We start from the raw sequence: 56,616 nt of genomic DNA on the forward strand, positions 1-56,616 counted from the left end.
CAGCGGAGTTCGACTGCCCCAACAAATTGAAGTCCAAGTGAAGCTGGACTAGGCGTAGGATTGGGTTATTGAAATGGATTGAGCGAGAGAGAGTGGATGCAAATTCTCCAGAGGCTGGGTGAGTTAACTCCTCCCATGCCGCCTGGGGCTCAAATTCCACATGTCTGCGGGGAATTCCCCGCTCCCTACTTCTCCACTCAGGCCATATGGCCTCTTCTAAACTGCACATTCCCAGACGCACGGTCCACTCAATCAGATTCATCCGTATCTCTCCGCCAAACAGCCTAAAACTGATACATTCCTTATCTAGATCAGTGGTGACCTTAAACCTAAAGGTCGTGAAAAACTCCTTCGCTAATCTAACCGGGACACTCGGATCTCTATTCTCCAACAACCATTCGAATCCTAACGCATGCAAATAAGAGAGAAACTGCTCGCGGGCACCCAACTCATCTAAAGAAGGAATATGAAGTACCTTTCCGCTCTTCACTTGCTTACTCCCTTCATCCTTGCTATCGAAAACTTTTTGTAGCTCCTTCGAGTCGAAAAGATTCATCTCCTCCACCAGATCATCAGTAAGGTCCATTGTCCAGCGCCGGCACCTCGGTCTCTCTACCGGGGGATGTACTAGCTCCCGATGATCGTGCGGAAGCTGTTGCTCACTGTACTCCTCGTTCTCTAGGGAAATATCGCTGTCCGATTCTGACTCTTCACTGACATCGTATTCGCTATCACTTTGTTCCCTCCGGTATTCCTGGGCTCGCTGAACTGACTCAGTAATGACTATGCCAGTGTTCACTGTACGTGGCTTCTTGTTGCTGGGCTTCTTCTTCATAGGGGCCTTCCCCTTCCGTTTTCTCTCTTCACGGTATCTAGCTCCTTCTCCATCATCCTCGTCTTTCTTTTCTTTGGGTTCCTTCTCAGCTTGTATTGAAAATTGATCCTGGGCAGTAGGACTGGTCTCCTTGTGGCCTACTGACCTGGATGCGAGGTCCAGACCCTCAGCCATCCCGTCAGCCTCTTCACCTTGGCCACTCAGTGTTGGAGAGACCGCTTCGGTTTCCATTGCAGTATCCTCTAGGTCAGTAACAGGTAAAGACTCATCCCCAGGTTTTGTGGGAGTGGTCCTCTCTTCTTCACTCAAGATCTCCACGGGATCTGCCTCTGTGTTCGGCTTCGCCTTACTAGCTGCCCACTTCCCTAAGCATCGTTGAGATACCCTTTGCGGCTTTGGCTGTCTAGCCTTAGGTTCGCCCTTCAACACCAACTTCCTCTTGACGGCCTTCGGTTTTGTCACCGGAGGTGCCACTGGGTTGGGTACTTCTGGTCTTGCTTCTGTTTCTTTTGCTTTAGTTTCCTGTGCTTCAATAGATGTATCACCCCTCTCTGCTTCTGGCTGGGGTGATTCCGGCATAATCTCTTTTTCCCTAGCTTGGCTTTCCGAGCGGTTTCCTTCTTCGGCTTCTTCACTCTCTCCTACTGCTCGTGATGCGAGGTCTAGCCCCTCAGCCACCACGACAGTGTCATCTTCCATCCGATTGACATCATCTAAAATAGCCTGAAATTCCTCATCGGTCATTAGGCCCCGCTTCTTGGCTGATTCGTTCAGATCTATCTCCTCCCTCGCCACTTTTCGGGGAACGACTCCCGCCGTCAGCGTTTTCTCTGACTCAACTGCTCCATGTAGGCTCCCCTGTTCCTGACCTTTCCTTGCTTCACGTTCTTCCGAGTCGGAATCGTAATGAGCTGAAATGGGGTCAATCTCCATTGAATCACTGTGTTGTTGAGTTTCTGAGGGTTCCGAGGACTTAGGTGGTGGGGTAGTCGATGGAGCTTCTCTTTCTGGTGGAATTCCGGAGGAAGTCGCAATGGGGGTGGGGAGTGTTGCTGTAGATGGCACAATCGGTTCCGAAGGATTTTCTCCGATTACTCTCTCTTGTCCCCCGGTTTGACCCAAACCGGCCAGCGCCGCCGACCAATCCCTATTGGGGTCCTGCTGTCAAAGAAACGCCGCCATTGCTTCCAATGAGACCATTGTTGGCGCTTGAGGAGCCGGCTCCGATGGTTGCGGTTGTGGTTGTGGGCTCGGCGGCCATTCTTCCCGCGGTGGTGGTGATTCTGGTTTTTCTTCCCTGCGGGTTGAAGTGGATTTGATTTTTGTTGCGAATGCCTTCCTTCCCATGGCTTAGATCTGTGAAATTTTGGGTATAAAGTGGGGGTTGGTGTTTGTGGAGTGACGGTGGAAATTTTGCAGAGAGAAAAATTTGCAGAGTGAAATTGTGAAGTGAAAAATTGGGGAGACGGCTGGTTATGGGTTGGAATAGGGCAATTGTGGGTTTGCAACCGGTTATAGGCGGTTCCAAATCGCGTCATTTCGAGGGAGAGGCGGTTGAGAATACCGACTCCTGATTGGTCGGCGTGTCCACTCTCTCTGCTCACGCGCCCCTTCCAGCCGCTGCCACCCTGCAAAAGCTGCAGAAAGTCCACAAATTCAAATTCGTCCCTTAATGATTTCCCCCTATATTTCCCTAGATTAGAAATAAAGTAAAAAGGACACTTAAATAAAATAGGAGTTTCACCAAAATGGTATTCTGATGGTCAATACGTACTCCCAATTAATATTTGAGGTCCGAAAAATATTTTTGGTTTTTCTTAAAACTAACTAGCATGCAAAGGTTCAAATTAATTAACTATCAAATATGTACCATATTTAAATCTTCCTTAGGAAAATTGGAATTCTACTTTGCCAGCATATGCACATTACGCTAAAAGGAGCTAGCCCAGTGGAATTCCAATCCCCATCCTACCGGTCAGTATGAAACCTGAGTATGTGGTTGCAGTGGGATTTCATCCACTACAGCCACATCACTATTGGCCCTAAATACCTTCAGCCTATGCCCATTCACAATAAAGGGTTCAGAGTTAGGAAGACTCCCTGAAATCTCCACTGCTCCATTAGAACGGAGTGCGGTGATGACATAAGGCCCTGTCCATTTCGACTTGAGTTTTCCAGGCATGAGCTTCAACCTCGACTGGAAGAGTAGTACTTTCTGTCCAACATGAAGATCTTTGGTCCTCAGATTCCTGTCGTGCCACAATTTGGTTCGCTCTTTGTACCACATGGCTGAATCAAACGACTCCAATCTGAGTTCCTCTAACTCCTGCAGCTGCAGCTTCCTTTCCTCTTCACAGGTTGTAGTATCCATATTCACTTGTTGTACTGCCCAGTATGCTCGGTGCTCAATTCCCACTGGTAAGTGGCACATTTTCCCAAAAATGATTCGGTACGGGGACATTCCTATGGGGGTTTTGTAGGCTGTACGATATGCTCATAGAGCATCCTCTAACCTCATACTCCAGTCCTTCCTGGAAGGATTTACGGTCTTCTCCAGAATCTTCTTTATCTCTCGGTTAGAGATCTCTGCCTGCCCGTTCGCTTGCGGGTGGTAGGGGCTTGATAGTCTGTGATGCACACCGTACTTCTTCATCAAGGCTTCGATGGTGCGGTTACAGAAGTGGGTGCCTTGATCGAATATTATGGCCCTTGGTACTCCGAATCGACTGAAAATGTTACTTTTGAGGAACTTGGCCACCTCCCTTGCTTCACACGTGCTTGTGGCCTTGGCTTCTACCCACTTGGAGACGTAATCCACTGCAACTAGGATATAAAAATTGCCATAGGACGAAGGAAAAGGACCCATGAAGTCCATCCCCCATATGTCGAATAACTCACAGACAATTACCGGAACTTGGGGCATCTCATCTTTTGCAGATATCCCACTGGTCAGTTGACAGCGTTCACAACTTCTGCAGAACTCGTATGCATCCTTGTTGAGGGTTGGCCAATAAAAGCCGCTATCCAAAATCTTCCTTGCCATCTTCTTGGATCCGAAATGTCCTCCACATGCTAACGAGTGGCAATGGATCAGAAAGTCCCTTTGCTCCCAGTCAGGAACGCACATCCTTATCACTTGATCGGATCCCACTCTCCACAGATATGGGTCGTCCCAAAAGTAGTATTTTTCTTCACTCTTGATCTTCATTCTTTGGGCCTTGGTAATACTCGGTACTTCTGGAAGCTCTCCAGTTACTAGGTAGTTGGCTAGGTCTGCATACCATGGTTCTTGCCCTACCTATTCTTTTCCTTTTATTGTATCGTACTTAAGGATGTCAATGCAGCCCGCAACCCGTGGGCTGACCCGAATAACCCGCCAAATTTATAGGGTTAGGGTTTAAAATTTCTAGCCCGATAAAATTACAACCCGATTAGCCCGCACCCGATTAACCCGCAACCCGTTAGGGTCAGACCCGAAAACTCGATGGGCTGGCCCGAAAACCCGATAAAATTTCTATTGTTCTATATGTTTGACTCCTAATTGGACAATTTCATTGATTATTTTTATAATATAGATAACTAAAAAAATAACATTCAATTTTATATTAAACATATAAATTATATATTAAATTTTTATTAATATAATAATAAATAAATAAATTAGAAACTTCTAATTCATTACTAAATATTTAAATTTGTAAAACATGTTTTAAAACATGCTTTAAAATATTTAAATTTATGTTTTATTTTACACAAATCTCAAATATTAGTATTTGATCATGTTTGTGTTTGAGTTTAAGTATATATCTCAAATTTATCATAATTAAATATTTATATTTTATAAATATAACAATTTTTTGTCATTATTTATTGGATTGATCGCATGTTAATTTTATCGGTAGCAACCCGATTAACCCGCTGGGCCAGCCCGAAACCCGAGCGTTTAGGGTTAGGGTTGAACTTTTATAACCCGAAAAAATCTCAACCCGATTAGCCCGCACCCGATTGACCCGCAACCCGAGTAGGGTTGGCCCGAAACCCGGTGGGCCAGCCCGATTGACATCCCTAATCGTACTGGCCAGTAAGCTTCATCACTTCTTCCCAATAAATCTTCCTGACCTCAAAAATTACCTCACATAAATGCTCTTCTGGAAACTTGTCGTGCACCTCTTCACTGTTTCCATCTTGCACTACTCTACTTAAATGGTCCGCCACCTTGTTGTCGACTCCTCTCTTATCTTCCACTGCCCAATCAAATTCTTGTAACAAGAGGACCCATCGGATCAAGCGGGGTTTGGATTCCTTCTTGACAATCAGATACTTAATCGCTGCATGGTCAGTATAAACGATGACCTTGGATCCCAACAAATATGGCCGGAACTTTTCGAAAGAATACACCACTGTCAGCATCTCTTTTTCAGTGGTATCGTAATTCCACTGGGCTTGATTCAGTGTCTTAGATGCATAAAAAATTACGTACCTCTTCCCATCTATCTTCTGACCCAGTACGGCTCCCACTGCATAGTCGCTGGTGTCGCACATCACTTCGAAAGGGTAGTCCCAGTCAGGAGCCCGTATGATAGGTGCGGATATCAGCTTTTCCTTGAGAAGGTTGAAAGCGGCCTTGCATTGCTCATCAAAGACGAACACCACTTCATTCTGAAGAAGTCGGGTAAGGGTTTGGGCGATCTTGGAGAAATCCTTGATAAATCTTCGATAAAACTCGGCGTGCCCTAGAAACCCCTTATCCCCTTCTGATCAGTAGGGAACGGTAATTTGGATATAACATCCACCTTGGCTCGATCCACCTGGATTCCTCTCTCTGAAACCACGTGTCCTAGAACAATCCCCTCAGTGACCATAAAATGACACTTCTCAAAATTCAAAACCAGACTTTTTGTTTGACACCTTTCTAGAACTATGTCCAAATGATGAAGGCAAGAGTCGAAAGAGTCTCCGTAGACCGTGAAGTCATCCATGAATATCTCTATGCAGTCCTCAATCAAATCGGAGAATATGCTCATCATACATCGTTGAAACGTACCTGGAGCGTTACATAGGCCAAAAGGCATGCGCCTGTATGCATAGGTTCCGAATGGGCAAGTGAAAGTGGTCTTATCCTGGTCTTCAAGATCCACGTAAATTTGGAAGTATCCGCTGTACCCATCTAGAAAGCAAAAATACTTCTTCCAAGCCAATCTCTCCAACATTTGGTCGATGAAAGGCAGCGGGAAATGGTCCTTCCTGGTCGCATTGTTCAGCTTACGGTAATCGATGCACATTCGCCAACCCGTGACTAGCCTCGTTGGGATCAGCTCATTCCTCTCATTTTGAACGACTTGGATTCCCGACTTCTTTGGGACCATGTGGATCGGGCTGACCCACTCGCTGTCTGGCACTGAATAGATAATCCCTAGCGACAACAATTTTAAGATCTCCTTCAATATTTCTTCTCGCATGTTGGGGTTCACCTTTCTTTGGGCATCTCGATGTGCCTTTGCTCCCTCTTCCAGCCTAATGTGGTGCATGCAGACGTCGGGGCTTATTCCCACTAAATCTGTAAGGCTCCATCCAATTGCCTTCTTGTTCTTACTCAACACAGTCAGTAGCCTTGCCTCCTGTTCCTTTGTAAAGCTGCTGCTGATGATCACCGGATATGAGTTCTCCTCTCCGAGGAAAGCATACTTCAAATGGCAATTTCTTCAGCTCAACTTAGGGTGGAAGTGTGTCTTCGGGTAGAGGGTTTTTCTCAGCCTCTCCTTCTTTCTCTAGTTCTCCTTCTGAAGATTCCTCTATACTGACTGGTAGCTTGGCCCCTGCGGCCCCAATAAATTCCGATTTCTGGCAGAAGTCCTTAATTGCTCCCTCTATCTCTTCATCGGTCAACCCTTGGCTACTGATCAGATCACACCATGCAGCGGCTTCTACGTCAGCTTGCTCATACACATCTAAAGCTTGTAGTTTCTCCTGCAATAGTTCGGTCTCAAGAAAATCTTGGACTATGGGGTCAATCACATCAACATAGCATACATTTTTAGAATCAATAGGCTTTTTCATGGCCTCATTGATATCAAAAGTAAACTTCTCCCCATGAAAATCAATGCAAATTGTTCCTCAGCCATGTCTACTATTGTCTTGGCCGTCCTCAAAAATGGCCTTCCTAACAATATGCCACTAGATTCCCTAGCCTCGGACTCACTCATTTGATCACATAAAAGTCAGCAGGGTAGGTAAAATCATGCACTCTAACCAACACATTCTCTAAAACACCCTCAAGACTTATGCATGACCTATCAGCCAGTTGGATCAACACCCTAGTACTCGACAATCTAACTCCCTTCAATCGGTTATAGATTGACAAAGGCATGACATTAATAGAAGCTCCAAGATCACACATTGCATGCTCGACTTTCACATCTCCTATAGGTATAGACAAAGTGAACATACCTGGATCGGCCCTCTTGGGCGGTAGCTTCTCCTGCACAATTGCAGACGCGATCCCTTCTACCATGATCTTCCCATCCTCCTGGGCTTTCCCGGCTATGAATTCCTTAATGAATTTCTCAAGTGGGGGTAGCTTCACGGCTTGGAGGAATGGTATGGTGACATCCAATTTCCCAAAAATCGACAAGTAGTCCACCGGGTTCTCCTTCTTTCTTTTTATAACAAAGCGGAAAGGGAATGGTTTCTCCCCATTTTTCTCCTCTACCGGTCCCTCAGCAACCTTCTTGGAATCTTCCTTGGGAAAATTCTGGGTCTGAGCCTCCGTTATGGATTCTACCTCTTGATGGGGTTCCTTCCTGACCAGTACGTTCTCGGGTTCACATCCTCCACATGGCGTCTCCCCCAAGAAAAATAGGTCCTGCATCCGAGGCATGGATCTCTTAAGCTCTTCCACTGAGATGGTGTCACCCCCTATCTTCGTTCCACTCGGCTCTCCACTTGGTTGTTTCGGTCGAGGTCCATCATAAGTAGTTCCTGACCTCAATATAACCTTACTCACATTCGCCTCTTCGGGTATTTGGACTGTAGACGGGAGTTTCCCTGCATTTCCTCTTATTTCACCCATCGAACTGGCCAGTTGGGCCAACTGCCTATTCATCATATCCATGTTCGCTTTATGTTCCTTCTGGGCATTTTGCATCCCCTGCACTACTTCGTTGTGGGATTGCAACTCGCCCTTGATACCTTGCTGCGACGCGAGCAATTCTCCCATCATGTCCTCCATGGATCGTCTTGTCCTGTTGGGATATTGTGACTGAATTGGGCCTTGGTGCTGGTTATACTAGGAACTTTGATTGGGCTGGAAGTTTTGGAAGTTTTGTTGGTTCTGGTTAGGTGGGTATTGGTTATACTGGCCAGGAGGGTTGTCCTGGTCATGGTGATATTGGTTCTGGTTCTAGTTTTGGAACTGATTTTGGTTCTGATGGTGTTGGGGTGCTTGATTCGGCTGATTTTGGTAATTTTGGAAGTTTCTCTGGTGTGGTGGTACATAAACAGGGTTTTGGTTCTGGTTTTGTGGGTGTTGGTTTTGGGATTGTTGGTTCCTTCCTGACCAGTTGAACTGGTGGTCCGGGTTTGCTGGTCCACGGTTGGGGTTTTGGTTCGGGTGGGGGTTATATTGGTTCTGACCTTGACCTTGGTTTTCATTTTGGTTCCCATCTCCCCATCGAAAATTTGGGTGATCCCTCCATGGTGCGTCCCGTTGTCTCCCCTGGATCCAATTCCCATTTGAGTTAAAATACCCGGCAGCATTAGCCTGCTCCATACTGACCAAGTCATTTGGCTGATCATAGCTCGGTCCTTGGTTTCCCTGTTCTGCATAGTTCCCAACTGGGGAAGTCGGCGGTGTATTCTTCTCGATTGCGCTCAGGAGTGACTTGTTCAGCTCATCCATCTTCAAATCCATCTTCTGTTCAAGCTTCTGCTCCTGGTCAGTAGACGAAGCACTTGCAACCCTTTCTCGGTTGTATCTATCCCTTGAATTGTCATACTCCTTCTTCGCACTCAGTAGCTTCCTTAGGACCCTATTTGCTTCGCTGACCCGTAGCTGCGTGAAGCTTCCTCCCGACGACGAATTGGCCAGGTCCTTGGTTGTTATGTTCATCCCCTCATAGAAGGTATGATGTATCTCAATGTCCGCCATACGATGATTGGGACATGCATCTAAAAGGCCCATATACCTCGCCCAATAATCGCTCAAAGGTTCATCGTACCCTTGCTTTACACTAGTTATTTCCCTCTTCAGCGCGCTTGTCTTGGATGACAGGAAAAACTCGCCTAGGAATACTAACTTGAAATCGGCCCAACTCTCAATGGAGTCGGGGGGCAGGCGCATAAACCAGGTGTTTGCCTCCTCTTTCAAAACGAACGGCAAAGCCTTCAATCTGTAATCATCCTCGGTCGCCCCTGTTGGCCTCCTCTGCGCCCTACAAATCTTACAAAACTCATGAAGGAACTCGTAAGGCCCTTCGTAACTCTTCCCGCAGTATGTAGGCAGAATTGCGATCACATGAGGCTTCACATCACAGGCAGTTTGCCCTGGGGTCACAACTATGGCTTAAGGTGGTTCTCCCTCGGTATGTGCGTTCAGCGTCCCGATCTCAGGATCTTCTTCTCCTTGAGCGGCCATCCTTCTCGGGTTTCCCTCTATCCTTGGTATCTCTTCCGGTATTGGTCTTTCTATGGTGTATTGCTCCTCGTCACTACTCGAACCTAAGTCAGACAAAGCCGTCGACAAGCCAGATCGAGTGGTTACGAGTATAGATCCTCGCTGAAGTATCTACGGCCTCCACTGGTCAGGAGCCGAGCTGCTTCTCATAAACTGAAATAAAAAGAAAGAGAAAAAGTTATCCACAATATATACGCCAAAGTATCACTCACAATAGCTACAAATAACGCCATCCATCCCTGGCAACGGCGTCATTTGAAAGAGCAGGTTTGTGCAGGTGTCGTTTCAAGCAAGGGTGTATCCTATTGATCAGTATGGAAGTCCCTGCTAAACCTGAACCGTGTATCAATAATTCCTCAACCCTCTTCTACTGGGTAGTATAGTGAAGGTAGGGGTCGAATCCCACAGAGATGAATGCGTTTTGGGAATTGTGGTGATATTCTGGAAAGGTTTGGTTAGCTACCACGCTTTGGGTTGAGACTTATCTATACAGGAATTTAAGGTGGTACTCTACCGACTAGGAGGTGGGAAAGGTGTTGGACAGGCGGCTGTGTACGTGGAAAGTAGGGAACATGGTTTTCAGGAAGTATATGGAAAGTACTACTTTACTATAAAAGGTTAAACAGAATATCAGAGGAAAAGAGGTAGTTAGGTGACTAGACTGACAGATCTGTAGGGTACCAGCTGAAAAGGTAGAAAAAAGTAAAGGACAAAAGCAAAAGTAACTAAAAAGTAAAAGTGGTCCCAAACTTTGATGTGGATGTTATCTTCTTCAACATGAACAAACTCAGATCAACAATCTTAGATTTCATGAACGAGAAACAAAGATTAACAAACTTCACAACTCAGATCTACAATTAAAACTTCGAATCAAAAGATCGAACACTGAAACTGCAATTATGCTTACTGGTCAACATGCAGGGTGGCAGAAATCACGTAAACTGGGTTTTCACACTTAACTAATTCAGATCTAAAATCTAACAGCTATCTAGACTTGCAAACTCAGAGAGATTAACTACAGAAGTTAAAACATGCAATTCCACACTGGAAATTACCGTAAATAAAGATTGTTTTTGCCACTCCGGGTGATGGAACTACTAACTACGATCGTGCTGACTGGAACGAGAGAATGGAACTCCGGCGAACTGATGATCTTCAAGTGACCATGGCTGTGGCGAGGAACGAGAATTACGAAGGATAATGCTGAAGGAGGGATCTACCGAAGAGAAATTGCTAACTAAGCGTAGGAGTTAACTAACTAATTCATGATTTTCTCTCCAAGTGGCTTCCTTTTATAGGGAGGCCTCCCTTGATTTTTAGGGTAGACATCGAACATGAAATGACTCTTTTGCCCCCTTGCTTGCGGCTGATCTTCCCAGCTATCCTTCTTCTCCATCTCGAGCCTTTTTGGCATGCATACTGGTCAGGATAACAACATCCTGACGCCCTTTTCACCTGAAGTATCTGAAGCTTTGCCTACTGGCTAGAACACTCAACCTGCACACTTTGAGCAACTGTTTTGCAGATATAATCAATTATGCACATCATACTGACCAGTAACCAAGGCCTAGAATACGACTTATCAATACTTTATATTTTTGGATGAGACTATATTTTGTGGATACTTCAAAATGGAAAAATGAAAGGCTATTTTCATGGATGGAGGGACTAAGGTCATCCGCAACGCTGTCTCTTATCCGTCTCTTAACCGTCTCATCTCTTCACTATTCATGGGCGCAACTGTACTTCTCATCTCATCTCTTAACTAAGAGACAGCACCAGCAACCCCCCATCTTTTAACCATCTCTTAACCATCTCATCCCTTAACTATTCATTCAATTTCATTTTTTATTTTTATTTCCAACAAATTCAATTAATAAAAACACACTTCATTAAATAAAATAAAATTAAAACTTAAAATTTAAAAAAATACATAATTAAAATCCTAAAAAAATAAAAATTACATAATTTAAAATACAATTTTATAGAAATTATAAAAACTACTCCGCCGGCGAATCATCCCTCGAAGGCGGTGGCGGTGCACTCAAGCTACCTGGAGGCGGAATACCAATTTGTCTTGCCATATACTCAATTCCGACAAGATGTGCTTGATAATGGGGATGCGTCATGCGGGAAGTGTCAGCCATCGTGACGGTCAAGTACATGGATAATAGGGTGTTTGAGCCCGAGACCGAGCCTGCCTGGCTTGATTCGCCTCGGCCCCTCCTCCCTCTATCCACCTTCGCCGCCTTGGTCCCTTGCCGCCGACGATGCCCACGAGAGGAGCCCCCTGCATCGGTGGCTGTGCCCTCAACCTCTTGTGAGGCTTTGCCTGACTCGCCCTCACTAGACGAGTATTGGCCACCCGCCGTGTGCTTCGTGCATTTCGAGCTCAAGCCTGTGCTGGACTGGACACCGCCGGCCCACCTTTCAACATCTTTGACTGCCTCCCAAACATCGACATGTTTGAATTCTTTGCCGTTATCGTCAAAAAAGACTCGCATAGCCACTCTCATAATGTCGGCTCCACTGGCTCCGCTTTGGTATTGAGCCGCTTCATTCTTGTAGATGCCGCAAAAATTTTTGACATCTCTATCGACTCGGTCAAAATGACTGCGGAGCATCTTCATGGTGCGGCGGCGAGACCGAGACGGCTTGTTCTCGTTGTAGGCATCAGTGACCTTTTCCCAAAAACACTTGCGGGTTTGTTGATTCCCGACGATGGGATCGTACGAGACGCTGACCCAAGCGTTGAACAGAGTCATCATGTCCTTGCGGCTGTATGGATGACGGCCTATATCCTCCTCCTCCTCGGCCGCCTCCTCCTCTTCCTCCACGGCGTCGAATGCGCGACCCCTGGAGCTTCCACCGCCTCGTCCTCCTTCCGGATTGGGTTCATCCAGAAAATCCTCCCTAATTTGAGATAATCCCTGCGATTGCCCATACCTCGGGGCGAAGGGACGAGAGTATGCATCCACATCAAAATAGGGTGGTTGGTACGCCGCCGGTGTCGACGAGCCTTGGGTGCCCAGCGTCGACGAACCGGAACCGGCAACACCCAAGACATTGTACATGCCCGCCCAGTCGCCAAACGTGTTCAAGTCATATCCGCCGGAGCCGCCCTCGTTTCCGTCGCCGGACATTTTGAGATGAAAATTGGAAAGGTGAGATGAAAATTGGAGAGGAAAGAGAGATGATTTGAGAAAAATAGATGTATGTTTGTGTGTATAATGAGGATGAAAGAGGAGTATTTATAGAGTAAAAAACGAAAAAAAAATACCGTTGAAAACGGTAAAAAAACGGTAATATTACCGTTAAAATTATTTATTTATTTTTTTTTAATTAAAATTAAATTTTAAAAAAAATGATTTATTGCATCAGCGTGACGACGCCCACTCGCGGGCCGGCGAGTGGGCGTCACGCCTAGCGCCAGCGCGCGCCACGTGGCGCTGGCGCGAGGCGAGCTGTCGTGCCAGCCATCCCTCCGTGACGAGACACCCACCGAAACGAGACCGAGACGTATCCCTGCAATGTCGTCTCGCTGACGTCTCGTCTCTCTGAGACGAGATAGAGACAGCAACGAGATGTGTTGCGGATGCTCTAAGGGAATAGAAGATAAATAGTTGAATTTTAAAAAACTCCTAGTTGCTATAACTATTTATCACATAGATTGTGATTGAGAGAACATATTAAAGTTTGGTCCTCAGATTGAAATTGTGTTGACTTTTTCCGTTGACGATATTTGTCATCTATTGACATTAAATTTTGAAATCAAACAGTCCAGATCATAGTTTGAAGTTTGTACAATTTACAGAGTTTGCATCTGATTACATCCCTATATTAAAAATTTGTACAAATATATAAAGTTTACATTTGATTACATGTATATACCTAATTATGAATTATGTTGTTTGTGCCAATCACTGATTTCATTGTTAAAATAAATATAAAAATAATACTCCGTATTTATTTATTTAATAGGCCATTTACCTTTATTTACTTAGAGTTGAAAAGATAAAACATATACTCCCTGGATTGTAACCTAAATTTAATAATTTTATATTATGACATAATTAACCTAGAGTGTAAAACCTAAATTTAATATATTTATAGTTAGAGCAATCAAACATAATTACAGAAATACAAATTATGTTTAAATTAAGAGAAAAATTTAAGAAATGTACTCCTCTCTTAATGAACATGGTATGTACTCTCAACCTATTCCAATTAAAAATATTATATTCTACTTTTATTTTATGTTCCATTGTTAATAATTATAAAAATGATTAATTTAGAAACGCAATGTCGTAAAATATGTTAAAGTATAGATTGAAATTATAAATCATAAATTGCGACCTTTAATTATTATAAGAAGCTCCATTATTCGAAGAATGCTACACAAGTAGAAGACGGCATGCAGGCGATCCCATCATTTAGTTTGCCTACACTTTGTCTTTGTGTGCTTTGGTTTAGACATATTTGATGTTGTAACCCACTTTTCTCTTGTTCCGCTACATAAACATAATTAAAAGGAAGGACAAGTATGGATTTTACCCGCATATTTAATGAGAACATGATACTTTATAGTTGACATTTAAATCACCATATTTAATTCTATAGATCTAAAAAGTCAAATATTTGGTTTTTAAGTGCAGAGCTTGAATTAGGGATGTCAATCTAATTCGAATTATGTGGATCGGCCTGAATACTCCGAAAAATTTGGCGGGTTAGAGTTATAAGTTCGCAACCGATATACAAAATGGGCTAAACGGGTTAGCCCATTAAGGTTGGCTGGTTAAATGGGTTGTGGGGTAGCCCGATTGGTTGCGGTTTTTAATTAAAAATACTAAGTTTTAAGGTTTTTTTTTAATTTTTGGATTTCACGCACTGCAATTCACTAGTCTTCTTCAATCTCCATTACACACATTTTCACTCGGTTCCACACTATTAATTTTTAAGTTCCACCTTAACTCATTCTTCCATCATTCCAACATCTGTCACCGTCGGTTTATCACTACCAAAGCCAATCGAAACAAAATTTAGAATTAGCCCATCAAAATTCCCAATATATTTAGTGTTTTAACAGTAATTTGTGTAATATATGATTTCTAAAATTTATAAAGAATATGTTATAACCAATGACAAAATAAAGACACAAATGCAAACTTTAACTCAAATTAATTGCTTTAATTTTGATTTACTTTTGTGTTAGAGCAAAATGAAAGTTTCATCTCCAACTAATATTGAAAACCATGAAAATTTAAAGATCATACACGATTCTAAAACTTAGAAGAAAAAATATCTAAAATTTAGAATTATTTTACGAAGGAAAATTTGACTACGAGATAGTATTGTTTTTAAAGCTTTTTGGCTCAAATAGCCCGATGGGTTAGCCTAAAACTCGGTGAATTTGGGTTAGGGTTGAATGAAAAATTCGTAACCTGAATAGCCCGTACCCAAACAGCCCAACAATCCGAACAAGTTGATCTAAATCCGAACAGACAAATTAACATCCCTACCTTTAATGATGGAGATTTCAACATAAAATTAAAGTACAATTAAAAGTAAAGAGTAAACGGCACCTAATAGAGAAGAGCAGTAGCACTAGCACAGCCTTCAAATTAAATGTAAGCAATTAAAGAGGTTGTTAGAGTAATCAATGAAAGCGTGAAGTTAGCCATTGCAACATAAATAAGGAAGGCAAATTAATCAAATTCTGTCAATTAGCAACTTTCTTAAATGATCAATTTAATACTACATTTTTCTTCATTGTCACATGCGCCTATATGTTTGAATTTGACATCGTTTCGAACGTTTTGCCCAGGTGGTACTTTCCGTTATATCTTGTATAGTTTCCCTGAATTATTAAATTATCGATCAATTGAGTAAAATGTCAAAGTTATAATGAAATTAATCATTTTTAAAGTTGTGATATTAATCGGAATTTGACCAAAATTTATGATTTTTCTGACAATTTACGTAATAAGACTATAGTTGATCCTAAGTTTGAAAACGAATTCCATGATTAGTTGGAGTCGCTGGTTTTTAATTTATGAGATATACCTAATTATGGTGGAACCCACCCACCCATCTTAATGAATTCAAGTAGTATAAATACACAACACAACACTCTTCAGTGGTGCCGGTATCCACTAAGACCAAAAAGATCCGCCTGCCCTGCGTCTAATTATAGTGTTATGTGACTTTCCCACTTCTTATAAGTATTAACTAACAATTGCAACTACTCCTATCTTACCTCATCACTTCTCAACCAACACTCTTTGAGTAGAGTTGTGATTGTGATGAAGGACAGCAGTATCAGAAAGCAAGGTGCTGCTTCGCCGTGCGCGGCGTGCAAGCTCCTCCGCCGGAGATGCGCAGGAGATTGCGTTTTCGCACCTTATTTTCCGGCAGAGGAGCCACACAAGTTCGCCAGCGTGCATAAGGTCTTTGGCGCTAGCAATGTCAACAAGATGCTCCAGGTTCGCTTATATCTTCTCTTCTGACTTGATAATGATTATGTCTTATTTATATATTCTTCGATAACTCATTATGTCTTATTTATATATTCTTTTGATAACTCTGTCCTAGCACAGGACGTGCATGTAATGCATCAACAACCGCCATTCTCCCCTAACATACTTAACATATATATATTTAGTTATACACTTATACTAGTGAAAATTAGTAAATACCCAACTCTTAAAACAGAAAAGATTTCTTAGGTACTAAAATTTTATGAGGGAATTCTTATAATTAAAACTATATATATATATATATTCTTGAAGTTGAGATGGTAGATGTAATGCTAATTTGTTCAATGTATGAAATCAATAGAAGAAGTTATCTACATATAATGATGATTCCGCGAATTATTGATGATGATAAATGCTCGTAAAAATAAATCACGACACAGAGAATTTAACGTGGTTCGATTTACTGAGGTAAATCTACGTCCACGGGGAGAAATGGGGGCAGGTTTGTATTGCTTGATCTGCCAAATACAGCTTACAACACAGACTTGCTATATGATTGTTTCTCTCGAGAGATTCTAACCTCTTCTATCAGATCTAAGTTCTATTTATATAATGAACTCAGATCATGGCTTGCATCACCACCCTAAGTCGTGGATGTCGTGTAGGTTATGGCCTAAGATCGTGGGCGAAGCGTAGGTCATGGCCTACGATCGTGGCCTGAACTGACATCACGTGGTAGTGGGTGTGTTGGACATCCTGTATGGGTCCACTAACTCCTTGTTCGGCCGAATACCGAGACCGAACTGCTTTGGTTGCCGATCTGAGAGTAGAGCTTGATGCCGACCTGAGAGCAGAGCTTGATTGGTTGGCTTTTACCGAGCTGTAGGCTGAGGCCGAACTCTTTGGTAATGCCGAACTGAACTCTTGGGCTTTGGGCTGGCCGAGCTGTCACTGCTATTGGGCTTGTTTAGTACGTACCCCATCACTACCCCCCCCGAAAAGCGAAGTGATTCACTTCGGCGAAGCGAGTCACTTCGGCATTCTGGAAAAGGGTACGGGGGAGGCTGAAGTCAGGGGACGTGCCCTGCGCGTGACTGCATTAAATGCGGCATTAAATGCGACAGTAAAATCCGGCCGTTGAATCCTGAAAAGGTGGGATATGAAACGGTGCGATGATTTGAAATCTTTTCCAAATCTGATAAATACCGTCTTTCTTCATCATTTGAACACCTTTGCTATTGGCTTCTTCTGCACTCTCTATCTTCTGCGTGAAAAATTTCCTTCCGCTTTCAAAAATTTCTTCAGACTACCTTCACCTTCAAAAAGTAAGAAAAATGTCTTCTTCTTCTTCTTCGGAGTCGGGTAGCGTTAGGAAAGGGGGTAAGGGGTCTTCTAGCCGGAAAGAATCCGGGGAGAAGACCGTAGAGTATTTTCACAGTATCTTGAGTAAGGATACTGTGATATCCCTTTACGAAAAATACTCTTTTCCTGGGGGGAAGGCGGTGGTACCTGACGGTGATCACAGGGCTGACTCCCCGCCGGAGGGTTACGTCACCGTGTATGAGGCCTGCTTAGAATGCGGGCTTCGTTTCCCCCTCCCTTCTGCCTTTATAGATTTACTAGATTTTTTTCAGCTTCCTTTAGGCCAGGTGACTCCGAACTCTTGGAGGCACTTGTCGGCCTTCGCTGCCGAACTCCGTAGGTTAGGAAGGGATTTGTCTTTGAAGGCGATCCTTAAATTCTTTCAATTTAAGAGGAAGGGGTCTTGGTTTTACTTGATCCCTTTACAGCCCTTTAGGGCCTTTTGTAAAACGAAGTGGCCGAAGTGGCAAAATCGCTTCTTCTACTATGATAGGACCGCGGCTCCTAGTTTTCCCTGGAGAGGGCCGGAGTCCGTTATCCGTCACCCTCGGCCTGAACCGTTGGACGAGCTCGATGGCGAGCTCAACAAGATTCCCATAGTTAGGAAACAATACACGGAGTCTGAGCTCGTCAAGGGCGACGTCGTGTTCGACATCTCGTCTTCGGACGAAGAGGCCGAGGGTGAGGATTTCTCTTTATCTTTATGCTCTACTGCTTTAACGAAGAAAATCTGACTTTGCTTTCTTGCTTTTTGGCAGTGTTCATGTTGAATAAGGCTATCAGAAAGTCCTCCGAGCTTGTGGAGCCGGAGAGAGAGAAGGCTACCAGCTCGGCGCCTGATGCCGAGAAGAATCCGAAGAGGCAAAAGACCTCTTCGGGTCCAAAGAAGCCGGAGTCGACTTCGGCAAGCAAGAAGGGGAAGACCCAGAAGCCCCCAAGGGCGCCAGAGAAAGACGTGGTCTTGGCGCCTCCTTCGGAGCATATCTGTGAGCCATTTTTATGGCCCACGGACTTCGCCGAGGTGAATTGTCTTCTTGATTCCTTGGCTTGGCTTGTCTTGTATTTTTGGTGCCCTCTGTTAACTTTTTTCCTTATCCATTTTCAGAGGAATGATATGCTCTCCAAGCTCGTCGCCGTCGAACTCTCCAAAGCGTCCAACGACTATGCCGAGATGCAGAGGAAATTGGCGGCTGCTTGTCACCGGGCCGAGCAGGCTGAGGCAAACTTTGAGAAAGCCAGGGCTGCTAGGATTTCGGCCCAGGATGAAGCTCAGTTTGCCAAAAACCAGCTCGTCATCCAGCGAGAGCAGACGAAACGGAGGGATGCTGCCGCCGTGGTTGCCCAAGGAGAGAGTCTCCGTGCCTACACGGAGAGACTCTTTTTGAGCAGCCAGTTCTCGGCCTTTGTCGGTAGTCTGGTAAGGCTAATTGCCGATAAGGGCGAGCAGGGGCCCGACGTCGTGCTGCCTCTGTACAGCCGAGAGATAGCTGCTCGGCTTCAGAATCTGCCGCTCCTTGAGGAGCTCGCTTCATCCTCGGTCCTGCTTTCTGCAGACCGAGTCCGGAGTTGTCGAGCTGATCGGGACGAGAACCTGGAGGCTATCTTTGCCTCCGTGGGACCCGTTTCACCCGCTTCGACTTACAACGGAGAGGGTGAGGCCGAGCCGCTGGAGCGGGAGGCCGAAGTCGATCAGGCCGGGCATCCGGAGAAGGAGGCCGATCAGGAGGCGGAGGCGAGGCCGGCAGGAGGCGAGGCCGAGGCTGAGGTAGCCCAGGAGAAGGAAGCTGTACCAGACCGAGGAGCCGGAGACGAAGCAGGCGGAGTATGATTTCGTCTCCCTTCTCTTAGTCTAGTTTCTTCCTTGTAAAATGGCCTTGAAGCCCTAGTGTAAAAAATTTTCCTTGTGAATGAAAAATTCTCTACATTTGTCTTCGTATAGCTTTTCGTACTCGCCTTTACTCCTGTTGTATTTTACTATCTGCTCGGTACAGCTGCCGAACTAATATAGCTGCTTTGTACTCAAGGAGATGGAGATACTTCACTGGAAACGGCTGTACTCTTCGGCTTTAGACGAAGCTGAGAGAAGAGCTATAGCCGATCAGACGAAGAATGACGAGCTTCTGGCTCGTTTAGTGAAGCTGGAGGCCGATAATAAGGACTTAGAGTCCGATAAGAAGGATCTGGAGGCCGAGCTGAATACGACCATTGCTGAGAGGACTGCGTACGAGGATTACATCCGTGTGCGCGGGGGATTGACCATCTCAGATGTTCAGAGTCGAGTTGACGAACTGTGGGAGGAATATCTTGTACTCCGGAGGAACAATGCGCTGGAGAGCTCGGCTTGCCAACAAGTTGTGAAATCATTACGGCGCTGGGCTTCTCGGTACGACATTGTCCTTTCTCGGCGCCCCTCCATAGAAAGATTCCTTCGGCATATCGTGCCAACAGATGCTCGCACTCCAGATCAAACCTCTGGTTCCCTTGTTCAAAATCCTACTCCCAGCCAACAACGAACTCCGGAACAGCCGGAAACGTCAAGACGAGAACGGGCTCAGGAGCAACCGGAATCGTCAAGACGGGGACGGACTGAAATTCGCCGAGGAGTTGTGACTATGAGCGAGCAAGATCAGCAGATGCTTATTGCAGAGACTCTTCATCGCCGAGGTGTTAGGACTTCTCGGGCTCGGGGAAGAGGCGTTGGGTCGAGGATAGCATCTCGTCGACCTGCTTATTCTTCATCTGCTCGGAACAACCGAACTCGGCTTCCAGAGGATTTTGCAGATAGGTGGCTTAACTTCAGCAACCCTGGACGGTAGAATAGTCCTTTGTAATAGCGTAACGCCATTTTGTAGGGTAGCGGAGTTGTATGCCGAACAAGATTTGATAAATGAAATTTTGTTTTCGCTTCTAACACTGTATTTACAGCTTAGCGAAAAAATTTCATCGTACTTGTCCTCGGTCTTATGAAGTAAACTTCTTTGACCGGACTTGGTCCTTGGTCTGATGAAATAAACATCTTTGACCGGACTCGTCTTTGGTCTGATGAAATAAACACCTTTGACCGAACTCGTCTTTGGTCTGATGAAATAAACATCTTCGACCGGACTCGTCTTTGGTCTGATGAAATAAACATCTTTGACCGGACTTGGTTTGTGTTCTAATTTTGCGATTTTTGTCGCCGGGATCGAACTTTCCCTTGTCCTAATTCGGCGAGTTTTATCGCGTGGATCGGACTTTCCCAGTTAACCGAAGTGGTCTTATGCAGTAAACCTCTTTGACTAGACATGGTCGTCCTCGGTCTTATGAGGTAAACTGCTTTGACCGAACTTGGTCGTCCTAATTCGGCGAGTTTTATCGCGTGGATTGGACTTTCCCTTGTCCTAATTCAGGCAAGTTTTATCGCGAGAATCGGACTTTTGTTGCAGTTCGTTTCAGACGAAGTGCTTGGTTCTTAAGCAGAATTGTGGTCTTGTATCCTCTTTAGAAGCTTTGACACACAATCGTGGGCTTGTTGCAGCTCGTTTCAGACGAACTGCTTGTTTAAGCTGAATTGTGGTCTTATATCCTCCTTGGAAGTTTGGACTCACAATCGTTGGCTTATTGCAGTTCGTTTCAGACGGACTGCTTGTTAAGCTGAATTGTGGTCTTATATCCTCCTTAGAAGCTTGGACTCACAATAGTCTTTAATAATCGATCTAAAAAGGGGATCAGTCTTTAAAGAACGATATACCTTGGTACCATTTGTAAGAGACGACAAGCACATAGGGACAAAACACATAGAGAAAAAATGAAAAAGACGAAAGAAAAAACTTTAAACTTTTTATAAAACGACAAGTAAAAGGTGCAAGCAAAAAACAAACAAATAAAAACACATACCCCTATGACCGAACTAGACACGAGACGGACTGACCGGACTTGTCTCTTACAAGTGGAACTTCTTGAGGTTGGAGACGTGCCATGTTCGGGGTACTTGTTCTCCTGACATGTGAGTCAATTTATAAGACCCTTTGCCGAGGACTTCTGACACCCGATATGGACCCTCCCATGTGGGTTCGAGTTTGCCCAGCTTTTCTGCTCGGCTTACTTCGTTGTTTCTCAAGACGAGATCTCCCACTTGAAATTGAAGCTTTTTCACCCTTTGGTTATAATACCGGGCTACTTGCTCCTTATACTTGGCTGCTTTTATGCACGCCAATTCTCTTCTTTCTTCGGCGAGATCTAGTTCTGCTCTCAGTCCGTCGTCATTCATTTCTGAGGAGAAATTTAGAGTTCGGGGACTGGGTACGCCGATCTCCACCGGAATTACGGCTTCAGTGCCGTACACCAGACTATACGGAGTTTCACCGTTGGAGGTTTTGGGTGTAGTTCGGTAGGACCATAGGACTTGAGGGAGATTTTCTACCCATTGTCCTTTGGCTTGTTCTAACCGAGCTTTCAACCCTTTCACCAGAATCCGGTTCGTTACTTCCGTTTGTCCGTTTGCTTGGGGATGGGAGACCGAAGTGAACCGCTGTTGTATGTTCAGCTCTTGGCACCAATTCTTGAACGTCTTGTCGGTGAACTGAGTCCCATTATCCGAGATGAGGATGTGGGGTATGCCAAATCGGCACACTATGTTCTTCCAGACGAAGTCCAATGCCTTTGAGCTCGTTATCGTAGCTAATGGTTCAGCCTCCACCCACTTCGTGAAGTAGTCCACGGCAACGATAAGGAATTTCATTTGCCGAGGAGCTTGAGGAAGTGGTCCCACTATGTCTATGCCCCATTGCATGAAAGGCCAAGGGCTTTGCATAGTGTATAGATCGGTCTGCGGCATCCTTGGGACATTTGCATGAATTTGGCACTTCGTACACTTCTTGACGAGCTGCACTGCCTCTTGTACCATGGTTGGCCAATAATATCCCCATCTCAGAACTTTTTTAGCTAAAGCTCTGGCTCCGATGTGGCTACCGCACGATCCTTCATGAACTTCTCTGAGGATGTAGTCCGTCTCTTCTGGTCCTACGCACCGCAATAACGGCTGGAGGTAAGACTTTCTAAAGAGGACTCCTTCATGAAGTTCGTACCGAAGAGCTCGGCACGTGATCTTCCGAGCTTCTCTCTTATCCTCGGGCAATTGTCCATGATCCAGATACTGCAAGATCGGCGTCATCCAGTTCGGCGAGCTGGATACAGAATGTACCTCGGCTTCATCAATGCTTCGATGCATTAATTCTTCCGCCTTTGAGCTCGGATCTGAGGCCAACTTACTTAAGGTATCTGCTCGGCTATTTTCCGCTCTGGGAATGCGGATTATCCGAAAATAGGAGAAACTTCGGCTGATGCTTTGCGCTTTGTCCAAATACTTCTTCATTCTCTCGTCACGGGCTTCACTTGTACCCAACATGTGATTTACTATGACTTGTGAATCACAATGGACTTTGAGAGATTTGACGAGTAGACTTTGCGCTAACTGGAGTCCGGCCAGGAGGGCTTCGTACTCGGCTTCATTATTAGTAGTGGGGAATAGGAAACGAAGTGAGTAGGTTACCTCGTGTCCGTCGGGAGCGACAAGTAAAATACCAGCTCCACTTCCCATCTTGTTTGAAGCTCCATCTACGAATCCGCTCCAGCAGTCCGGCGGCTCTACTTCGGATTCCAAGGGTTGTGCTTGTTCGGCATTGGCAGAATTCTTCTGTTCGGCAATAATAGGAATTGCTTGATCGAACTTCGCTTCTGCAAGAAAATCTGCCAAGGCTTGTCCCTTGATGGCTTTCCGAGGTAGATATTCAATTGTGTGCTCTCCCAACTCTATAGCCCACTTGGCGATTCTGCCCGATGCTTCTGGCTTGGTCAAAACTTGCCGAAGAGGTAGATCGGTTAAGACGCATACCTTGTGAGCATAGAAGTATGGCCGCAGTCTCCTTGCTGCATTTACTAACGCCAGAGCAATTTTTTCCAGAGGTTGATACCTTGTTTCTGGACCTCTTAATGCTCGGCTTGTAAAGTAGATGGGAAACTGCTTTAGGCCTTCTTCTCGTACAAGCACCGCGCTGATGGTTTGATCCGATGCCGCTAAGTATAAGAATAGTACTTCGGCTTCGGCTGGAGCAGAGAGAATAGGAAGCTCGGCTAGATAACTTTTGAGCTCGTCAAAGGCCTTTTTCTGCTCGGCTCCCCACTCGAACTTTGGTGCCTTTTTCAACACCTTGAAGAACGGCAGTTGCTTTTCGGCTGCTTGGGAAAGGAATCGACTCAGTGCGGCTAGACATCCGGTTAGCCTTTGCACGTCATGTATGGACTTCGGCATTGCCATGTTCTGAACGACTTGAACTTTTGAGGGGTTTGCCTTGAGTCCGTCTTTTGAAACCCAACAACCCAGAAACTTTCCCGAATCTACCAAAAAGGTACACTTTTGGGGATTAAGTTTGAGGTTGGCTTTCTTGAGCACGTTGAGAGTGGACTTGAGGTTGTGCTCGTACTCCGAGGTGCTTTTGCTCTTGACGACTATATCGTCAACATATACTTCGACTTCCTTTCCAATCAGGTGCCGAAAAAGCTTGTCTACCATCCTTTGATAAGTGGCTCCGGCATTCTTTAAACCGAATGGCATCTTTTTATAAGCGAAAATGCCGAAATCAGTAATGAAGGCCGTTTTTGAAGCGTCAATCTCATCCATTAAAACCTGATGGTATCCTTTGTATAGATCAAGAAAACAAAAAATTTCAAAGCCTATCAGAGCTTCTACTTTTTTATCTATGTTCGGAAGGGGATAGCAATCTTTGGGACAGTGCTTATTTAGATCGGTGAAATCTATGCACATCCGCCATCCTCCTTCCTTTTTCTTGATCATGACAGGATTGGCCACCCACGAAGGATACTTCACTTCGAATAACACATCCGCCTTCAATAATTGACGGACTTCGTCATGGATGACTTGACTTCGTTCTGCCGCAAAGAGTCTTTGCTTCTGTTTTATCGGCCGGACCGAAGGATCAATATTTAAACGATGAGTGATTACCTCGGGGGGCACTCCGGTCATGTCCAACGGAGACCATGCAAAGACGTCTTTGTACTCCTTGAGGAGCTGGATGGTTTTTTCCCGAAGTAGAGGCGTTCCCGCGAAGCCGATCTTAACCGTTCTGGATGGATCGTCTTCGTACAGCTGAACTGTCATCGAGTTCGGCTCCGGTATGACTTCGGTCATCGCCTCTGACTCCGGCTGCTGTGATTGCTATGCTTGGTGGTGCCTATCTGACTGCTCACCACTTCTAAGCGCAATTTGCAGGCATTCCTTTGCTCTTTTTTGGTCACCTCGGATGACCGCTATCCCTCCTTTAGTAGGGATCTTGATGGTGAGGTGATAGGTGGAGCAAACGGCCCGAACTGTGTTGAGCCAGTCTCTTCCCAGGATGACGTTGTACGGGGACCGAGCTTTTACCACGAAAAACTCAATCATCGTACTGGAGCTAGTAGGCGCTTTCCCCACCGTGATCGGAAGGCTGATAATACCTTCAGGGCGGGTGTCCTCCTGGGCGAAGCTCTTCAGGGGAAGCGGAGCCGGGCTGAGCCGAGCTGGGTCCACTTCTAGTTTGTCGAAGCACTCTTTAAAAAGAATGCTGACTGACGCTCCTGTATCCACAAACACCCTGTGGATCAGTTTGTTTGCCACTCCGGCTTGGATGACAATGGCGTCTTGGTGAGGAGAGATGGCCGGGACGGGATCAGCATCCGAGAACGTAATCACTTCGTCCTGCTTCAGCCTTTTATGCGTTGGCTCCTCTCGATTGGAGCCCCTGCGCTCTGACTTCAGGGACGACTTGGTCTTCCCGGCAGGGAGAGCGTCAATAGTCAGGATTACTCCATCATATTGCGGCTCGTCATCGTCTTCGGGATCCGGCTGCCTTTTCGGATCCTGAGGAGCGCAGTTCGCACCTCTCTGCTTCTTATTCTTCTTTGACTGCTTGCTTTGGTATTTTTTCAATGTCCCTGCCCTCACAAGAACGTCGATACCTGCAGCCAAGTTTCTGCACTCCTCGGTATCGTGACCGTGGTCTTGATGGTAGGAGCAGTAGTTATCCTGGGGTCGGCGCGCGGCAGATTTCGTCATCCGCTTTGGCTTTTCGAACAGGTCGGAGTGTAGTTCGAAAATTTCCGCTCTCGGCTTGTTCAGCGGTACGAACTGAGCGGGCGGCTTCTCGGGATTGAGACGGGGTCCCAATCTGTCTTGCACCGGAGTCCTTTGAATCCTTTCAAAAGGAGTTCGGCGAGGATGTCCCTGATCGCCAAAAGGAGTTCGGCGAGGATGTCCCTGATCGCTATGATCGGGCTTCCTCCTGTCTCCTCGGGACGATGAGCTGTCTAACGACCGTTTGCGACGGTCTGCCTCATCGGCTCGGGAGTACTGGTCCGCAAGGTCCCACATTTCCTGAGCTGTCTGCGGACCGCACTCAACGAGCTTCCTGTAGAGAGCTCCGGGCAGGATTCCATTTTGGAATGCCGAGATGACAAGCAGATCGTTGAGATCGTCCACTTGCAGGCATTCCTTGTGGAATCTTGTCATAAAGTCGCTGATTTTTTCGTCGCGACCTTGACGAATGGAAAGCAGCTGAGCCGAAGTGATTCGGGCTTCCGCTTTCTGAAAGAACCTCCTGTGGAAGGCATCCATTAGATCTCGGTAAGATCTGATGCTGCCCTGGGGGAGGCTATCGAACCACCTTCTCGCGTTCCCGATGAGCAGCTCGGGAAATAGCTTGCACATGTGGACCTCGTTGAGACCCTGGTTCGCCATGTTATATTGATAGCGCCCCAGGAAATCGTGAGGGTCCACGAGCCCGTCGTAAGTCATCGACGGAGTTCGGTAGTTCTGTGGTAGGGGAGTTCGGGTGATGTCGTCCGAGAACGGAGTCTTCAGTGCTCCGTACACGGCGAATCCGATATCTCGTCGGTATGGAGGAGATTGAGTTCTCCTGTGATTCCGGTACCGAGGAAGATCAGGAATATGTCGGGGTTGAGGATTCTTCTTCCTGGAAGACACGGCACTACTGCGGTAGTGACTTTCATGTCTGGATGAGGAAGGAGAATCCTCCGTTTTCGTCTTCGGCTCTTGGCTCTTTTGCAGGAAGGCTAAGAACTCATCCTGCTTCTCAGCCAAGAACAGCTTGACAGCCTCATTCAGATCAGGCTGCTGGGAAGACTCAGTGGGACGATTTTTGGAGCGGCCTGTTCCTTCGCCATGAGAACTGGTGGTGGATTTATCCCTAGGCTGTTTTCCAGACCTATGGGATGGATTGGCTTCCTCCGGGTTCTCACGGGCAGGAATGCGGGTATTCTGCGATCTGGTATGCATTTTTTGGGTGGAAAAAATGGATCAAAAATTCGCTTTATCACAAATTTTGTTCTTCGTTTCCCATAGACGGCGCCAGTGATGATTCCGCGAATTATTGATGATGATAAATGCTCGTAAAAATAAATCACGACACAGAGAATTTAACGTGGTTCGATTTACTGAGGTAAATCTACGTCCACGGGGAGAAATGGGGGCAGGTTTGTATTGCTTGATCTGCCAAATACAGCTTACAACACAGACTTGCTATATGATTGTTTCTCTCGAGAGATTCTAACCTCTTCTATCAGATCTAAGTTCTATTTATATAATGAACTCAGATCATGGCTTGCATCACCACCCTAAGTCGTGGATGTCGTGTAGGTTATGGCCTAAGATCGTGGGCGAAGCGTAGGTCATGGCCTACGATCGTGGCCTGAACTGACATCACGTGGTAGTGGGTGTGTTGGACATCCTGTATGGGTCCACTAACTCCTTGTTCGGCCGAATACCGAGACCGAACTGCTTTGGTTGCCGATCTGAGAGTAGAGCTTGATGCCGACCTGAGAGCAGAGCTTGATTGGTTGGCTTTTACCGAGCTGTAGGCTGAGGCCGAACTCTTTGGTAATGCCGAACTGAACTCTTGGGCTTTGGGCTGGCCGAGCTGTCACTGCTATTGGGCTTGTTTAGTACGTACCCCATCATATAACTACTTAAGGAAATTTGTCTAGTGCCTATGTATCATTATTCAAAAGTTGTTTAACTAACACTTTAATGATTCTTCTTTTTTTGTTTTGTTTCCTTTTTCAATGAGGGGTTTGAATCGCTTGTACGAATTGGTTATATAGGTTAAAAGTTGTCACCACAAATCCTAAAGTAAATCTAGCTACCTCTCCTTTATGGAACAACTTCTATTTTAATATTACCACTACGATGGCAGTTAAAACAGTTTTGTTTATTGTGTAGCCAATATTTCAAATGTTTTAGTCAAAAGGTCACTCTTGAATCTAGTAAGAAAATACGATATGTCTACCAAGAAAGTCAATTACTATTATCATATTTCACTACAACAAATTTGTCTAGTGGCGTAGTTTTAGTGACACCAAAATTTTCATTATATCACAATATAGTATATGCAATAAGATTTATTCCATCTGTTCGCAAATATATGTCCCATATTTTCTTTTCGATCCGTCAACCATATTTCATTTACTTTTTAATTACTATATTTAGTAAGCGCGACTCATATTGCACTAACTCATTTCACTCACATTTAAATATAAAATTAATATAAAAAAGTAGAATTCATATTCCATTAACTTTTTTCACCTTTATTCCTTTACACCTTTTAAACCCGAGTTTAGTCAAAGTGGTACACATATTTATGAACATGGCAGTATATTCCAAGAATTGAATTGGTTAATTTAGGTACTTTGATATCTTTTTCTTAACGAAATCACGTTTTTTTAGATGTCTTAACTAACGCTTGTGAGTATGAAGAAAAAAAATGAATACTATAAATAAAAGGCATGCATGGGTGAATCAATTGATTAGTTTGCATACGCATGACAATCTTTATTTCTTACTTATTTATTTGTTACAAAGGATTGAATAACAAAAGTATAGTAAAAAGAGAAAGAGAAAAGATGAGGCATCGTCCTCCGTTCTCCTAATTTAAAGTAAATGGGGCTCGCAAAGGATTATTAAAGAATTACATCAAGCATAAAAGAACAGGAGAGAAAAATAAAAAAAAAATCAAAATTTGTCCGTCAATTAAAAAAAGAAAACAAGTGGGGTCCAATAACTAAACCTTTTTACTTGTTGAAATTGCTAATTACGTGAAATATTCCAATTTTGATTCTCCGAAGTTAAAATAAATCAAATATATTGTTCCAATACTTGGTAACTTCTATGCAAAAGATAGACTAGTTCACTGTGATAAATCATAGATCGAACCGTTGAATCTAAGAAATTGAGTGTTATCATATACTCCCTCTGTCCTGCTTTATAGTCTCTGTTGCTTTTAAGCACTCGTTTTGTAAAAACGATAATCCCTCCGTCCCTCAAGAATATGCACTATTTCCTTTTTAATCCGTCCTACAAGAATATGCACTTTCTAATTTTGGAAAGTCTTTTCTCACTAATGAGGTGGGACTCATTCTCCACTAACAATACTTTATTTACTTTTTCTCTCTATCTCTCTCTTACTTTACCAATTTTACATTAAAACCCGTGCCAACCCCAAAGTGCATATTCTTTGGGGACGGAGGGAGTAATAAATAGTTAAAGTGGAGAAATGGTAAAGTAAGAGAGAGAATAATGTAGACAAGACTTTTCTTTATATTATTCTCGATCTTACTTTACCATTTCTTCACTTTAACTATTTATTATCATTTTTACAAAACGAGTAACTAGGACTGCTAAAGCGGGACGAAGAGAGTAGCATTGTATCGGCTAAATAATTGACATGAAAAAATAAACTAACTTAAAAAATTGCATACAGGATTTGCCGGAGCATCAGAGAGGAGACGCAGTAAGCTCATTGGTGTATGAAGCGAACGCGCGAGTGAGGGATCCAGTCTATGGGTGCGTAGGTGCAATATCATCACTGCAGCAGCAGATTGACGCACTACAAACTCAGCTTGCGCTTGCCCAGGCGGAAGTAGTCCACATGCGCATGCGCCACTACTCTTCTTCAGCCGACTGCGCGTCTCCCTCGACACGCGGAAGAAGGTCTCACAATAACCATCCCAAGTCCTCTTTCAACATTGATGAATCCTTCTGGCCTTAGCTTCTCATCTTCTATATTCTATATATTGCATTTTCTTTGATGTTTGTTTCATTTTTGTGTTTTTTTTATAATTTTTTTTCGGGTTTCATACATGCTATATATACATACACGTCTTGCTTGACGGGGCGAGATGATGGTGGTCGCCGGTCAGAGTCGGAGTGGTTAACAATATTGTAAATGCAAAAACAAAAGGAAAAAACATACAATCATAAGGTATAGAGTATATTATAGTTATGCTTGTGGGGTTTGACAATTTAAAAAATGCTTGTTAGTGACCTTTTATAGATTAAGATTGTCACAATCGATTGCTTGTTATGTTATTTTATGTTTTGGCTTTAATTATGATGTTTCACCACCAAGTTAGCAAAGAATGTTGTTGGGAACTAACACACGGTAACAAACAAAAAAGAACACAATAATTTGTTATTCAATTAGTCTCTGTAGTACTCTAGCTAGTCAACCAAATGACCAATGCATATAAAATTTCTCATTAGAATATGATGCAGTCCACTATTATATTGTATTAATAGAGTTGATAAATTAAAAAGCAATGTATGTATATGGTAGAAATACATGGTGCATTCCATTCCATCCTAAATTGATCAATTGTGATGTCACGCCCGCATTTTCTAAGGATAGAAAACACGGTTGATCGCGACTAGGGGAGGATTAAAGAAGCGGAGAAGAAAGGGGAAAACAACACAAATCGACCATAGCTCGAAACAAACGGAAATAGCTCGAATAAAATCAGAGTATCATTTCAACAATCAGCAATTCGAAACAAAATATTATCTTAACAATACTTGGCGAAAGAAACAATTTTCAGCGGAAGCATTCGAGGGTAGAATACTATTATGTGTGAAGACATAATATATTCAGAAAAGTTTTATTTACTATCTTCTTCACTTTCATGCTCAACACTCACCGCGCTCGTCACCGCTCAACCTGCACATAGGGAAAACATATGCAGGGCTGAGTACTTGATGCACTCAGTGGACAAATGCCAAAAACAATTTTATAAAAAAACAATTATATCATGTCACCATCGAGTGACCTCGGGGTTTTAACTTGAAAAGGCCCGAGACACTAAAAATATCTCCAGCACAAACTTTCAACTCATCCTCAAATCCTTTTTCCTCATCATTTCAAAACACAACCATTTCTCCTTGACTTATTTAAGAAACTGTCATATTTGTTCTTTAGGGTGCCGTGTAAGGGGCCCACTTTCCACGAGCACGAAAACCGGCCAACCCGTTCGATGAATCACGGTCCTCATTGTGTACACTAGTCCGAGTAGGGACGCACCCTTGCTAGGACCCGAATTTGATTAAACTCATAGTAGGGACTCACTCCTCACTAAGCAATCATCAACATCAACATCAACAACATAATGTGAAACGAGAATGTGGCCGCAAACTCAATCACTGGACCGGCCGACCCAAATGACGGCTCACGATCCCCATTGGTGTACACTAGCCTGAGTAGGGACTCACTCCCTAGTCAGACCCGAATTCGATTTCAATAGGTCTAGTAGGGACAACTCCTTTGCTAAACAAACAGATAGGCATTTCTCACAACAAAAACATGGCATTACATACCCTTTGCAAACTTTATTTTCCTCAAAAAATATTTAAAACATAAATCATTTTTCTGTCAAGGTTGGGCATCATTATATCACATCCACAAAGTTGAGCAATTCACAACCACTCAAAAGCTATCACTTTCACAACCAATTCACAACATATGACAATCACTTTCACACTTTAAACACATATATCACATCGTCATGGAATGAAATAATAATTGGCAATCACACATAGAAATCAATTCACCACTTAAAAAGATGCTCAAACCGGATATAATAAATCGCAAGCTCTTGAAAATAATTTAGTTCAAAAGCCCATAGTAAAACTTTAGTTAGAAAGCCCACCTCGATCGTTTAATTTTTTCTGAATTTGAATTCCTTACTTCGACTTCAAATTTTGTACGCGGAGAAATCTTCTTTGACTCCATTCTTCTCTCCTCTTTCATTTATTTTCGAGGCCGCCCGAGACATTGATCATTACTTCACACTTTTCCACTTTAATCCACCAAAACACTTGTTTGACTTCTGAGCCCAACTCCTCTATTTCCATCGGTCCATTTAGTGCAAACAAATCTAGCCCATTTCTTCTCATCTTTCTATTTATTTCCATTGTTGGATCAACAATCAAATAATTAACCAAGGCTCAACCACTAAAATATACTCAAAATTCCATAGGGTCCAAGTCCAAAGAAAATTCACTTAGCCCAAAACTCTCTCTCTACTTTTCCAACCTCACGGTCAACACCCCCAAATCAACCACCCTTTCTCACAAGTCACAATTCATAGCTACTGTCATCTCTATCTTCCTCCCCATTTCACTTCTTTATCTCCCGTCAAAAATCAGGAGTATCCCCAACATTAATTCACACATCTAAACTTTAGATTGAGACAGCCCTATCACTCGCCTGCTACCTTCATCGCAGCACCGCCGTCCCTCCGTCGAGCCGATTGCCGCCGCCATGGCCAGCCTCTGTTCGCGGCCACCGCTGTCCCGGCTCGCCGTCGCCAATGGACGTCACTGCCGCTGCTGTGCGCCTTTGCCTCTCCTCCGCGCAGCTGCCTGGATCGCCATCGCTGTCTTGCCCCCTTATCACCGTCGCTGCCGAAGTCCAGCCACCGCTGCTCCAGATCGAGACAGCCGCTGCTGTTACCTGCTGCAGCTCGCCCTCCAAGTCCGACGCCGCCGTCGCTGAACCGCTGCACGGCGGCTGTCCTTCGCCCCTATTCCCAATCTCTCTCTCTCTGTTCGCCCGTATCTCTCTCTCCAGACTCCCGAATCGCGACGCCATCGCTGGGGTCGCCAGCCACTGCCGCCTCTCTACTTTTCGTTGTTGCTCTCCCGCAAATTTGTCGACATCTCCGACCCAAAATTAAAAGAGAACTCGCTTCATCTCTCAATTCCTCCGATCTGAAATTCATCGTCGCTGCCCCACGCTCCGAATTGCAGCGCCGTCGCCGATGTTTTCGTATTCTCGCCTCTCTGTGTTCAGCCCGTTCATCCCTCTCCGCATCGCGCAAGAACTCTCTTTTCTCTCGATTATAGTTGTGAAAACAATTCGTGGGATAATGAAACTTGAAAGTTGATATACGTGGGTTTGTATAGCTGAAACTGCTCTCGCCCATTTATTCCTATATTTCAGGTAGTGTGGATCATGACATATCATGGCCATATTATGTGGAGCGGAAATTGGGTGAAATCAAATTATTGGGAGTAATCCGGCGGTTTTCATCGCCAATTGGGCTTCAAAATGTAGTTTCAAACAAATGAATTGGGCTTAGAAAATTAAATAAATTGGGGGTAGAAAAAGAATAATTGTTATAGGCCCAAAATGAAATATCCTTCTATTGACTAACGAAACAAAGGCAAAAATTTTCAGATGCACAAACGATGTCACTACAAGAAATAAAAAGGGTAAAAAAAGTCGGGGTATTACAGGTGACATGAAGAGTGGTTCATGAGATATAGAGTAGTACTTTCAGTTTTCTCTTTATACCAAGGTAATTATTGTTATAATTATTTTTATTTCATTTGCCAACAATATAGATTTTTAAAATAAACTGTATATTGAATTTAATTTTTATAATAAGCATTTAAAGAATAAATTTGAGAGCGAGACATATGGTATATGAACGAGAGGACCAAGAATGAGACATTAATCTCATCTATAAACTTTCGGTCAACATGTAATTACAAAATGTCTAACAAATCTTAATTAATTAATCCGCATTAGAATTTATATGAAACTGTATAATATCAGAAGACTAGGTATCGTTTTTTAAAGATTAGGTATGTTATAACTACAATTTAACCTAAAATTAACATGGTCATCTGACATATGACATAAACAAGAGATGACATTTTTTATAATTAAATAGATATAGTCATATTTCAAAATAAAAAATATTAGAATTGTTTTGGATTTAGTCTTGTCCAACCAACCACTGCCAAATCGAAACCAAGCAACCCCACCCCTGACAGAAAACAATGAAAAGAAAGAAAAATAGTGATAAACTATAACCCTACTCCGGCCCAAAACATAAAAACGTAAACGTGATTACCCACGTTGATTAATTTAGATGATACAATTAACAAAGCCCAAACAAATAGTTGAATTTATTTTAGTTTATGATATAATGATTATTAGAAAGTACTCCATCGGTCCCGGCTAAGATGAAACATTTATTGGTCAACACGAGATTTTAGGAGTTATTGATTAATATACTTAATTTGAGATAAAAAAAAAGGTGGGTGTAAGTATTAAAATAGAGAGAGAAAGAGAGATAAATATTTTAACTGGAGTGTGAAAAAATGGTTAGGTGTATTAATTGGAGAGAGAGAGTTTTCAAAAATGTATGTCATCTTATTTGGGACAAAACAAAAGGAAAACATATCATCTGAAGTGGGACGGTGGGAGTAATACTCTATCTGTCCACGAAACAATATTCACATTTACCATTTTTGTCCGTTTGCAAAATATTGCCCACATTTACTTTTTTCAATTTTGAGAAATGAACTCATTTTCTACTAACTCATTAGGCCATCCACAACGTTGTTCCTATATCGTTCCTTAACCGTTCCTTAAACTACTATTAGCGGGCCCCACTGCACATTTTTACTCCATTCCTTAACTAAGGAACGGAACCTGCAACCCTCCGTTTCTTATCGGTTCCTTAACCGTTCCTTAAATTACTATTCATTCAATTTCATTTTTTTATTTTTATTTCCAACCCAATTCAATTAAAACAAACACACTTCATTACATAAAATAAACTTACAACATAAAATTCGTAAAAAAACATAATTTAATAAATTCCTAAAAAATAAAAGTACACAATTTAATAATTTCATCCCCCAAAGTTTGCTCAAATATGCTCAATTAGATCCTCTTGGAGTTGGGTGTGGGCGCTAGAGTTGCGTGTCCTTGCACGAGTAGATAACCGTTCTTGTATAGACGGATGCGCTCCACTTCGAGGCGGACTACTTGCGGTTGAGCTTCCGGGGGATTCGGGGTCGAACCAATTTCCCGCCTCGGGTCCTTCGTCTTGGACAATCATGTTATGCAGGATTATGCACGTATACATGATGTCGACCATGCTCTCCATGAACCACGTACGAGCCGGAGCTTCGAAGATGTTGAAGTGCGCTTGGAGAACCCCGAACGCCCTCTCCACATCCTTGCGAGCAACCTCCTGCTTCTGCGCAAAAAGAGTCTGCTTTGGGTTCTCAAGTCTGCTGCACGTCTTCACGAAGGTAGGCCACTTCGGGTAGATGCCATCGGCGAGATAGTACCCCATTTTATAAAGCTGTTTGTTGGCGACGAAGTTGATGGCCGGCGCTTTACCATCTAAAACTTCGGTTAAGAGGTCGGATTGGTGGAGCACGTTTACGTCTTTGTTCGACCCGGGGACCCCGAAGTATGTGTGCCAGATCCAAAGCCGGTAGTCGGCAACGGCCTCAAGTATAACGGTTGGGTGGGTGCCTTTGTGGCCGCTCGTGTAGGACCCCCTCCACGCCACCGGGTAATTCTTCCATTGCCAGTGCATGCAATCGACGCTGCCGAGCATCTCGGGGAATCCGTGCACTGTTTCGTGAAGGTCGAGTAGGAACTGACAATCGGTCGTGCTTGGCCTCCGGAGAAATTCGTCGGTGAAGGCTGCCCGGACGCTTTTGCAGAATTTGAGCAAGCACATTAGCCAAGTGGTGTCTCCGATGTGGAGGTATTCGTCGAACATATCGGCCGTTTGTTCAGTCGCAAGCTGGCGGATTGCTGCAGTACATTTCTGCAGCGTCGTGTGGCAGGGACGGTCGATCGCGTCGAACCCTTCCTGGAAGAACTCTTCTCGGGCTGCCAAAGTATTCGCGATGTGGAGAAATAGCGGTTTCCCCATGCAGAAACGGCGACGGAAGTAGGTATCTCCCCAAACCGGGTTATCGCAGAAGTAGTCGCGTACTAACCTTGCGGCGGCTTCCTCCCGGTTACGATGGATGTACGTACGGGAGCGTCGTTGGGGCGGCGCGGCTTCTTCCGCCTCCCGTCGTCGATCTTCTTCAAGTGATTGTTCCATTATTTGACGCATTTGTTAAAAAGGATCCATTAGTTTGATTAAATTTGGGAGAAGAAAAACAGAGTTGATTTGAGATGAAAATTGGGGTGGAAATAGAGAGGATTTGAGAGGAATAGATGTGTGTTTGTGAGTGAAATGAGTATGAAATATGAGTATTTATAGAGTAAAGAAATTAAAAAAATTTTAAAAAAAAATAAAAAAACGGTAACATTACCGTTGATTTTTTTTTTAAAATTAAATTTGATTTTTTTTTAAAAAAAATGAATTATTGCATCACCGTGACGAAACCCACTCGCGGGGGCAGCGAGTGGGCGTAACGTATGCGCTGGGAGCTCGCCACGTCGCCTCGGCGCGTGGCGAGACGTGTCGTGCCGCGTCTCGCGGCGATGACTCACGGCACGACATGGGGACGACACGGGCATCCACAACGCGTGTCTCCGCGGTTTCGTTCCGCAGACACGGAACGCGGCACCGTGAAGGCACGCGTTGTGGATGCCCTTAAACTCATATTCTGTTATAAATCAATATATAAAATGAGATCAATATTCCACTAAGTTTTTCAACCTACTTTCATTCACATTTCTTAAAATCCTCCCCGAGTCAAAGTGGAACTTTAAGTCGTGGGCAGAGGGAGTACTATTATACACAACTAAGATAGATCTCATTTTACATATAATGGACTCTATCGGTATGTTTGTTTGCCAGAATTATATCTTGGAAAATAATCTAATTTCTTAATTTTTAAATTATGATGTTGGTAATATTTTTATTCTAATTGAGAAATTAAGCGAAATCACTACTCTCTCCGTCCCATAAAAATATGTAAATTTGAAATGACACAAAAATTAATACTTAATTGATAAAATAAAAGAGAGGAGGAGAAACTCTAAATCTAATTATTTAAATTCTAGTATATTATAATACTGTAATATAATTATCATCATTATATTTTTAATTAATAATTTATTAAGTAACTCTAAATATAATTATAAGATTATTTTTCATATGATTATTATTAATAAATATTTTATTATAATTAGCTGATTACGTTAATTAGTTAATTGAGCTATTATTTTAGTTGCTTGCTTGATTGAGTTATTGTTTTAGTCTTTTCTATTTTTGATAATTTCTTTCGTTATAATGGGATGAGCTCCATTATATATCCACTAACAATACTACAATTATTTTTTCTTTCTATGGCCTCCTCTCTTACCTTACCAATTTTGTATTAAAATCAGTGTCGTCCTAAATGTCCATATTTTATAGAAGAAATGTGTCACTAGTTATTTTGATTTAGCCCACTATAAAATCAAAATATAAATTTGGGAAACAGTCAGAAAATCTCTGACCAATTTCTGAAGATCATCAAGTGGAGAAGCAGCAAGCTACTTCGATTCTTTATCAAGGTATCGATTACTCTAGAAACATAACTGAAGAAACTATTTATGAGGGAGGGGTGTTCTGATAATCATTTATAGGGTTGTTATTTGTATTATCAATAAATTTGAATGAAAGTGTTATTCTACTTATAATTTAAATTGGGTCTGGGGATGTAAATCGGTTTGGTCCACCGAATTTTGAGTTAACCCTACTCGGAGTGCAGATTAAACGGGTTAGAATTTTTTTGCGTTAAAATTTTCAATCCCAAACCTAAATATTCGAGTTTCAGATTAACACATTAGGGTAATGGTTAAAAGTTAATGATGAAAATCAATTTTTTTTCAATGATATTTAATTATAATACTGCCTCTGTCCCCAAAGAATATACACTTTGGGGTCGGCACGAGTTTTAATGTAAAATTGGTAAAGTAAAAGAGAGGTAGAGAGAAAAAGTAAATACAGTATTGTTAGTGGAGAATGAGTCTCACATCAATAGAGATAAAATACTTTCTAAAATTAGAAAGTGCATATTCTTGTGGGACAGACTAAAAAGGAAATAGTGCATATTCTTAAGGGACGAAAGGAGTATAAATTATATAAAATTAAACATATAAATTATACAGACATCATAAAATTTAATGCATAAATATTTTAAAAATCGTAAAATATATGCATGATCTCTTCATTTAATATTAGAATACATTACTCACACGTCACATAAAATATGTGCATATGATATGACACAAGAATTAAGACAAAATTAGTAAAGTAAGAGAGATAAGAAGGATAGTTAAAGTAGTGTTAGTGGATAGTGAGATCCATATTATTATTAGTGTTTTGATGGTGATATAAGTTGTAAATAACTTAGTGTATACGAGTAATAAATTGGGATGACTTTCCATAAATGGAAATTCCCATATTTTTATGGGACAAGACGATAATGGAAAGTGCACATATTTATGGACGAACTATTATTTATCGCATTGTATTTTTTATAATTTATTTTGAGCCAACTCTACTTCGATTGCTAATTAATCCGGCGCAGACTAATCGAATTAATTCCTATGTCCACCAATAAACGATCAATTTGCTATTTTCGTTCGTCCACCAATAAAAGACCAATTTATTTTTTTTACTCTCCCCGTCTCATAATAGATGGCAAACTTGGAGAATGACACGAGATTTGAGGAGATGTTTTGTGTGTTAGGAGGAAAGAGAAATTAGTACTATATGTATATTAATTCGAAAGAGAGCTTTTTTTAAAAAAAGAAATGTGACATTTTTTATAGAACAAACTAGAAAGAAAAGTGTGACATTCATAATGGGACGGAAGGATTATCATTTTTGGTGAAAGACCCAGTTTTCCACTAACCATTTCCTACCTCTTTTAACTATATTTCTTAATTATATCATGTAAAATGAGGACTTGTAATCGTAGATGGATGGAGTATGATTATTTTGGATTCGAAATTCACAATCCTAGCCCAATAATTTGGAAGGTCCGAACCTAGTGAAGATATTCTACTTTAATTCATAAATTACGTGTTTTTACTAAATATTTAAATATTTTTATTTGATGCTCCTAAATATTTCTTCGAGTTGAGTATTAAAACAATTAAAAATATTTTTGCGAGTCCATCATTCAAAAATGACATTAATATTATAGAAAATAGATTTGAACCAGAAAATATATTTTCAAAATAAAAATGTCAAGCTACGCGCTAATCATTGGCTACATTTTCGGGTTCGGATCGCAATCCTCGTCACAGCACCAATTTGATCTCCACCATCCGTTTCATCATAAATCCAACGGTCAAAAACATGAGAAAAAGCAAGACGAAATTCAAAAATCCCGCTCGTCAAAATTTCCACTCAAATCCCAATTCACCATCCTATAAATACAATCCCCAATTTCATCTCAGATTTCAGATCTAAATTCAGAAACACATCTCATTATACACTTGCATCACTATTGTGAATTCAATTTGTCTATCAATGGCGAGAACGAAGCAAACCGCCAGAAAATCGACCGGAGGGAAAGCACCACGGAAGCAATTGGCGACTAAGGCGGCGAGGAAATCCGCTCCTGCCACCGGAGGTGTGAAAAAGCCACACCGTTTCCGGCCTGGAACCGTCGCTCTGAGGGAGATCAGGAAGTATCAGAAAAGCACGGAGCTGCTGATTAGGAAGCTGCCGTTCCAGAGGCTGGTGAGAGAGATCGCCCAGGATTTCAAGACGGATCTCCGGTTCCAGAGCTCCGCCGTAGCGGCGCTGCAGGAGGCGGCGGAGGCCTATTTGGTCGGTCTGTTTGAGGACACCAATTTGTGCGCCATTCATGCCAAGAGGGTCACAATTATGCCCAAAGATATCCAATTGGCTAGGCGAATTAGAGGGGAGAGAGCTTAGGTTGGATCTAGGCATTTTTGACGTTCAATTCTATTGAACAGAGATTTTAATTTTAGAAATTATTTGATTTCTCTCGATCCCTAAATTTGTGTTCTAAAATTCATCTCATTTTGGGTTTGGACAACTTGAGTTATACTCCATTACTTAATTAGTTGGTGAATTTATTGATTAACATAATCTTACAGGTATGTAGTTGCACGGCAAAATTCCAAGAAAGGACGTCATGGGAGCTCTTATCCGCTATTTGTACCCGCAAAAAAAAAATTTTCCAATGAAGTGAAAGACGCGAGCGCGTCTCGCGTGTATAAATATGAAACATGCGTCTCTCTCGCGTGTATAAACAAACACGCATCACCGTGTCGCGTCGTTGTTTATACACGCATGAGGCTCATGCGTGTTTGCCTCACACCTGAATTTCGTCGGAGAAAAATGGCTTTTACGGCCTTCATTGTAAGCTCCGCTCTCTGCAATTCATGCTTGTTTATGATTAATGTGCTCGATTGTTTTGTTTATGCTCGTCTTTGCAGCATTGTAACAATTTGTCGGAGTCACTCAAGTGCAAGGACAATGGGAGACCGGTGGTCCTCGGCTGCGATTCTAACGGTCGGCAGTCGCTGCGCTTCCAAGCTTCTTGACCACTTCCAATCAGTTCGTTGACGGCATCCTGGTTCCTAAAAGTGATACTCGTCTCCGCATTTTCTCAGGAACTGCCAATCCTTCTCTGTCTCAGGTCTCTGCTTCTTTATACACGCATGAGCCTCATGCGTGTATAAACAACGACGCGACACGGTGATGCGTGTTTGTTTATACACGCGAGAGAGAGACGCATGTTTCATATTTATACACGCGAGACGCGCTCGCGTCTTTCCCTTCATTGGAATTTTTTTTCTTGCGGGTACAAATGGCGGATAAGAGCTCCCATGACGTCCTTTCTTGGAATTTTGCCCTAGTTGCACACTTAAAACAAAAAATTAAAATTATTAACAAAAATAAATTAAAATTGAAACTAAAAGAAATTTGGGGATTGAAGAGGTTACGAGGTGCGTAGGTGTCGTTCAAGTGAGGATATATCCTACTGGCAGGATAAAGATCCTAACTAAGCCTAGACCTCGTCTTCAAAGATTCCTCAACCCACTTCTACTGATCAGTATAGTGGAGGTAAGGGTCGAATCCCACAGAGATGGTGCGTTTAAACTACTGCGGTGATGTTTTGGAGGGTTGGTTAGCTACCACGCTCGGGTTGAGTTTCTACTTAGGCGAGTAATTAAAGGGTGGCGTCCTACTGACTAGGATGGGGGAGCAGATCATGGAATGCAACTGTGTACGTGGAAATGAGGGGACATGGTGTAACAGAAATTGTTTGGAAAGGACGGTATTTCTATTTTTGGCTAAACAGAATATTCAGAGTGTAGTGGAGGTAGTGGTGACTAGGCTGACAGATCTGCAGGTACAACCAGAGGTTAAGGACAAAAGAAAGCAAAAGTAAATAAAAGTAAGGTGGTCCCCAATCTGGATGTAGACATCATCTTCTCCAACAACACAAATTAAACTCAGATAACAATTCCAGATCCAACCCGGCAAACGCAGATTAACAACTCGCGAACACAGATCTAAAACTAAGAAATCAAATCTGAAATCAAACGCTGAAACTGGACTTCTGCATGCTGGTCAACATGAAAGATCGATTCAGAAAATAAAACGAAGCCTTGCATGCAACGATCTACTTCCAGATCAAATAGTACTTGTTTACCTATCCTAAAGAAATTTGTTACGTAACAGAATTTAGAGATTTAGCACTTAAAACACCGAGAAATCTTAGATCTAAGCTAACTAGACAAGGAAAGAAAAGAACACTACAATGAACGAAACGGAAATCAACTTCATAGCATTAACACGTTCGGATATCTAAAGCAAGCATTTCAAAACAACAAAATCCCAAAATGTAACAGAAATCCAACGTAAAGACGGAGAACTAATTAAACTACGAAAGCAATTTAAAGATTGTTTGCCACTCCGGGCGATAAAATCTCTGACTGGAACTACGATCTAGCTAACTGGAACGGACGATGACTGGAACTCGGGAACATTCTGAACGTCAGGTGATCATGGCTCGGCGAGGCAAGAAGTGGGACACGGCTGAAAGACTGAAATTACCGAGAGAACTCTCTACCTAAAGATGATGGTGAATTGAAGTCTCTCGAAGGCTTCTTCTCTCTCCAACTTGGCTACCTTTTATAGGGAGGCTACCCTTGATTTTAGGGTAAATCCTCGCTGCAATTTGACTTCTTTGCCCTTAATTGTGGGTAATCCGTCCCAGCTATCCGTCTTCTTCATCTCAAGCCGTTTTAGCACGTATACGGATCAGTATGAGACCATGCTGGCGCTTTTTCTACCCGAACACTCCGGAACTTCCCTACTGGCCAGAACACTTATCCTGCACACTTTGAGCAACTGCTTTGCAAATATAATCATTTAAACCTATCATACTGACCAGTAACCGAGGCCTAGAATACGACTTATCAAACTGCTCACACTTACCACATGCTTGCCCTCAAGCGTGAAGAACAAACAAAAAGCAATAAGTCGCATTCTAGCATGGTTACTTCCCTGCCCGACTCTACCTAAAACTGGACTCTAGACTACAACGACGAAGAAGAAAGAAAACACAAACACAAACACAGAAACACATAAAACACTAACAGATTGGGCTACATTTTCAACCATCCCTCCCCTCGGGATCAGGTGCAATCCGGCCTTAGACAGCCTTGAACTTCTGCCGCCCCCCCCCTTTCTCTCCCAGTCAGTACATCTGCTTGTCAAGATCGCCCACACTCTCGGTCAACCACTAGGTTCACTCAGTCACTCGCACCTCACCAGGAACGTTAGGACTGAATTCTCTCATCATGCTCAACCACAATTGCTTTGGACTTAGATCTCACGTGCAGCTACTGAAGGACTTTAAGGCTTGTAACGGGGCTGTTGGGTTGTAGTGTTTTGGGTAGATGTTCCTAAGGCTCTAAGGTTCAAAAACTTCTATTTAATTTATGAAGGGGGATTGTGTGCATCAGGCTTCTGATCAGTTGCTTTTCTTAGCTGGTGCTTCTGGCTTGAGTTTCCAACTGGTTAGTAGGCTTCTTGTGGCTTCGCCACCCTTATTCCTTCATTTTTTTTGTGTGGTCAAATCTCTGACCATTTTCTTCTTTTCTTTCTTTCTTCCTCTTTTTTTTTTTTTTTTTTCGTGGCTTCGCCACCCTTATCCCTTCTTTTTTTGGACCTGGAATGTCTCCCTGGTCGATTTTCTTCTAACTTTCCTGCCCAGCTAGTTTCTGCTTTTTTCACACTTCTTCCTGGCCAGTAAGCTCCATTTGTTTCATGCCTTACACACAGTCCCAGGGGCTAGGGGTGTTTATCTGGGTATAAAAGGTTAAGAAAAAAAGGTTCTAAAGGTGGTGGTTTTTTTTTTTTTTTTTTTTTTTTTTTTTTTTTTTAATGGGGGGGGTTCCTACTGCCTTCAGTATTTGCTACCCGTGATCACTTCACCCTAGGCAAATTGTGGCAGCCTCTCTTTTCTTTAAGTGTATGTGGAAAGTGGTTCCACTTTAAGGCTTATAACTCACATTTTAGAGGGCTTTCGTGTTTGGCTCTAAGTGTGGGCTTTTCTCTCATACTCACATCATCCATACTGGTCAGGAGGTACTAAGGAGAGTGGTTTCGGTTTTCCAGCTTGTCTTATCTCCCTCAATTCCCCTCACCTCCAGCTCAGGACGGTTGAGTTTTAAGCCCAAATCAGCACACAACATAAAAAAACTAGACCTATAAAACACAAAACGAGCACAAACACAGAACACAAATATATACATCATACTGGCCATTACGTCCCCCCTCCTACTTCACAAGTGTCTGCCCCAGATAAGGCTGTGAAGTGGAAAAAAAAAGTACTGGCCAGTATGGTAGACACACAGACAACAAAATAACAAACAAAAATAACAACTCAAACAGAAACTTCTCACACTTAGGCTATGGAATAGGCTAAGTGGGAGAGGTTTGAACACCGGACAAAATCCACTAAACAAAGAAACACGTATATACAAAAGAAACACAGAAAACATGCTACCAAGAAACAAACCCTAACTTCTCACACTTAGACTATGGAATAGGCTAAGTGTTATGAAGTGGGGTTTGCTCGCAAACACAGATTATACTACCTAACCGAATACCACAACATAACAAAAATACGAAAAGTTAAAAAAGCTTAAAAAAAAACTAACTTGGTCAGTAGGGGGGGGGGGGGGTCTATCGAAGTCGCCTGCTCCTTCGTGGGGCAGGTGGTTCCTTCGGGTTGTCCTCTTCCGTTCCAGTTTCATTTTCCTTCGCCGGCTCCTCGGCTCTTGCCGGCACCTCGGCGTCCGCTGTCTCTTGCTCATCTGCTACTCCGGTTTCTTGGATATGTGGTTCATCAGTCCGGCCACCATGGCCACTCGGTCCTGCAGCTTGCTCCTTCCTCAGGTAGGTCATTTCTTCTAAGATGTTATCCATACTGGCTAACATTCTGTTCATTGCTTTTTGCATCTTGGAGTTTTCCTCCCCGAGATCTGATACGATAGCTTCCATGGCCGCCTGCCTCTGATGCATCATATCCTGCTCTGCAGAGCCCTTCAACATCCTTTCCACAACTCCTGCCAGCTTGATCACCTCTGCCTTCAATTGCTGATTCTCCTCTGCCATTTCAGTGACTGTCCTTTCTAGAGCGGCTTGCCTCTGAGTCAGTATTCTCTGCTCCGCAGACTCCTTCAATACCTGTTCCATTGCTGACGCTAAACGAATCATCTCTTCCCTCATCTGTCTATTTTCCTCAGCCATCTTTTCCACAGATTGTTCAATTCTGTCTCGCCTCTGGTCATGTCCTGGTGCTTCCTGAGCTGTTGCTATCCGAGCAGTGGGTATTGCCTCTTCTCCCATCGCATAAAAGTGGGGCACGCCCTGCCTCATGTACACCGTGTTCGTTCGGACGAACAGAGGGGTGTCGAACAATCCTGGGGCGCTCACCATCGTTAGTGGGGTTAGGTCTTCGTCCTCCGAAACGGTGATGTTGTTCCTCATGAAGATTCCCAATATATGGCAGAGGGAAATATTCCGTGCTGGGTGAGTTGCGACGAGGTGACATGTGTATGCAGTCCAGAACCCTAAGTGCAGCTTCTTGCCCTTTTTTGCACACCATATAAGGTACAACTCCGTCATTGATGTCCGGACTGCCGAATTAGACTGCCCCAAAAGATTGTAGTCTAAAAAAAATTGAACCAGGCGTAAAACGGGGTCGCTAAGGTGGATCGATCGGGAGATCGTGGATTGGAACTGCCCTGCTCCGGGGTGAGTAAGTTCCTCCCAAGCCGACTGGGGCTCAAATTCCACATGCCGGCGGGGAATCCCCCGCTCCCTGTTTCTCCATTCAAGTCCTATTGCCTCCTCCAAACTGCATATACTCAACCTCACAGTCCACTCAATCAGATTCATCCTAATTTCTCCTCCAAATACCCTGAAGCTAACACACTCTATATCCAAATCAGTTGTGACTTCGAATCGAAAAGTTGCGAAAAACTCCTTGGCCAAATCGACCGGGACACTTAACTTCTCATTCCTCAACAACCATTCAAAACCCAACTCATGCAAAAAGGCTAGAAACGATTCACTAATTTGCAATTCATCTAAGGATGGGAGATGAATTACCTTTCCACACTTAACCTTCTTGCCTTTTGCGTTCTTTGTGCGGTAAACTGACTGGAGCTTCTTGTCGTCAAACAACTTCATCTCTTCCACAACGTCATCCGTGAGTTCCACCGTCCAACGCTTATACCGGAGTGGTTCGGCAGGTGGATGCAACAGTTCTCGATGATCGTTGGGGAGTTCCCGCTCCTTGTATTCCTCCTCTTCCATGGTTGTGTCGCTATCTGATTCAGATTCTTCACTGGCCTCGTACTCACTATCGCTCTGTGTCTGCCGGTTTGATGGGGTCCTCCGGGCAGTCTCAGTGATCACTATGCCTGTGTTCGGGGTACGCATTCTTTTGGTTTTTGATTTTTCCTCCACAACGGTCTTGCCCTTTCTTTTCCTTTCTACTTGGTATCTAGCTTCCTCTTCCGCCTCGGTTGGTGGCGTCTCCTGGGTAGTGGAGCTACACTCTTTCTTGGCATCTTCCTTCTCCAATTGTTTGGGGCTCACTGACTCGGGTGCGAGGTCCAGTCCCTCAGCCACCCGCTCGGCTTCCACACCCTGATCCTCTTGCACCGGACAGGGTTCGTCGTCGCTCACGATCTCTAGGGGATCCTCCGCCGTGTTCGGTTTCGCCCTGTTGGGTGCCCACTTACCCAAACAACGTTGCGATTTCCTCTGCGGTTTGGGTGGCTCTGCCTTGGAGCCTGTCTTCACTACCAGTTTCCTTCTGACGGGGATCGGTTTAACTACCGGAGGTGCCACTGGGGTGGATGCCTCTACCTCTGGTTCTGTTGTCTCTGTTCCTGCTTCCTTGGCTTCACTCTGCTTTTCCCTCTCCTCTTCTCCTTCTGACTGGGATGTCTTATCCTTCGGTATGGGTTCTCTAAGAGCTTGTTCATTCTCTCCTACTGATCTTGGTGCGAGGTCCAGACCCTCAGCCACCAAGTCAGTTGTCTCCTCTCTTCGGTTTACCCTGTTCATTATCGAGTCAAACTCCTCGTCCGTCATGAGGCCCTGTTTCCTGGCTGATTCGTTCAGATCTATCTCTGGCCGTCTTACTTCTTGAAATACTGGGTCCTTCTCGGGCGTCATTTTTGCTCCGCCACTCTCTCCCTGGGTTTCCCTTACTTGGCTGGACCTTTTCTTTCGCTCCTCAGAGTCGGAGCTGTAAAACGCGGCGATAGCTTCCAGGTCTGCCGAATCTGGTACCGAGGGTTCCGATGCCGCGGTGGCTGAGGGAGATCCTTCCTCCGACTGTAGTTCTGCGTGTCTGACCTGTGCATGAGGAATTCCACTGGGTGCGGTTCCTATGCCCCCCGTGTGGCCGAAATTGGTCAATGCCGCCGTCCAGTCCCTAGTCGGGTCTTGTTGGCGAAGGAATACCATTACGGCATCCAAAGAAATAGTGGCCGGCGGTTGAGCAGTCGGTGCGGGTGGTTGGTTCGACTGTGGTTGGGCCTCCGGGGTTTCTTCTCGCAGCGGCTGCGTATCTTGGGTGTTCGCACGACGGGGCTTGATTTTCCTCGCGATAGCTTTCTTACCCATGACTGTAATTTGTGATTTGACGGTAGAAATTAGGGTTTGGTTTGAGAACGATGGTTCTGTGAGAGGGATAGAGGAGAATTTCTTGAAAGGTATTTTGGAAATGAGGGTTTTTGAGGGAGAAAGGGAGGGTCGGTTGGTTTAGTTCGGATTAGAAATGGCAGTTGCAGGTGGTTTCAACCGGCTATCAGTGGTTACCGGTCATGCCGCTTCATGTGAAAAGTGGTTGGGCGACAGGCGTTGGTTCCTGATTGGCTAGCGTGTGTACTCTCTCTGCTCCACACCATTCCAGCACTGCCACCCTGCAAAAGCTGCACACGCTTAATTCAAATTTACGTCCTATCCACAATTTCCCTCTATACTTACCTATTACGGAAAATAATTCAAAATGGCACTTAAATACAAATTGGAGTGACACTAAATAGGTAATCTCTTGGTCAAAGTGTACCCCAACCTAAATTTAAGGCCCGAAAATATATTTTTGGATTTTTAGAAAATTTTCAAGCATGCAAAAATTAATTACGTATATACAGTATTTACATTCTCCTTAGGTAATTTGGAATCCTACCTGGCCAGTATATGCAGAATATTATCAAATGAAACTAGCCACGTGGAATTCCAAATTCCTATCTTACTAATCAGTATGTGACCTTAGTATGTGGTAGTAGTGGAATTTCATCCACTACCCCCACCTCACTATTATCCCTAAAGATTTTCAACCTATGTCCATTCACAACAAAAGGCTCAGAGTTAGAAAGACTCCCTGAAATCTCCACCGCTCCATTAGCTCGGAGGGCTGTTACGATGTACGGTCCTGTCCACTTAGATTTGAGTTTCCCGGGCATTAACTTCAATCTTGACTGGAAGAGTAGTACTTTCTGGCCAACATGGAGCTCCTTGGTTCTCAGATTTCTATCATGCCATAATTTCGTTCGCTCCTTGTACCACATGGCCGAGTCGAAAGATTCCAATCTAAGTTCCTCAAGCTCCTGTAATTGCAGCTTCCTTTCCTCCTCACAGGCTGTAGCATCCATATTCACTTTCTGTACTGCCCAGTATGCTCGGTGCTCGATCCCTACAGGTAAGTGGCACATTTTTCCAAAAACTATTCGGTAAGGGGACATACCAATGGGGGTCTTGTAGGCTGTTCGATATGCCCAGAGAGCATCCTCTAATCTCACGCTCCAATCCTTCCGAGAAGGATTTACAGTTTTCTCCAAAATCTTCTTTATCTCTCGATTAGAGATCTCGGCTTGGCCGTTAGCTTGCGGGTGGTAGGGGCTTGAAAGTCTATGGTGCACACCGTACTTTTTCATTAAAGCTTCAATTGTACGATTACAAAAGTGTGTACCTTGATCAGAGATGATCGCCCTTGGGACTCCGAAACAGCTGAAAATGTGACTCTTTAAGAATTTGGCCACCTCCTTTGCTTCACACGTACTTGTGGGCGTCGCTTCTACCCATTTGGAGACGTAATCCACCGCGACTAGGATATACAGATTGCCATAGGACGAGGGAAAAGGCCCCATGAAATCCATTCCCCATATGTCGAATAATTCACAAACAATAATCGGTACTTGCGGCATCTCATCTCGGGCAGATATCCCACCGGTCAGTTGGCAACGTTCACAGCTTCTGCAAAAGTCGTACGCATCTTTGTTGAGGGTTGGCCAATAAAATCCACTATCCAGAATCTTCCTTGCCGTCTTCTTGGATCCGAAGTGCCCTCCACATGCTAACGAATGGCAGTGGGTCAACACATCCCGCTGTTCCCAGTCAGGAATGCACCTTCTTATCACTTGATCGGATCCTACCCTCCATAGGTAAGGGTCGTCCCAAAAATAATATTTTGCCTCACTCTTGATCTTCATTCGTTGGGCTTTGGTAACACTTGGTACCTCTGGAAGTTCTCCAGTTACTAGGTAGTTGGCCAGGTCCGCATACCATGGCTCCTGCCCTACCTTCTCTTTTCCTTTTGCTGCATCATTCTGACCAGTAAGTTTGTACACTTCTTCCCAATCAATTTTTCTGGGTGCAAAAATCACCTCACATAAGTGTTCCTCTGGAAACTTGTCGTGCACCTCCTCGCTGTTTCCTTCTTGCACTATTCTGCTCAAATGGTCTGCCACCTTGTTTTCGACTCCTCTCTTATCTTCCACCTCCCAATCAAATTCTTGTAACAAGAGTACCCATCGGATCAAGCGTGGTTTTGATTCTCTCTTGGTAACTAGATACTTAAGGGCTGCATGGTCAGTGTATACTACGACCTTAGATCCCAGCAAATATGGCCGGCACTTCTCGAAAGAAAACACCACTGCCAGCATCTCCTTTTCGGTGGTATCGTAATTCCGCTGGGCTTGATTTAGAGTCTTGGACGCATAAAAAATTACGTGCCTCCTCCCATCGATCTTCTGACCCAGCACGGCCCCTACCGCAAAGTCGCTGGCGTCGCACATTACTTCGAAAGGATGGTTCCAATCAGGAGCTCGTATGATAGGTGCGGATACTAATTTTTCTTTGAGAAGATCGAAAGCTGCCTTGCATTGCTCATCAAAAACGAACTCCACATCATTTTGAAGCAGTCTGGTAAGGGGTTGGGCGATTTTGGAGAAATCCTTTATAAATCTTCGATAAAATCCAGCATGTCCCAGGAAACCCCTTATTCCCTTCTGATCAGTAGGGAATGGTAATTTGGATATGACATCCACCTTGGCTCGATCCACCTGGATACCTCTTTCTGAGACTACGTGTCCTAGGACTATCCCTTCGGTGACCATAAAATGGCACTTCTCGAAGTTCAAAACCAGACTCTTTGCTTGACACCTTTCCAAAACTATGTCCAAATGATGAAGGCAAGAGTCGAACGAGTCTCCGTAAACCGTGAAGTCATCCATAAATATTTCTATGCACTCCTCAATCAAATCGGAAAATATGCTCATCATGCATCGTTGAAACGTACCTGGAGCGTTGCATAAACCGAAAGGCATGCGACGGTATGCATAGGTTCCAAACGGGCAAGTAAAAGTGGTTTTGTCCTGGTCCTCAGGATCCACGTGAATTTGGAAGTACCCGCTGTACCCATCTAGGAAGCAGAAAAATTTTTTCCCAGCTAATCTCTCTAATATCTGGTCGATGAAAGGCAAAGGAAAATGGTCCTTCCTTGTTGCGTTGTTCAGCTTCCGGTAGTCGATGCACATTCGCCAACCCGTGACCAGCCTTGTTGGAATCAGCTCGTTCCTCTCATTCTTGACAACTTGGATCCCGGATTTCTTTGGAACCATGTGGATCGGGCTGACCCACTCACTGTCCGGCACTGAATAGATAATCCCTAGCGACAACAACTTCAAGATTTCCTTTAAAATTTCCTCTCGCATGTTAGGGTTTACCTTCCTTTGAGCATCTCGATGAGCCTTCGCTCCCTCTTCTAGCCTGATGTGGTGCATGCAAACGTCGGGGCTTATCCCTACTAGATCTGTAAGGCTCCATCCGATTGCCTTCTTATTCCTATTCAACACAGCCAGTAGCCGCGCTTCTTGTTCTTTTGTGAGACTGCTGTTGATGATTACGGGATATGAGTTCTCTTCCCCGAGGTAGGCATACTTCAAGTTCGATGGTAACTTTTTTAGCTCGACTTGGGGTGGAAGTGTGTCTTCGGGTAGAGGGTTTTTCTGGGCCTCCCCGTCTTTCTTTAAGTCTTCCCCTGAAGGTTCTTCCGTACTGACTGGAAGCTTGGCCCCTGCGGCTCCAATGAACGCCGACTTTTGACAGAATTCCTTGATCGCTCCTTCTATTTCTTCGTCGGTCAACCCCTGGCTACTGATCAAATCACACCACGCAGCAGCTTCTTCGTCGGCCTGATCACAAGCATCTAAAGCCTGGAGTTTTTCCTGTAATAGTTCGGTCTCAAGAAAATCTTGGACTAGAGGGTCAATCACATCAACAAAGCATAGATTTTCAGAATCAATGGGTTTCTTCATGGCATCATTTATATCAAAAGTAAACTTCTCACCATTAAAATCAATGCAAATAGTCCCCTCGGCCATGTCCACTATTGTCTTAGCCGTTCTCAAAAAAGGTCTCCCTAACAAGACTCCACTAGACTCTCTCGCTTCATGCTCACTCATTTTGATCACATAAAAATCAGCAGGGTATGTGAACTCCTGTACTCTAACCAACACGTTCTCTAAAACTCCCTCAGGGCTTATGCACGACCTATCAGCCAGCTGGATCAACACCCTAGTGTTTGACAGCCTCACTCCTTTCAGTCGGTTATAGATTGATAATGGCATGACATTAATGGAAGCTCCAAGATCACACATCGCATGTTCAACTTTCACATCCCCTATAGTTATGGGTAAAGTGAACATACCTGGATCGGCCCTCTTGGGCGGCAGTTTCTCTTGCACAATTGCGGATGCGATCCCTTCCACCATGATTTGTCCATCTTTTTGAGCTTTCCCGGCTATGAAATCCTTAATGAATTTTCCGAGCGGGGGTAGTTTCACGGCTTGGAGGAATGGTATGGTGACGTCCAACCTTCCAAAAATCGACAAGTAGTCGACCGGGTTCTATTTCTTCCTCTTTGTAACAAATCGGAATGGGAATGGTTTCTCCCCTTTTTTCTCTTCTACGGGTTCCTCAGCAACTTTCTTTGGTAGCTCTTGGGTCCGAGCCTCCATTCTGGGATTTTTCTCTTGAGGAGGTTCCTTCCTGGTCAGTAAGGCATCGGGTTCCTCTCTTATACTTGGTGTATCATCCAGGAAGAATGGATCCTGCATTCGAGGCATGAAATTCCCTATTTCCTCAGCTGAAATTGTCTCGCCTCCTATCTTCGTTCCATTCGATCCTTCACTCGGCTGTTTCGGTTGAGGTGCATCATAAGTAGTTCCTGACCTCAACGTGACCTTACTCACATTTGCCTTCTCGGGCATTTGGAAGAGGTTACGAGGTGCGTAGGTGTCGTTCAAGTGAGGATATATCCTACTGGCAGGATAAAGATCCTAACTAAGCCTAGACCTCGTCTTCAAAGATTCCTCAACCCACTTCTACTGATCAGTATAGTGGAGGTAAGGGTCGAATCCCACAGAGATGGTGCGTTTAAACTACTGCGGTGATGTTTTGGAGGGTTGGTTAGCTACCACGCTCGGGTTGAGTTTCTACCTAGGCGAGTAATTAAAGGGTGGCGTCCTACTGACTAGGATGGGGGAGCAGATCATGGAATGCAACTGTGTACGTGGAAATGATGGGACATGGTGTAACAGAAATTGTTTGGAAAGGACGGTATTTCTATTTTTGGCTAAACAGAATATTCAGAGTGTAGTGGAGGTAGTGGTGACTAGGCTGACAGATCTGCAGGTACAACCAGAGGTGAAGGACAAAAGAAAGCAAAAGTAAATAAAAGTAAGGTGGTCCCCAATCTGGATGTAGACATCATCTTCTCCAACAACACAAATTAAACTCAGATAACAATTCCAGATCCAACCCGGCAAACGCAGATTAACAACTCGCGAACACAGATCTAAAACTAAGAAATCAAATCTGAAATCAAACGCTGAAACTGGACTTCTGCATGCTGGTCAACATGAAAGATCGATTCAGAAAATAAAACGAAGCCTTGCATGCAACGATCTACTTCCAGATCAAATAGTACTTGTTTACCTATCCTAAAGAAATTTGTTACGTAACAGAATTTAGAGATTTAGCACTTAAAACACCGAGAAATCTTAGATCTAAGCTAACTAGACAAGGAAAGAAAAGAACACTACAATGAACGAAACGGAAATCAACTTCATAGCATTAACACGTTCGGATATCCAAAGCAAGCATTTCAAAACAACAAAATCCCAAAATGTAACAGAAATCCAACGTAAAGACGGAGAACTAATTAAACTACGAAAGCAATTTAAAGATTGTTTGCCACTCCGGGCGATAAAATCTCTGACTGGAACTACGATCTAGCTAACTGGAACGGACGATGACTGGAACTCGGGAACATTCTGAACGTCAGGTGATCATGGCTCGGCGAGGCAAGAAGTGGGACACGGCTGAAAGACTGAAATTACCGAGAGAACTCTCTACCTAAAGATGATGGTGAATTGAAGTCTCTCGAAGGCTTCTTCTCTCTCCAACTTGGCTACCTTTTATAGGAAGGCTACCCTTGATTTTAGGGTAAATCCTCGCTGCAATTTGACTTCTTTGCCCTTAATTGTGGGTAATCCGTCCCAGCTATCCGTCTTCTTCATCTCAAGCCGTTTTAGCACGTATACGGATCAATATGAGACCATGCTGGCGCTTTTTCTACCCGAACACTCCGGAACTTCCCTACTGGCCAGAACACTTATCCTGCACACTTTGAGCAACTGCTTTGCAAATATAATCATTTAAACCTGTCATACTGACCAGTAACCGAGGCCTAGAATACGACTTATCAGGGATGATTCAAAATGAACAAACTTAGTTGCATACGACTTGAAATTAGTCCCAAACTTTCTCAAATTTTGGGTTAAAACTTATGTAAGTCTATTTTTGTTCTGAATATATAACCATTTCATGATATTACTCTATACATTATGTACTTTTTTTGTCATAATTAAGTTGAGTTGTATTTCTTTATTAGATGTCCTAATTAAGTTGAGTTATTTCATTTTTTAAATAAAACAAAATATCTTACTTTTACTTTATTCCATCACATACTTTACTCTTTCTTTATCTTTTTTACTGTATTCATCTCATATTTTTTTAATAAAATTTTTAATCTACGTGCTCAAAAGATATGACTCAACTTAGTCAACACAGCTATAAAAACTTGTCTAGCCCAATAATAGTCACGACACAACTACAACTACAACCACAAATTACGTTATTTTATCAGTTGTTGATACTACAAATTTTAATTGGATTAGAATAAAATTAATTGGATAAAAATAATTAGAAATAAAAAATTACTACAGATTAAATAAAAATTAAAACCAAATCTTCATTGTATTATAAATATTGGAAATTTATACAACGAAAATTATCTAAAAACACTAAAAAACACACTGACGCGCCGCTCACTCGATGGCATCCCCGGAATCCGCCGCTTCATCTCCATCACTCAGCTTCTACATGCGGGTGAAGTACAACCCCTTGGTGATCGGATGGGTCGAGCTCTCGTACTTTCCAGCGACCTTGATCAGCTACCCCGTCTTCTGGATCTCCACGTTCTTTGAGAGCACCTCAATCGGGACAGACATTCTCGCGCAGGATCCAGACGCCGAAGCAATGGCGGTGGAGGCTCTAGCGTATCGGATAGTGGATTGCTGGCCTTGGGGACGTCGGCGGGGGGAGAATGTGGCGAGGGGCTCTTCCTCGACCTCTTTGTTGAGGTCGATAGAATGTAAACAACTACTGCAGCTTTAGTTCCTGGCTAGGCCGAGTCTCGTCCGCTGTGGTGCAGACCCACCATCTCCCACACAGATAGCCTTGAATTTCGGAGACTCCTGGAGAACGAGATATTCTTCCCTGTAGGTAAATCAGGGGTACCCTCCACTCGATGCATCTCGTACGACAAAACCCTGATGTCGGCTTTGCTGCGACCGCTCTCAGTTGTGCAGAGGTTGTTCTCGTAGATGCTCGCGAACCTCTTGACGGTGATTGAAATCCACCACCATTTTTTATGGATCTGGTCCTTATTCAGATCCGCAGAGGCGTCTTCCGGCTTGAGGTCATTGTAGGCCTCCAGGACGCTGGCCCAGAAGCCGCTTTCTGTTTGATCTGTTCCAATTGCCACATCCTCTGTAATGGCATACCACGCCTTTGCCACAATAATGAACTCGGCTATCGAGTAGTACGCTCCGCCACTGCCACCTCCGCCTCTCCCACTTTCGCTTCCACCGCGACCGCGACCGTCGCCTCTCCAGCTACTCACCGGCTCCGCCGACAGGGGCGATACCTGGGGCTCCCACTGCCCCGGACTCAATCCCATCTGCTCGAATGTGAAAGTATCAAAATCACCCAGAGATTGGATGAGTAAGAAGGTGGGAGTAGAGGTATCCGTGTGCGGATTATTGACCGCGTCCATTTTGGGATGGTACCCCCCATACGGCAATTGGGGATGACCCGCAATCCTCTGATAGGAGGACTGACTCCGCAACTAGTGTGGAGGGCCACCCCACATCTGCGATGCGTGGGGAGGGCCACCCTATGTCTGGGATGGAGAGGGATGGCCAATCCACGACTAGGATGGAGGGGGAGGGCAGGGAGGGCCAGTCCACGTCAGCGATGGAGGGGGAGCATGACTATACCAATAATCCCATAGCCAGCGTTTGCCCCTGCGTTGACGGAAGGGGTGCTGGTGCCGGTACTCGCGGCTAGGGATGTCAGTGTAGCCCGCAACTCGTGGGCTGGCCCGAATAGCCTTACAAATTTTTAGGGTTAGAACCGGAAATTTCTAGCCCGATAAAATAAAACCCGATTAGCCTGCACCCAATTGACCCGCAACCCGTTAGGGCTAGACTCGAAAACTCGATAAAATTTTTATTATTCTACTCTCTCCATCCCCAAAGAGTATGCACTATTTCCTTTTTCATTTGTCCCCAAAGAGTATGCACTTTCAATTTTGCAAATTCTTTTCTATCTAATGAGGTGAGACCCATTCTCCACTAACAATACTAAAAAAACTTTCATTATCTCTCTCTTACTTTACCATTAATGCATTAAAACCCGTGCCGAACCAAAGTGCATACTCTTTGGGGACGGGGGGAGTATTTTTTATTCCTAATTTGACACTTCATTGATTAATTTTATAATATAGATAACTAAAAAAATAACTTTTAAATTTATATTAAATATACAAATTATATATTAAAATTTTATTAATATATTAATTGATGAATAGATTAAAAAACTTCAATTTCACAAAAAAATATATTTAAGTTTCTAAAACATGCATTAAAATTTCACAAAATATCTCAAATATTAATATTTGATCATGTTTATGATTGAGTTTAAGCATACATCTAGAATTTATCATAATTAAATATTTTACATTTTATGAATATAACTATTTTCATCATTATTTATTAGATTGATCGCATGTTAATCTTATCGGTTGCAACCTGCTTAACCCGTTGGGCTAGCCGAAACCCGAGGTTTTAGGGTTAGGGCTGAACGTTTACAACCCGAAGGAAATCACAACCCGATTAGCCCGCATCCGATTGACCCGCAACTCAAGTAGGGTTGGCCTGAAACCCTATGGGCTGGCCCGATTAACATCCCTACTCGCGGCACCGCTACTGTAGTACCCGCTACTCGGGTACCCGGATTCTCCAGTGCCGGGGGAATCATCCTTGTGGCTTTGCATTTTGAGTAAATAAATATAGAGAGATGAAAATATGGTTGTAGAAGTGTAGTGTGGATGTGGATGTGTGAAGTAAAAAATGAGAGAAATAGGTTGTATTTATACAAATAAATTAAGAAAAAAAATAATAAAAATCCGCAAGCGCCGCAATGGCGGTCTGCCCCGCCACCAGCGCCCCTTCCACGCCACATTAGCGGCGCTCTCTCCCCGCAGCGCCCATGTGGCGGCGTTATTGTGGACACTCTAATGTCCGACAACGAAATCATAAGTTAGGTACATATTTTGGAGGTGAAGCTAAATTTTTGCATGCGATGTTGCTTCTTTATTAGTCTTTACAATTCTTGGCAAAATATGTACAAATTCGTAATGAATATCTAGGATCCGAAGCTAGCAAAAATAATGTTATGGCCTAAAATCACAAAATATTAATATATTGAGAAGAAAAAACACATCATGTATATATTTAGGACTAAAAAATAGACTAGTGTACATTTTAATTGTTTAACTAACAATAAATTAATAATAATGTGTTTGCTAAATTTAATTGAAGTGTCACTTTGTAAAAAAAAGGCAACAGTTTATAATGATAAGAACCTAAAGTTATCAAATATAAATACTTTGGATCAAAGTTTCCTCTTATATTGTTTAT

General features: G+C 43.6%; 2 protein-coding genes across 2 annotated transcripts; both read left to right on the forward strand.

The window, feature by feature from the left end:
• Window positions 1-15,675: 15,675 nt before the first annotated feature.
• LOC121765510 (LOB domain-containing protein 4-like) lies at window positions 15,676-29,510 on the forward strand. Its single transcript, XM_042161691.1, has 2 exons — window positions 15,676-15,988; window positions 29,152-29,510. The coding sequence occupies exons 1-2, from the start codon at window positions 15,809-15,811 to the stop codon at window positions 29,437-29,439; spliced, it is 468 nt and encodes a 155-aa protein (XP_042017625.1). The 5' UTR covers window positions 15,676-15,808; the 3' UTR covers window positions 29,440-29,510.
• A 9,372-nt stretch (window positions 29,511-38,882) lies between these two features.
• LOC121765511 (histone H3.2) lies at window positions 38,883-40,253 on the forward strand. The gene is made up of 2 exons (XM_042161692.1): window positions 38,883-39,376; window positions 39,562-40,253. Exon 1 carries the CDS (start codon window positions 38,966-38,968, stop codon window positions 39,374-39,376), a length of 411 nt encoding a protein of 136 aa, XP_042017626.1. The 5' UTR covers window positions 38,883-38,965; the 3' UTR covers window positions 39,562-40,253.
• Window positions 40,254-56,616: the final 16,363 nt, after the last annotated feature.

Source organism: Salvia splendens, chromosome 14 (assembly GCF_004379255.2).
Source record: "Salvia splendens isolate huo1 chromosome 14, SspV2, whole genome shotgun sequence".
NCBI lineage: Eukaryota > Viridiplantae > Streptophyta > Magnoliopsida > Lamiales > Lamiaceae > Salvia > Salvia splendens.

Excerpts from the sequence above, each read along its gene's own strand:
- LOC121765510 (XM_042161691.1), top strand. The coding sequence starts at position 15,809 with ATGAAGGACAGCAGTATCAGAAAGCAAGGTGCTGCTTCGCCGTGCGCG. Across the intron at positions 15,989-29,151 it reads ATGTCAACAAGATGCTCCAG|GATTTGCCGGAGCATCAGAG; the intron begins GTTCGCTTATAT and ends AATTGCATACAG.
- LOC121765511 (XM_042161692.1), top strand. The coding sequence starts at position 38,966 with ATGGCGAGAACGAAGCAAACCGCCAGAAAATCGACCGGAGGGAAAGCA.